This window comes from Rhinolophus ferrumequinum, chromosome 3 (assembly GCF_004115265.2).
Source record: "Rhinolophus ferrumequinum isolate MPI-CBG mRhiFer1 chromosome 3, mRhiFer1_v1.p, whole genome shotgun sequence".
In the NCBI taxonomy this organism is placed as follows: domain Eukaryota; kingdom Metazoa; phylum Chordata; class Mammalia; order Chiroptera; family Rhinolophidae; genus Rhinolophus; species Rhinolophus ferrumequinum.
The window spans coordinates 45,172,321-45,244,409 of NC_046286.1; the positions used below are offsets into that span (position 1 = coordinate 45,172,321).

At 38.3% G+C, this 72,089-nt stretch overlaps 1 protein-coding gene across 6 annotated transcripts; it reads right to left on the bottom strand.

The window, feature by feature from the left end:
- Window positions 1–27,258: 27,258 nt before the first annotated feature.
- On the bottom strand, window positions 27,259–47,460 carry CNR1 (cannabinoid receptor 1). 6 transcript variants are annotated; one of them, XM_033102136.1, is made up of 3 exons: window positions 46,046–46,603; window positions 44,539–44,620; window positions 27,259–29,364 (listed from the first exon to the last, which is right to left on the bottom strand). In XM_033102136.1, the coding sequence occupies exon 3, from the start codon at window positions 29,299–29,301 to the stop codon at window positions 27,883–27,885; it is 1,419 nt and encodes a 472-aa protein (XP_032958027.1). In that variant the 5' UTR covers window positions 29,302–29,364; window positions 44,539–44,620; window positions 46,046–46,603; the 3' UTR covers window positions 27,259–27,882. The 6 variants fall into 6 exon arrangements, with proteins under 6 accessions (XP_032958027.1, XP_032958045.1, XP_032958026.1 ...); XM_033102154.1 differs by lacking the exons at window positions 44,539–44,620; window positions 46,046–46,603 and adding an exon at window positions 47,440–47,460; XM_033102135.1 differs by lacking the exon at window positions 44,539–44,620 and having other exon boundaries at window positions 46,046–46,601.
- Window positions 47,461–72,089: the final 24,629 nt, after the last annotated feature.

The window sequence follows — 72,089 nt, forward strand, 5'->3', positions numbered from 1 at the left end:
CCTTTTCTGGCTCCTCATTGCCCACATAACAGGGACTACACCCCTTAGCTTTGCATCCAGAGTGTCCCTACCTATGTGACACTGCCTCCCCAACCTTTCCAGCCTTACCTTCTACTTCTTTCCCACATAAACCTGCACACCTAAAGTTTCTCTGGTCTTAACTTTCCAAAACTAACTTGTACCCTCCTGGCGGGTCTTCTTCATTTCTTGGAATGCACACCCTTTATCCTCATTCTTTTCTTGAGAAATACTACCTCCCCCATTTTATTCTACTTCCTCCAGGAAACATTCCATAATTCCTAACTGCAGTGGCCTCAGCCCCATGGATATCCTAGGGTACTTATCTCTTACGTGTGATTACACACGTGCCTGCATTCCTCCCTATGCAATTCCATAGTTCTGTACATTGGTTATTTCTAAAAGTGTTGTTTTCTTCCTAACTACACGGCAAGATCATTTGCATTCTCTGTGACACTTAAGATAGAATTGTTCACTTATTTATTGAACAAGACCAGACTCCTCTGTGTGTGTGTGTAAAGGTAGGGAGAGGAGTTACACAGAGATGTGGGAAGAAAATATTAGAACTCCAACTTGTATTTATTTTTTCCACATTTATTTATAATTTTTTATTTTGTGAATGTTTTAGAGTGAAATAATATTTGAATACAGTATTTATATATTCAACAATTATATGCAGTATTCATCTTAAAAATATACCTGAGAATTGCCTTAGTTTGGATTCACTAGAAACAACCTCCAAGATAAAGAGTTGCATTTAGAAGGTTAATTGGGAGAGCTCTTGGGAGAACCACCTGCCAAGAAGGGAGGAGGCAGGATTGGGCAAAGGGAAAAGGTGACCAGAGGTGTGTCTGCAGCTGAGGCCTCAGTAAATCCTACTGCCAGCTTTGGAGCAGGGAAGACACTTCAAAGTTTTCCTGAATTAGGTCAAGGAGCTGGGCCTTCCTACCTCCACACTGGCCATTCATTAGCCATGGGCCACCTCCTGGGAGGAACATACTTTGAGTGAGGCAGTTCCCTTGAGCTGAAAGCAATTACCAGTGAAGGCTGCAGCTGTGACAATCAGTAACCCATATATCCATTAGCAGGGGATTATGTGCATCAGCCCTGAGAAAGGGATCTAAGGGGAGCACCACGGAATCCGCTACAATGGCACCATCTTCAATTTTTCATTCTTTCCTTCTCTCTCTCTCTTTGTTATTTTAACTGATGGGAGTGCTATCGAGAAAAAATCGTTGGCAACTCCTGGATCAGAAGGATGAGGGAAAGCAGAGTAGGGAAACTAACACTGCTTAAGGCCTCTCTGCTTTAGGCACTTTGCCAAGTACTCAACTTACTCTTCTGCTCCATTTCCAAACATAAAGGGCAAAGAAAGAATAAAAAGTGATTAACATCCTTCATGTGTGTTTCATGCTGCCAAGAAAGTGGACAACACATTGAATTTCATTTTCTAAAGATGGAGCTATATGATTCACATGGGGATGACTCAAAAATGAATAGTATGTAAAGAAAGACCGTCCCCATTTCCTCCAATGGCCACCTCCCAAGTTGTGAGGAGACAGTTCTACCCAATTATATTCCCTTTAATGTTCAGTACAGGTGTCATTCAACAAAGCTGGGTATGTATTTCCACTATGGGGTGCGGGGCGCGAACAGGTATTGACCTGCGAAGGTTTTCCTTGAGAGTTTGCTTTGAACAGTTATGGGATCCTTTCTTACTGATGAATAACATCTTACTTTATCTCGTATCTGCGATCTCTTCTAAAACTCTCAGAGATTGAGAACACTCACCTCCTGATCCTTTTCTCTCTGGTCTTTTTAACTTAAGCAACTCTTCAATTGCTTTTCCAGTCTATATTTGGAAGAGACAGTGCATCAGGACGGTGGGAGTGGAGACTCCAGAGCAGGACAGATTCGAGTTTGTTTGTGGAGCTGTGCACCCCGGGGCAAGTGACTTACGTCTGTTTAGCACTAGTTTCCTAATCTGTAAAAAGGAGAGAAGATTAGTACCTACCTCACGGGTACTCTGTTACTGAAAATCCACTCTCATGGGGTTGTGGTAAGAATTCAAGAATAAAAATCATGTAAAGTTCTTAACCTCGTGCCTGGCTTATGGAACGTGCAAATTAAATATGAGCTATTTTTAAATTTCTGATATTTCTTTTTTTCCTTTGCTTTTCTTATACTCTTTTTATATTTTCCTTTCTATTCCCCAGGAGGTTGTAGCGTTATGAAGTCTCAGAGTAGAAGGGACCTAAAGGGTAACAAGTCATACTGCCATCTCCATCTTTAACTGTCTTTTCAGCACCCTGTATGCTTTGCTCTCTGGTTCCCCCTCCCAACTCCGTTTTTAATAGCCTCCTCCTTCACATTGTCAGTTTGAGCATCAGATTGCACCAGGAGTACATTTCTGTTTCTTGATGCCCAGAGGACACCCGAAGGCTGGCACCCTGTGTGGTGCCAGGCCCTGGGCATGGCCACCTGTGAGAGGCCAACCTGCTCGGTCAGCTGCCTGGTGCGGATTAAAGCCCATCAGTGTCTGACTGCCATGCTTGGAGCCATGACGGTGTTAATCCAAAAGGAAACAACTGGCGCTCACTGTGACCATGTTTCCTAATGCAGAAAGAGCACTGGCTCAGGACAGTCAAAGGAGAGCAGTTTTACCCAAATGCAAAGAGACAGGATTAAGGGGGAAATCACGTGAGCCAATAACTTTATGTTGCCTTGTGACCCTGAAGCTATCGGTATAAAATTATTCAGTCTTTTAAAAGTCCTGGTACGCAATTACGTGTCTTGGTTGCTGACATCAGCTGAACTCCTTGCTCTACAAATACCTGGATCGGTTCCCCCTCCACATTGAACTTTACACTTACATTTCTTGGTTTCCTTTTTGGTGTGAAATGAGCAGGCCAACTCCCCCTCATGTTGTCTTTAGGCCAAGTTTTCAAGGAAGGCACGTTCCTGTTCATATCCCACAGCTCACACCATATACACCACACACACACACACACACACAAAGCAATACTCAAATCATACATTTCTCCAAAGGCATAAATGTCTTTGTGTCTACTTGTTCCAGGGACTCCTTCCATTTGCCTGTCTGTATTCTTCACCCTACTCATCTTGCTTCTCTTGCTACTTTATTTTTGGAGAGCCGATCTTAGACCACATTCCAGGTGGACTCAGGGCCTTTCCAAGGCCAGATTCTTCCCAAGGTCTTTCCAAACCCAGGTTCTAGGAGTCTACGGGAGTTTCCCTTTTGAGCCTCCCCAAGTGACCAACAGCCCAGTGACATGACAGATTGCCTATTCTCCCCGTCAGTTCCATTCTGGTGCTGGGCGAGAGGGAGAAAAATTCCAGTGTGAAGAACAGCTGTTAGCCAGTTCTCTCTGACTTCTTCTGGCCCTAACTGACCCCAGAACACAGTCCATAGAGATGCATGGTGCAGAAATAGCATATGCATTTGTCATTCTCCCAGAGATTTTCAGACCCTTTGAACCAGGAAGCAATCATCTATATCCTTTTTCTTTTTTTTATGTGGTAGCTATCTCATACATTCATTTCCTGTGTAGCATGGATATCTTTTTCATTTGTGGTCATTTTAGCAGTAATCAGAACTATAATAATGTACAATTTTATAGCACTCTTCATCCAGGAATCTCATTGTACTTTATAAACAGTAACTAATTGGAGAGGGACTGCTGTGTATTTATTTAATAATACGGTTGTATCTTCTGTTTTAACAAAATGTTCGGTTCTCTAATGTTTATTGTCAATGTAATTTCCTTCACATAATACAAATTAATGAGTAGAGAAAAAAGCAAATTTGTTTTTCATTAGTTACTAATTTAGGTATTTCCAAGCTGATTAATCAGAGTTCTTTTAGCCTATCCCACCCTGGCTCTCATGCACTCAACTGATCAACCATTTTTCTTCCTAAGAATATCATTTGCAGTTAAATATTTGTATTGATTCCTTAACCTATACTAATTTTCCATTTGCTTATACATCTACATTTTTTACAATTCTGTTTTCTCTTCCTCCCTCTCCTTCAAAACCCATGTGGACATGATACAAACCCATACACACCCATTCCTTCTAATTTCTCCAGCAACTCCCTCTTCATTTACATCTAGTCTCTCAATATTATATCTTTTCCTTCCTTCTTTTCCTTCCTTCCTTCCTTCCTTCCTTCCTTCCTTCCTTCCTTCCTTCCTTCCTTTCTTGTTTCCTTCCTTCCTTCCTTCCTTCCTTCCTTCCTTCCTTCCTTTCTTCCTTCCTCTCTCTCTCCCTCTCTGTCTCTCTCTGTCTCTCTGTCTCTGTCTCTCTCTCTCTCTGTCTCTCTCTCTCTCTCTCTGTCTCTCTCTCTCCCTTTCTTTCTCTACCTTTGAATTTAACTCAGTGGCCTCAAGGGTGATATTTTTCAGTTGGAGTTATTTCCAAATACACACACAGACAAATGATAGCTTTCTGCTGCTGGGGAGATTATTAACTGCTCATATGACTTCATCACACAATGTTTTTTGTGTCTGACAATTGCTTTTAAAATTTGTATTTTTCCTCCAGTTCTCCAACAGTTTCTATCATCATCATATGTCTTCTCTTTTATTGGGCCCACAGGCAAAACCCAATTATTATTAATTGTAAAATACACAGCTCTCCAGTAGGAGTGTCCCTCTCTTCTTTCATAGGGACTGCCTAACAAGGCTGTCTTCATGGGTGTGTGAAGCTGTACAGGGTCCCGTGCTTAGAACGACCCCATGCTTGGTTTAATGCTTTGTTGTCACAGTCTTAAAGTTCTTAATAACTTTTGAACAAGGGGACTTGCATTTTCATTTTGTACCAGGCACCACAATTATGTAGTCAGTCCTACTTCCTCAGTAGTATTTGCTTCTTCCTTCTATTTAGAGGTCCTGGGACCACATGTAAAGTCAAAAGGTCAGACTGGCCCCTTGGTGTGTATTATTGTCATGGGAGAGGACAAAACAAGCCCCTCACCAGTAGGAAGTTTCCACCATCCCATTCACTCCCAGTGAGAGTATCTCCTGAGTCTCCTAGGTCATTTGGTGACTCTTACTATAACACAGTCTTTTCCCCAGTCTTAGACCTCAGTTATTTTTCCTCCTAGGACTCCTCATCTAAACTTTGTCTCATCCCCTTCCACGTTCAGGTCACTCATCTTGATCAGGTGATTGGGAATGACCCAACTCAGTGATTCAATGGCAGAGTGACTGATCCTGATATTGAAGCAACTCTAGATCTTAAGTCTGAGCTGAAAATATTCAGCGCAGCCTAAAAAAGACTTTCTGATAGTGACTAAAATGCAGTCTAGAAATAACAACCACCTAGGGGTGGGCTGAGGGGAAAAGAAGGAAACAAATACTTTGAAAGAAAGTGATTAAAGGATGATAAGAGAGTCCACAGGGATCAAAAAGTAACTAGGTCTAGGGAAGGCGAATATGCTCATCACTTATGAAGATAGATGCAAACAAGATCCAAAACTGAGTGAAAGGAGATGGAAGGTCTCCCTATGAGTACAAAACTGATTGAAATATCAGCTGTCATCTGTTACTTCAGGGTCCGTTGTGAAGGAAATCGTGAGACTCTACTGGAAAACAAATCTACAAGAACTGTACAATGTCTTTCTGTTTTAAACACACAGACATATATATTAATACATACAAAAATGACGACAACAACAATCACGACAATCTTATTCTACTCTACTCAACTTATTCTGTTTGCTGGTCTTAGAAATCAGGGTTTTTATATTGTTTTTCTTACGCACTGCCATTTATCACAGTCTCTAGTATTGGTGTGTGCTTTCAAAATACTAGTTCTTTCTGTTTAGTACCTATGTGTTCTACGTGAGCAATGGCATTCAATGCAGATTCAACAAGATTTGAAGAGTAAAGAGCATTGGGACATACTGCTTGGACTCATATTCCTGTTTTGCTATTGCCAGCTCTGTGGCTTTGGACACATGTCTATAAACTTGTCTATGCCTCAGTTGCTTCATCGATAGACAGGTTGTTGTGAGAATTAGATGGATTATACTTAAACCACTTAGAATGCCTGGTACGAAGTACTCAATAAATGTCAGCTGTTATTATTGTTGTTGACTTTCCTCTCTGCCTAGCGAGAAAACAGAGCTGGACTCTGCAAAGTATGTAGTAAGGCCCTGCTTTCTAGAGCTTCAGAGCCACATTTCCTGCTCCAGACATGGCCTGTAATTTTCCCAGAGTTCCAAATCATCCTCGCCTCTTACGGCAGGAGCAAGGCTTGATTTAAACGTACAGCTCAGTGCCTTCTTCCCTTTCTTTCATTTTCTGGGAAAGGTGATATATTTCATGCTTATTTCCTGAGGAGATTTGCCAGGAAGAATGTTTCTGACCATTCACATCAAGAGCAGACTACAGACTTATGACTGTGCTGCGTGGGTAATGTTATTTCCAGATATTGATAAAGCTGGTGCAGTGGTGAATGAGACAGCTAGATGAGGATGATATATCCAATGCATAAGTAAGACCAAAACATATTACACTGAGGGAAACCCTCTCTGGGAAATCAGTGGGACCAACATAACTGATAGAACTAGAGCACCTGAAAAAGGGTGGTTATCTTGCTCTCCACATTTCTGCAGCCCTTAAAAAGCAATAAAATCAAACCAATTGCCCAATAAATTATTTAGAGCATATTGTTTAGTTTAACTTGCTAACACAATGATAGACCTTGGCATTTTCCATTGCTTATAGTTTCTTTGTGGAAAGAATTCACCCCATTAGATGACAGCTGTCCTTGATACTAAAATAATATTCAATTCTCTCTTCTTTTCATCAGATGCAAACCAGGCACATTTGTGACTTGCTTTCATAGTATCTAAAGCATTTAGGTTTTTTAATTGATTATTTTTTTAGAACAGTGTAACTTGCCATTGGAGAATTCTTTGAATTTTTAGACAAAGCCCAAAGCCACAGAAACCCTGTAGAATCCCAGAATAGAGCAACATTATATCCCAGAGAAAGCATTTGATTTCAGGAGCAGCCATGATAACATTGATCAGCAGTATCCTTTACTGCTCCTAGTAGATGCACGTAAGTGGACTCCTGCTGGACGAGATTGTCATGTTCTACAACCTTCCAGTTCTCTCTCTGCTCAAGCATCAAGTTCTCAGACTACGTTTACTGACGAGTCAGAGAGCTCCCAGAGAAGTCAAATTATTAGAAGGCAAGGGCTTTGTATAGAAGCCAAAGGAGAAGAAAAACAATCTGTGTTCCTTAACACCTTCATGTGAAGGAGTTACGTGAGAGCGTGTGGGGAATTATGACAGCAGAATCATCTAAGTTACCTTTGCCCCCTGAACACTGTGCATTGTAAACTGTTAAATTGCCAGTTGCTTAATGTAAACATTTTGAATGCTTTTCACTGGTAATAATGATAATAATAATAATAATAATAATAACGAGAATTGGTCAAAAGAATAGCTTCCTATCCTAACATTTCTTCAGATCACAGCTGGGTGACTCTTCATTCTGTTCTTTTTGGTGCAGCAGCCCAGAGCAGGAAGGGACAACAGAGATATAACATACTAGAAGAATGTCTTTAACCCAAATGTACCGTGACCTTAATGGAATACATCTCAGACATGGTAATATTCAACTATTTGCATTAACTCTCCCTTGTTGCTAGCAATCATGCTGTGACAAGTGTCATCTTCAGCAAGAAGATAACTTTATATATTCAATTTTGGCACAAACATCTTTTACCAACAATGAGAAATCCCAGAAAAACAAGTGCTTCTACATAGATTCCCCTTGTATCCACCGACCTTAGGTAAGGAGACAACAAGTCTGACTAATTAACAAGATGTTTTGAAGCTAATACTCAGAAGTGCCTATCTTTCTGATTTCTGTTAGTAAATATTTTCTTTTTTCTCTGCTTGTAATGAAATTTGACTTTTGATTGTAGTAAGACTTTTGATTGGCTTTAGGAGTTATTTTGGGGGATGCGGGACAGGGGGACAGAATTTCCCTCAATGTAGTGTGAGGATATGACATTTATTCTTAGTTTATTCAGAATGTGTAGGGTTTCTGTCTACATTTGCAATATCTATTCTCTTAGTATTTCTTTTGGTTATTAGTATTAAAAAGGTTTGATCTCCTTTCCTGTATGGAAGATGGGAACGCGGCCCTTTGAGGTTCAGCTAACAGAGTGTTTCTTTTTCTCTCTTGAGGTTTTCAAGGTGAGAAAAAATTTCCAGAATGTGTTCCCAAAAGAATTGTAATCAAGACCAAGGAAAACAGTTGGAAGCAACTCACTAGATCCAAACAATTAAAAAAAAAGCCAAGATGCAAAGCCAAATGTTTCAGAAACCCAAAGGACTCAATGAAAGAAAAGATTTGCAGTGAGCTAGGTGAGACAAGGGAGCCAAGTGAATTCTCTGATGTAGGATTCTGAGCCTCACTCGGGCTTTTTCAGGGTACATGTGGCCCCTAAGTTGGGTGGGTTGAAAAGGGCCAATTCCAAGTGAACAGCATGACTGTCTTCCATATATGGGCTTTGTTATTTTTGTCAGGGGACCCAGACATCTCAGAGCACAATGCATTAGGATAGTTTTCACCCCATGGAGAGCCTGCATAATAATACAGGTCAACAAAGACAGAAAAGGTACACAGTTTCCATAATGAGCATATCATTCTTCAGTAGATGCACTGGTCTTTTAATCATTCTCTTACCGTTTAAATTGGACTTGTCTTCCTAATTTCCTCCATTCACTGGGTGGAGAAATCATGTGTGAGCATAAAAGATGAAGTGAAATCAGAAAGATGTAGGGTGGAAATGAATATCTTCACTGTAATTAGGCAAGGGGGGATGATTCTGATGGACAAAGAAGGCTTTGGGTAAATTCATGAAGTTTAAGAGACAGGTTAGAAGATAGCTGAGTGGACAAGATTGCTTAGTATATTTGAGAATGGTAGATATTCATTAAAAGGATGGAGATATAGGAGAGAGGAGGGGAGCAAGGTAAGATCCAAGGGAATAAACCCAGGTCTAGAGCCCACAAAAGAGCAAATTGGTGGTGTTTTTAGGACCACCTACCAAAAGGCCATCTTTGCCTTCCCTAGGTATTGATCGAATCCCTGGGCCTCAAACACAGCATGAAGCTAAAACTAGTTTGAAGTTTTCAAGCTGGTGAGGCAACTTATTATCCATGAGCACTTAGGTAAGACTCTTAAACTATTTCTAATCTACATAGTTACCTAATGTAAGAAGGCCTACTATCTGGCTAATCTTTCTTGAGAGTTATTAGGTGGATCAGTGGAAAAAGCATATGAGAGTATTCTAAAAATCAAAAGTGGAACTTTCAGCAACACGGAAGACTAAAAAGACAAGAGTGCAAGTTCAAGTGCTGGAAAAAATATTTCCCCACCAATTATTCAGTGCATAGCTCAAAAAATGAAAAGGAAATCCCAAGTGGCAGAAATCGAGAGGGGAAACCAAAACCTGAGCAATAAGTAGGAGTTGACATTACTTGTCCCTGTGGGTTTCAGATCAGATATGTACCTAGAGTCCAGAGGTTGGGACAAGAGATATGCCCTTGGATCTGTGTGAGGTTGCGGGCCTGATCAAGAACTCTGTGCATAAAGCTTGGAGTCTTAAAAAGCTTCCCTATTTGTCTAAAGAGATCTAGAAAAACTTTTCTTACCAACTCAGAAAAACAGAAAAAAAAACTTAACTATTTGTTCAAGGCTTTGAGGGGAAGGGGAAGAGTTGCTTATGAGAAATTTAAAGCCACAGCTGGTTTGTACCAAATGTAGGTAGAAAGTCTGAATTTATTCTACTAGAGTGGTACAGAAAACTTAAACCATGAAATTAGCATTAGAAGCTGATTTGGGGCTATTGAGTAACTTGAAATCCCTAGTGAAATCACATCTGAAAGGACTCAAAAGTGTTTTATTTTTTTTCCCCACATTTAGAGCAATCAGGATCTCCAGGGAAAAATAGGCTTTGCAGAAGATGAGTTCTCAAATTAAAAAATTACAAACCACATGAGGAAATGAATCACCATGAAGGAGAGTCAAGGCATAAAAACAAATGAAAACTAGCTACCCAAATCTTGAACATAATAAATTTGAGAGTACATGGATTTTGAAAGAAATAAATAGAACTTCTAGAAATGAAAACAATAAAAATTGAAATTTTTAAATGCCAAAAAATATGTATTTGTATGATGAGAGGTTGTATATCATTATTTTATAAAATAATGATAAGTATGAGAATAAGGGAATCTTATATAATATATCTTAATGCCTACTAGAAGATCTATATTAAGTTCTGAAGATACTAAAATAGGGTGAAATGCAGTCTCTGACTTTGTGGAACTCATTCTAGGGCAGACCACAATAGTGCCAAAAAAAAAGGAATAACAGTTATAGATGAGTAGCGTACAATGTGGGTATAAAGGGGGAGTGGTCAAGTCTATCTACTGGGTTTGGGTGGAGGGTAGTCAGAAAAGGCCTGGTAGCATTGGAGTTGCTGGAGTTGAGTCTTGAAATATGGGTGGCTTTTTTCCAGATCCATAAAGAGGGAGAGCCATTATAAATAGAAGGGGCATGGTAAAACCACACAGTGTATCTGTGCCACTGGATGTGCAGGTGAAGGAAAGGGCAGAGAAGCAGGCAGGGCAGAGAATGATTCCATTTTAAAAACAGGTAGTTTAAACCTACATTAGTCCTCTGAAAAACCCATGAAAAGTTGTAGGGAAAGTAAGAGTACCTGAAGCCAAGTAATTTTCAATGGCTCCATTCTACCTATGTAGCACACGGTGATTTTTAGAGAGGTATAAGGAAAGCACAGTAAATCGTAGTTAGAAACCCGGAGTCAGACTTCCTGGTTTAAACCTTGGATCTGTAACTTACTAGTAATGTAACCTGTCTCGAGTTACTTGATCTTTCTATATCTCAGTTTCTTCAAATTGTAAAATGAGGAAGAATAATACAAAATCTTCAGAAGAGTTCTGTGATAATTCAATAAGATTATGCATGTCAACCCTTGGCACAGTTTCTAGTACATTTTAAGCACTTAACGAACATTAGCCCTTGTTATTATAATTACTATTCTTTTTACGACAGAGAGGATTTTGAGAGAAATGAAAGCAGACAGCAAAGTAATAAATACTGCAATATTTATTCAGTGAACGAATACCTGAGACACTGTGTAAAGAACTAAGATTATTATAATGAACAAGATGGACTCAATTCATTCCCTCAAGAAACTTACATTCTAAAGGGGGAAAAATTAAAGGGAGGCAGAGAAAATGCATTGTCTTAATCAGCATCACCTAGGAACTTGTTACAAATGCCATTTCTCACATTCTATCCAGACTTACTGAACTGAAGACTCTGAAAGCCTACTGAATTTTAAATTCAGCAATCTGTTTTTTAACAAATATCCCAGCTGAATCTGACGCAAGCTGAAGGTTGAGAATCACTGCACTGGGCTTTTATTTCTTGTATGTGTGTGAACACATGTTTTTTCCTCTTACATGGAATTACTGGGACAAAGTAAATGGGTGCTAAATTTTATAAGAAACTGCTAAATGGTTTCCCAAAGTGGCTTTAATATCTTGAATTTCCACCAATCATATATGAGAATTTTAGTTTCTACAGATCCTCAGAAACGCTTAGTATTGTCAATCTTTTTAGCTTTGGCACTCCAATGTCTGTGAGGAATGCTGGTTTCTGTCATATTGTGGTTTAAATCTGTATATCCCTAATGGTTAAGCACTTCATGTGATTATTTACTTTTTTTAAGTTTAATGGAGAGAGTTCTTCATTGTAGTTGAAAATACCCTAATAGCACCTGGATGCTGTTGAATGTAGAATGGAGCCATTGAAAATTACTTGGCTTCAGGTACTCTTACTTTGCTTTCAATTTTTCTTGGGTTTTTCAGAGGACTAATTTAGGTTCTAAAAGACCTTGTTTTTAAAATTGAATCTTGGTAAAATCTTAAGAAAGAAGTCAATAGCTAATTATAGTCTGTATGATTTCTGCTTTCTGCTACCCTCAGGGAAATAGAATATGGGCCCATTGTTTCCAGTGGTGGGGGGGTCCATGACCATCCAAAGGGGCAAGTAGAGGGTCCCTACCCAAGACCAGGAGTGAGGGCCAACCGTACACACAGGTTGACTTTGCCAAGAATACATTCTGTGGATCGTGCCAACTGTCCAGCCACCTGCACGCTACTTAAAGCACATAAGTGGTCAATCATAAAGTACTTCTAAAGAAAGTAGATTCAGTTAACCACTGGGCTTTCAATTTTGTGATTGGGCATACAAATTGGGACAATACTACCTTTGGCCTTACTTTATGACCCTCATCCTGAGTACTACTCAACCTTAAATATATGTTGAAGAAATATTTAATGAACTCATTCCAAGGGATGCCAAATAATGAACCTGCCCAGGGCTACCACAGGTCCAGGTCAGGCCAAAAGAAATGGGCAGTTCTATGTCAGTTTGTTGAGAGACAGACAGGTAGTGTGCTCTTGGTACTTCTCTGGGACTGCTCACCTCAAAGGAAAGTCAAGCTGCTGATCTCACCAGAAGTTTCAGCAGTAGTTCCAGATGAACACAGCATCGTTGAGGTTGGGTTGAATCTAGGCTAGAGGTAATTTTCCTGACCTAAAGTTTGTTTGTAACGTGGTTGTTTAGCATATGGAGGAAGTTTCCCTACAGATACTTTGTTATCTATGGTTATTACATAACCAGGTCAACCCATACTGTAGAATAACATCAACAGTGCTGCTTTTAACTAGACTTTATAATCACTATTTATAAAGGAAAAGGAAGAATGCATTTGGATGCCAAGAATACATCCACCTTCCTTAATGGCAGGGTCACTAAAAGCCATGTTTGGTCACTCAGCATTGGGCTGGGGGAAGAGTAGGGGAGAAGAGAAGATGCATTCTTTCAAAAAGGGTGTAGTGTTTTTCTTAAACTTCTACATCTCTAGATGTGGGAGAAAAAATAGTTGATATCGAATATGAGAAGTCCTCTCGTGATGGTCTGCACTGGGCACTGCAGGTATTTTGATGCGTGGGGAACTGGAGGGGTGGACGGGGCTGTGCTTTACATCCCATGACTGTTCTTAGAACTGGCACTTTGTATATCTTAATCCTTCCCCTTTTGCATCTCTCCAACCTCCCTCCCATCTGGCAACCAAAAAATGTTCTCCGTGTCTATGAGTTTGTTTCTGTTTTGTTTGTTCATTTATTCTGTTCTTTAGATTCCACATGGAAATGAAATCACACGGTATCTGTCTTTCTCTGTCTGACTTATTTCACTTAGCATAATACCTCCTAGGTCCATCTGCATTGTTGTAAAAGGCAAGATTTCATTCTCTTTTACGGTAGAGTAATATTCCATTGTATGTTAGTACCACAAATTCTTTATGCATTAATCTAACGGTAAACACTTACAGAACCTCTACTCTTAATTAGCTAAACATCCATAAACTTAATTGCCTTTTAGTCTCTGGATGGATGGGGAAAAAAACCATGTGCCAGCCTTTAGCAGTCTAACCTAAGGTGAAGGAGCCTCTGCAATCTAAACTTTGCACTCCACCTCATTAATTCTGCAAGTTCAGATATGCATGCAGTGAGATTGAGGGGGTTTTCAATGCATTAGTTTAATTTGGAAGAATTCCATTGGACTATTTATCTTCCCACTAGTCTCCACTCACTTTCCCCACTATTTCTTTATCATTTAAGGAGGATATTACAGTGGCTAGAACACTTTAATTCCTAGATCTACTATGTATTTTTACATGACCTTAAAGTGGAGAAATTCTCAGGTGATTCTACTATCTACATCGGTAAATGGCAGTTAATGGCTATTGCCTGATGGTTTTTAAAAAGCAATTTGTTTGTAAATGACTTCTGGCTTCTTGGGTCAAAGAATTAAATCAATTAAAACGGAAATGAAATATTCTGACACAACCCCAGTTATTACTGGGAAATAGAAGAAGGTACCTACACTAAGGACCATGGAAATAAAAGGGCAAATGTATTCAATCACATGAAACTAAGAAATTATTGGAAAATGCTTTTCAAGTAGAAGAAAATGTCATATATATGGAAAATAGCATATTATTAACTATAGAAGAATATAAAACTTCTCACATTGCAGCCCATTAAAATCAACCTTTTTATTCAGGAACAATGATTTGCTACAATGTTTATAATTAGGAGCTAATTATGCAGTTAGATATTCTCATTATGAGATCAGCTAATACAAGGTACAAGGTACAAGGCAATTTATTTAGAAACTGAAAATCTCAGTGCAGAATAAGCACTTACTTCATTGCTGGAACTCTGGAAGTTTAAAAGGCTTTAGACTGAGGTGATGAAAGCAGCCTACTGGCCTTTTCACAAATGAGATCAACATGCCCAGGAGAATTACCAGGAGAACCGAGGGTTGATCTGATGGGGAAGCTGACAATGGATCAAAACTACATAGTAGACATGTTTTATTTAAAACATAGGCTTTATATCGTATCATAAAGTATAGGCTCTCCCCTCCCTAATTACGAGAACCACGTGGCTTTTAAATCTGACTAGTGATACCCTAATGATTGATGAAGAAAAATCCTCTCGTTTCATATTCAGCCAGAGGAAAAGAATCCAGGACCTCTTGCTACCCTCTGGTTGTTCAAAGCCTTCCAACTTCCTCCAAAAACTTCATACTCCCCAATTCCCTATCTTATATAACTGTCAAATTAAATTTTAGCTTCCTTAAGCCAGACATTCCCAGCCAGAAATAGGTTTTACAGGTGTTGAATGTCTTTCTGTTTTCAATCCGTAGGGTGGCTGGGTCAGGTCTGAGGGCAGCGGTTTGCAGCCAGGAGCAACTTCAGGAGTTTACTCTAGTAAAGTATTATTTTCTATGTGTGCTGTGGCATTTTTTAAAAGTTGGGGAAGAACCGTCCTGAGTATTGCAGTTAGATATTCTTATTATAAGATCAGCTAATACAGATTTAGGAAACATTTAGAATAGTGCCCAGAATCGTAAGTGAAATAAAAGTGTTTATTAGGAGAAATACATATAATTGAAGCTATTATTTTAAAACATTTACAGTAAGGTATAAATGACTGATAAATTCAGTATGTTGTTAACCTGAATTCATTTCTAATTGGAGAAATAACAGCTTCTCTTTCTCTGCCTTGCAAAACTAGTCCCATGTGGTATAAAATGTACAGAATTAATACTGTTTCTTAGCAGGAAGTCTTGTGCCACCTATACTTCTCTGTTTTAACAACTCTACAAGTGACTTCATATTTCATGGGATTTGATAAAAAATTGTCATTTTTGGAGGGAGAAGTAAACATTGGCAAGAACCTAATGGATATTTCAAATCAAGGAATGATAGACCCATGATTGCAGAGGATCACTTAGGTACTACGAATTATCACAGGACCATATAACCTCCAAGGGGCTTTGAGTTGTCTTCCCAGCATAGGCCATAGATTTGCATAAATGTTTGTTGAGTGCATAACATATTAATCAACAAGTAATCAGATTCTACTTGATTCACAGCAACTCTCATTAAGGAAAGTACGGAGTAAAATAATTTTGTCTTTGTGCTTTAGCCTGGCTAAAAAGTCAAGGATAATGTAGCAATAGGCAATTATACCAAAAAAGCATAATATGATATTTGAGAGGTGGGAATCAAGGTAAAATCCTGGTTTTGGAAGTCAAATGTACAAGTTAAGTTTTCAATCTACATTCCCAAAATTGATGCCCAAGATTAGATCTCAAATCGGTACAGTCACATGAGTGGTATCAGTCACATGGAAAAGTTTCAAGTATGCTTCTAAATTCTTTCGGAATCTTTTTTTTTTTTTTTTAATTCTTGGTGCCTTCAATTTTTTTGCATATCTATGATCTTTGGAAAAAAGTAATATCCATTGCAAAGATTTTGACTTTATGTATGAATTTTGTGCCCAGAGATTGACTGCTACTGAGTCTTCCAGGAGACTCTGGGAAGAGCTAGGTGGCACTGAATTTGATCATAGAAGACAGAATCATATTCTTAAAAGAATTCTCCCAGCAATTCAGCTATACAGCAGAGGTGTGCCACTTTTCTTTTCAGTGTTGGCTGCAAACACCACATTCCCCTTCAGGCCGTCAGCGCTCTTAGAGGAAGGTAGAGAAGCTGGAACAGAATAAAGGGATTCATCCTTACTGGAGGTCCATGGGAAGACAGTCCACCTGACATTACTTGCACTGCTATCTCATTTTCTAAACCCTCCTGAACAAAACCTTACACTAATACGGCAACTTGTAGACTTACGGTGTGGCCACAGAAGTGATCCCATTTAATCACAATTCTAGCCCTTTGGCTCATAAGCAGCCACGAGAAGGCTTGTTGGGGCCTCATCTATCGGGCAGGGAAAGAGAACAGCCAAGACGAAAGTAAGTCTGGCCTTGAAGCGGGTCTGGCATCCTTTCCACTGCAGCACGGTGGCATCATGGAGTCGCGGCAATTTTAGAGAGCCACTGTTGGAGGAGGCAGTCTGATACTGATGGCCATTCTGGGGAGTCTTGGGATACAATCCAGGGTACCAAGCAGGCTGAGGTGCTTAGTCTCCTCAGCACCCGGGGGGGCAGGGGTGGTGCTGTGGATGAAATCATTACGAAATTGAAGTAAAGTCCCCTCTGGCTTGCTTCTGCCTTGTTTGTGGTCTTCTCCCTCTTATTGAGGGAGAATTATGCAGTCCGCTGAGTGTCTCTACTCCCAAGCTTTGTGCTGCCTGCTCTCACCACTTGCCTGCCTATTGTCTCTGTCAGCAGACAGAGGTCAGCGAGAGGAGGTTTCAGGTTTTAATCAGCCTCCCCTCCCACTTGTTAGCACCAGTGGAAAAATCTTAACAGAATGTTTCATATTTGGCTATCAAGGATTTGGACATCTGAGGATAATTTATGGATTTCATTACTCACTTTGTTGCAATCACTGTTACTGTGAATAGCTGAGGTTTGCCTATATCCCTAACACGATTTCAAATTTATAAAGGTGTCCTGTAGCCCTGAAGAACTGAACATGTTAGTTCATCATGCCTATCCACGGTGAACAATTCTAGGTTACAGAATACAGAAGTGTGTAGGAAACTCTTGTGTAGGATGGGTAGAAAAGTTTTAAACTATAGGAACATCTTACTTTGAGCAATAGAGCTATTTCTGAAAATTTCTTATAAATTGGATTTATGAACATTTAGCTCCATTTGAAATCCCCCAGTGGAGCTGACAACTCAAGGCACACCCTGCTACAAGCATTTTTGCAGGTGCAAATTGTTTTTGTGAGGAAATAATTCCCTCCTCATTCGTCTTTTTTATGAATTCAAATTTGAATATATCAAGTTGTCTTAAAACACCTGTAGAGCTAAATCTGCCACGATGCTTTTCATTGACTACCTGGTGGATGAATTAACTGATTCTCTCTTGGGAACGTTACAAGCTATCTGGCTGATTGCACTTTCAAAGCTGAGAAGTACTTATCATAAATTGGACATAGGTTTTTAATGAGCCACACCTGATTAGATTTCTACACTTTTTAAACGCTCATTCTCTGTATATAGGAGAAAAGCAAATGAGACCAGTTCATATAGCCAGGTTTAGAAGTTTCTACTTTATGTCATGCTAAATCTCTTGGTTAATGTGTTTACGTATATTTGAGTAAGAAAGACCTATTCGTTTTTAAGTTTCTAAATCTAGTGTCTTTGCAAATACTTGAATCACTTGCCTACAGAATTTTCTTTTAGACCCCAAAAGTTGGAATAAACTCATTTTCATTTATAAATTTCATACTCTTTTCTGCTGTTTATACCTCATCTTTGCTCTTCTATTCCTAGACAAAAGCTAGTGTTTTCAGCTCCCATTTCCCAGGTGAGTGCTCTGTCTTTGCTGTCTTTTATACAGATGGCTTCAGAATTCCAGCACAAACATATAGTGCCATGAAAAAATAAGCCAAAAAAATCTGAAGTGTTTCAAGCATAGTAAAGCTGATTTTTGCCTACAGTTTTAGTTTCTCTTGGCCCACTGCCTGACATCCATTAGGTATACTCTGAATATTCTAGCCCTGGACACAAAGGAAAGAGCTTGCTTTTAGACTGGTTTGTACTATTTACTGTCAGCGATGATAGTAATGAGAATAATAGCAGTAAGCCTTGTTGCCAAGTCCCTTGGTTCATGACTGTTCCCTGGCTCTGGTTTTCCTTCTCATCTTTTGCATCAAACATGAGAAATCATATCTTGGTTACACGCATAATCATTTTTCGAAGCAGACTTGGAAGAGCTTTCGGTTGTCCTTCAACGTTAAGAAAGGCAGGTTTGTGCCTTTCAGGAAAGGAGAGTCATGGAAGCTGATTCCCCTGATGGGCACTGCGTTTTAACCATAGTATTGTTTGTTTGTAGCTTCAGACTACCAAGAGTGCTCTGGTTTGTATACAAGTCCTCAAGAAGCTGCCTGCTCTACTATAAGCATCTCCAGAGGTCACCTTGTTAAAGAATTTACTTTCATAATCAGGTTCTAAGAATCAATATTTCTTTTCCTATTTCCCTCTGCTTGGACGTAATGTGATTAGAACCAAGAGCTTTCATGCTTTGAGACTATCAGAATTGTTGCTAAAGAAAACACTGTCCAACAGTCCTCCCTCGCATATAACTCTACTTTTCTCCTTCCACTTGGATATCACAATGGCTGTGACAGCTGGGGAGCTCAACCAAGCGAGCCTGGAACCGGGACATGAGGGGAAACAAATGTGTCCCCATCTTCTTGGAAGGGTCTCTTGAAAGGGCAACTTGTGCCAAAATCTTTGTTGACCTATACTTGCTGTAACAGCTGCATGTACTCACACATCTCTCCCTGGAGGCTGTCCCCAGGAGACACTGGCATTTTGCAGTAAGTGTGACCTAGTCTGGGTCATTCAAAGGGATATTTGGATGTATTTATTTTGGTGAATATTGCTGAACTATGTAGGGGTTTCCCCTCTGTTAGGAAATGGAGGGCATTTTCTAAGGCTTTCTTTCTCTAATTCCTCAATCAGTGGGAAGGGATTCACACTTGAAAATATTTGCCCTGGGATGAGATGATCAAGTAAGATAAACTGCTCATAGGTTAGAAATATTTGGATTTAACAAGACAAGCAATCAGAACCTGAACTGAACAGCTAAAGGGTTTCTGTCCCTTTCTAGAATAATCAGAGATTTGAATGGGCTATTTAAATGAAGCAGAAAAATTGTTGTTAGGTTTATAAACGCAGGTAATAAAATGTATAAGAAAAACATATGGCAAATCTCCCCTTCCCTTAAAAGACACAAAATTTATTTGTATACATTTTGTGAATATACATATGATGAAATCTTTACAAAAACTGTGAAATGTGCAATTCATTTGGACAGGGATTAATGCCAGAATATTTTAAAGCTTAACTCCCCTACTCACAGCATAACTCCAAGGTGCTTTCAGTTCTTTCCTTCCCTTTAAAAACTCAAGCTCCTGATTGAAAAACAATCTGTGTTATTCAGTATGAATGCAGGAATTACGCGTGGGTCAGGTGTAGGGTTGGGTTGCTTTGGACAGTTTTTAAAGAATCTCTTCCTTAGTCCTTATCTCTCTGTTCCCTGAAGAATTTCTGTATCCATTCAGGCACACCAGGCAGTAGTAGCAGCAATCATCTTATTTACAAAAGGGGCAGGAGGCCAGAGGGTTGAAGCCCCAAGGGCTGGTTTCAATGCTGTCATGTCATCCTGAGATCAGAGGGTTTGCCCCAGCAAACCCAGGTGAATAATGACCAGGAGCACTTTGTAACTGATGACGGCTCCGTTTGGGGAGCTAATTGACGTCCCTCCATTCCTAGTGAATAATGCTCTTTCTAGCGGTGACAGCAATGTCATCAGGAGGGAAAATAAGTGGCCAGCTAATGACGAAACAGGACCTAGAGCCACCACCCCGACCCCTGGGTGCGCTACTGGGCCAAGCAGGAAGTGATCATTTTACAGATATATACAATGCTTTGTAAAAATCTCTTTGAGTTAGCAGAACTAGGGAAAAGGCTATCTCAACTTGGAACTTTTGGACTGGTATTATGAATCTGCTCAGGCCTGTGCAAATCACAGAGAAGTGTGCCAAGAGCAGGGAATCTCCTTAGCATCTATGGCCCTTGTTGATGTGGGTTCTGGCCCTCATCGTCATTCCTCTCCCCTGGGTACCAGGGCCCAGCCAAGTGAGACTTTGTGTAACTCTCCAGACGTATCACGCTTGCTTCAATCTCTCTCCTATCTTCCCTATCCCACCATTATTTCTCTCCCTATGATACCCTTTATCTCTATTTTTCCCCTTTCCTGTTTTCCTGGCTTGCTCCTAGTTGGTTTTTGATACTCAGCCTAGGTATCCCCTCTTCTTCCTAAGTCAGTTCCCTGTGCCCTTCCTGGTTTCCCAGAGCTCACTTTTAGCATTGAATGCACTGCATTGAGATCATCTGTATTAAGTATTCACCTTCTTTTATTAGATCTTAAGTGATTTGATGACTGATGGGTGGATACTCAATAATTGTTGCTTGAATTGAACAGAATAACGGCACAGTACAATTTGCTAAATGGAAATTGGCTTGTGGCTATCAAGTCAGTAACATAGTTAGTGGCTAAGAGCAAAGCCGAAATCTACCACACACTAGTCATGTTACTGTCTATCAAAAGGCAAAATAATATTTCACAGACTGGTTGAGAGGTTTAAATGAGATGATGCATCTCATAGTAAATGAGACAAATGTTAACCATTATTATCAGCACCAAGTACAAGGTAGTAAATGCTTGCTAAATTGTTATTATACAATTTTAACAAGTTACGTATCATTGACTAGATGATGTATCTAGTTACATACCATGTGTCCTAGATGCCTTGTTCTACATACAAGTTAAAAATGAAAAAACATTTTTTGTTTTTTAATTAAAAGAAACTGTGCTGTAAGAAGTGACAAAAGAGCTGGAAACACAGCTACTGTAGGTATTTTTGTAGCACCCAGCTCTGGGGATAAAATAAATCAAACTTCTCCTCAGACGGTTTCAGCTACCCAAAATGAGTGATGATTCATGCTAGACAAGTAATAAAGAACACAAATTTAATTTATTTTGACATCCAAAATGGATTTGATAAACTTTTTGAATTGCTGCCCTCTGGGGAATGAAGGAAGGAAACTGCACGTGTCTGGTTTGAGCCGCGCACCTCATCACACCCGTGTTCCCCTGCAATGGGGTGTGATGGAGAGATCCAGATTTTAGAGCCACAGGACCTGCATTTGAGCTCCAGAGAGTCAACTGACGATGGACTATCCATCTGAACTTGAGCAAGATACTTGACCACTTGGGCCTACCTATGTGAAAACGTACCGCAAAATACTGTAACTTTGGGCATTAACTTTACTAGGTGTTCTGTAAGCAACGTTCTTCATCTTTGCATTTCCTAGCACATGGGAAGTTTTCAGTAAATACTTGTGGAATATATGGCTTTAAATGAATAATGAATAAACGGCTGGAGGCACTGTGGTTTAGTAAAAATAATCTGGGCTTTGGAATCAAGAAGTCCTGAGTTCTAACCTTAGCTATGTGGTCTTTACCTCACTGAGCTTTTGTATCACCTATAATATGAAGTTAATAATATATACATCATAGAGATGCTCGAGGAGTAAATAATATACATAAAGTGCCAACGTAAAGTGCCAGTACAATGCCTGCCACTCAGTAAGCACAAAAAAGTATCTTCTTTGTTTCTGATTATTAGCTAAAAGGTTGGTGTAGACATTAACAGAATAACTAAGATAAAATGAATTATTTAATATGAATTAATTCTAATACTTTATATTGATATAGTCCTTCACAGTTTTCAAAGCTCTTCAAAACACTTTATATCATCTGATGCTACTGATATTTTCTGAACTGGCATTTTTACTGATGAGAAAACCAAATCAGAGGTTGTAGCTTGTCCAAGGCCAAACCGCTAGAAAGGGACTGATCCAGAACCATATTGTGGACCTAGTATTTTTTTCTCCAGTGTTCTTTCCAGCACAATAGCTGCCTCTGTCAGTCAATGCTGGGTATATGATGTTTGTCATGATTCTGATGTAAGCCAAAAGGATTGTGTACTGGATAAGGAATAGTGGAACATTTTCAAATGGATTACACTTACCCAAAGATGTTAGGAATTCTATTATTATTATTATAACTGAAGTGCTGCATTAATAATCTATTTCTTAGCATTAACAGAAAAATTATTAATTTGCTCTACAAATATTTGAGCATCCATGTTCAAAGCAATAAACAATGTGCTGTAATTAATAGTAGGGAGTCCCAGAATCTCATTTTTCTCTTAATCCAAGACAGAAACTATATATTTTTTAAAGTACTCATCCCACTTGTCATTCCTTCCTACCATTTTCTTTTCCTTTGGGTATGTCACGGAGAACTAAGTATCTGATAATCCTTTGTATTCATTACTTAACCTTCCCCCGAAACTTCTGAAGTGGTTAAGGCAATAGTAGCCTAGTGACCAGTACTTCTGAGATGTTCAAAGATATGCCCGTTCCACGTTTCATTACCCCCTAAGCTAATCAAATATGTACACTCCAAATTTCCCTTACCAGCATTCCAGAGACAGGAGTTTAGGAACAATGATGATGTGTATTATTCACTTTCTGTATTACAGGATGGAACCCGGAACTTTGCAGCTATCACCTCCAATCCAGGAGAAACTCTGTCTAGAGGTGGGTGTAGTTTTTCCAGTTTAAACCATCTATGGGGACACTGTGGAGATTCTTGCATACTTTAATTGGTTTTCTGGTTCGACATCATTTTAAATGTATGTTTTATTATAGATAGCAACACATATTATTAATCAGGGATCAGTTTTTGAGTTTCAAGATGCTGTATGAAGATCCTGAAATAAGTACCTTATCCCCATCTAGCCCAAGTATAAAACTTAAGAACATAGATCATTTGCTTTTTGTTAGACACATTCTATGCAGTTAACCACAGTGTTTACTAAAAAAGGCAGAATGATGATTTTTGCATTATAGTTATTAAAAAATAACTTAAAAAATTTAAACATTTAAATAATAATCTATTTTTAAATATTTGCCAGTTTTGAAAATTTAAAGCCTTCTTTCAAAATTGACTGCAAACATACTTTATTTCAGACAGTAATAATGTATAAAATTAATTGTAATGCTTTTTTTACTTCATTATAAAGTTTTAAAACTTTTTCTGTTATTGTTTGAATAAAAGTTGTGTGAGTTTTTATAAGCTATGTTGAAAAGTAATCTCTTTCACGGGTTCAGAATATATGTCTACAAATTCTTTAGACATAGTTTACTAAATCTGTTAAATTCCATTTAATTTATATGTTGTGAATAGTACATTTGTTTAATTTATTGAAAAATCATTAAACTCTTTAATGAAATAATGCTTTATTTAAAAAGGCATGGCAGGCTTTTTTCCTTTATTATGTAAATGATAGCTTTTGTATGATTTTCCCGATGTTAAAAATTAATATATTAATCCAGTCTGTCCCCATTTCTCAAATACAGTTGTAAGTGCTTTTTGGGAACTGATAATCAGTTGTTTAACCATTTTTTATAACTTAAATCCTGAATGTTCTAACATCAGAGTATGAAATAAGGCAGAATTCAAAGGTATTTTGTGTTCTTCATGATAATCTAGAATTTTTATTTGATTCCAGGTAACTTTGGACAATAAACATGATGGGATGTTTTTTCTTTTGTAATTAACAATTTATAACAATTAATTTTGTAAATAACAATTTAATTACATAATTGAAATAAAATATAGTGTGGGCTTACTACATTGTAAATATTACAGAAGTACTACTTTGCTATAGTAATTTAATGACTGAAGCTACATTGAATAACAATCTTACTAGTACTTGTGTACAAAGTATTATACAGATTACTAACGAACAAATTGCAGCGGTTGCAAGGATGTTACCAGCTCAACAAACATCTAACAATACAATATTCTTCTAAGAGGAAAAGTAATAATGTGGATTTACAGACAATAAAGAGTTGTGTTTTCCACTTGAAACATTGGAAGTAAGAATCCAGATAGTCTGGTACCTTGATTTATATTATTACAAGAAAAGTTTTCCTTTCTTGGGGACTCCAGTCCCCAGCAGGCCTAGAACACTAAGTTTACGTGAAGATAGCTTTCAGGATGCCACAGCAATATAAAGAAACTCTTCTGTCTGAAAATTACCGATTTGTAGGCCACTGCTTAAACATCTGACCTTTTTTTTAAACCTATTTACATACATTCAGCCCAAATCAGTAGATAAAATGTTTTGTATATATTACAATAGACATTTCATCAGAAGGCCAGTGCAAGACAATTGTTAATAGCCATTGCCCAGCATTTAGGAGATTTTAAAATATCATACAAATATACAGTTTGATTGTGAAAAATCTAATTTTGCGCATGATATCGGTGGTCTCTTTTACATGGAATGGCATGAACTAATCAACAGGACAGTAACTAGAATGTTACTCATCCAGGGCCTAATTCTCATCTGGTGGTTGGGCCTATTTCCTGCAGGGTGAGTTTAGGTGGACAAAATTCTTGGACACTTAATGCCAGATAGACTTGACTCAAAGTGATGGGGCGGCTTGGGAATCATCTCGAGGGTCGGCATATGTCTGCAGCTTCTCCCAGATCCAAGTGTCTTCTACATGTATTTCATATGTAATGGAAAATTAGAGGTTCTTGGAGACAGCCTTCCTTGTCTAAACAAAACTGTTAGTCTAGAACTGAAAGATTCATCATTACTCTGAAGAAATTGAGCAGGTTGGAAATTTGGCCCTTTCTGAAGACATATGTGATGGTGAAATGTAATCAGGACAAATATATTACCTTAGAGGAAAGGAGATAACTCTGAAGTGGAACCTTATAAAATTTATTAAAATCTAAAGTATATGTAAATTAATGGGTCTAATTGAGGGACTAATTAATGAATGACACTAATAAATGGTAACTCTAATGAGTATATTCATGGGGAAAATATACATCTGAGTAACTTGGGTTAGGAAATGATATTAAAAGTGTCAAAATAAATCAAACTAACTTAAACGTTTTCAAATGAAGGTAGTGTAACATACGTAATGATATTTCACAGATATTTCTTAGAATATCAATAAGCACCAAGTTTAGTGCTATCAGCCCCATGGTCCCTTAAATTTACTATATATGATTTAGATCTTGCAAGCACAACACACTGTAAAATCTACATTGCATACACACAAATACAGTTTCAAAAATGAATTGTGGAGTTTTTCTACCAATAACTAGAATTTTATCTTCACCAGGTCTTCATAGCTGTGAGAAGGAAGATGGTACTGCCTGGTGAGCTCTGCGCCATGTGGATTAATATTCAGGACAACGCACGACAAAAGCGGCATTTCTTAATGGAAACTAGACCCTGGTGAGTTTTTTTTAATGTATCTCTCTATAGAAATAATCCTTTCTCCTTCTTCTAAAGAGATCTTGTTAATCCTCTAGCACCCTGAGCCCTTATCTGCATATGACAGAGAGGTAAAGTAAGGGATCCAGTGGTGGATTCCAGCTGTAGACAGATGGTTAGAGGTATCCCTGCTTTGTGCACAAGCCACATGCAGCCTTAGACTATACACTGCAAGAAGACCCCATCACACTGCATGGGTGGCTGAACACCCAAAGATCACCAGGGAAATGCTAGCTCTCCACTTCACTTCATGCTATGCAGGCCTCTGGATGCTGCAGGAGCCATGCTCTATCTATATAAGGAGAAGATTGTAAGTAAAGTTTGTCAGAGTCAAGTGGTTTCTTAAGCAATATCAATGCCTACAGGGAAAGGACCTAATTCTGAGCACCTATGGCACCATTAAGGAGTAAGAGACTAGGGCATAAAAGGAAAGAAAGCTGTGTTCGTCTTTATGTTTCAGCACATCTTCGTATCTGGGAGCAGAGCAGAGGTTTGTCTGTTCCCCAGCCCGAACCTACCCAGACAAAGCTGGGTGCTGGGTTGTCCCCAAGGGCATCTGGGTGAAGCACAGACGCAGCCATATGTTATCCAGGCCTCTCAATCACGAGCGTGTCAGCTCCTCACTGCCCTCTTCTGTCTCACCCACTGTCCGATAGAAACTCCTTAGCCACAGGGCCTGACCTTGTCGTCTTACTTCAGCAAGTAGGGTATAGGGCTACTTAAATTGGGATCACACTGCCTACAACACAACTGAAAAGTGTTACTCCTGAAGGTGTTTTTAGAACCACTTCCCTTATAATGACTTACATGTCCATGGACTTGATTGATATGAGGTGCTCAGGAAACCAAGACACTCTCATTTCCTGACAGTAACACTAAATACAGACCTTCACTTAAATGGTCATCAGTGAGTATTGCTTGCTAAATACTGGTCTTATGGAATACCTAAAGGTCAAGTTAGTAATACGTGACCCAATCTCTGAAGGGCGGAAAGGGGGGACGGGGTTCTGAACGTTTATGGTCAGTATTTTTATCAACAAGATTTCTGGATGAGGTCAATTTTAGAAACTGAATTCATGTACAAGAGTGCAGCAAGTGGTACAGTTTACACTTGGTCACAGTTTTCTCATTTTATGACATTACTGTAACAGTTACAGGATAGAAATACACACACATACACATTTATATTCACACTCACACGTAGTATAATTTTACTGATCCAGACAACACTTCTTTTCAATTAAGAAAAATGAAGATTATTGTTTGGCGACCCAGGCATGAAATCTACTTAAACCTGGAATATAAGAACACAATACTCTTCAAGTAAACAGCAATTGCACAGTGATAACAATATACATTAAGATTGACACATGCTGTCTTAAGAGGTCCAGTAAGAGCTAAAGACTAAAGAAAGTCAGAGATGTCAGCCAAAAAAAGTCAATATGCCTTCTCTCTTCCATTCTAATTGTAATCCATCACACAAGAGAACAGCTATGGTCCAGAAGATGTGTGTCCTCATATGAAAATGTAGAGCTAATAAAATTTTGAGTGTCAATGAATTCTGCTCAATACTTTGGATAGTCTTCAACTTCTTCTTGTTGTATTAACAGAAAAATAAACCTTTATGGTTATTTCCAATGTCAAATTTAAATAAAGAGGTTTGAAAAAATATTAAGGTTTCTAAAGTTATATTGTGGGCAATATTTTTTAAAAAATTGGTCTCACTGTCACATATCCATTGCTTGTGTTCACTGTTTTCATAAAGTTCTATGTTTCAGTTTTGCTGAACTAGACAAATATAAACAACACATGGTAACACTGATACACATCTCATAGGACACAACACATTTTACAAAATAACTCTACTGTAGTACTATGACTGTTGTAAAATGGACATCTCTGATACTGATGGACAAATACGTTTCACATTTTAATGAAAGTTGTGGTTACAAAGGCATTACTCATTTGATGGCATTTTTTTATCGGTACTTAGACTTCAAATTGTGTAGCCAAAGGTTTCCGTCCTATTTCATTGAGACTTTGAAGGACCTTCCAGTCACTTAAGCAACAGGCTTTCTTCACTGTAAACCCCTGGACAATTCAGTTTGAGAACCTACACTATCGAAACATTAGAGAACAGATAACTGATCATGGTGACAATCACCTTTTCAGGGAACATGGTAAACTTAAAAAATATAACCGATGAGACAACAGACTCGCCTAGATTTTGAGCTTAAAAAAAAAAAAATGCCTTTCTTTTCCTGTGCTGCCAGGGCGGCGTCAGGCTCATACAGCCTCGGCAGACGTGTCTGTAGACACAGACATGGTCACCTTGGCAATCTTCACCGTGCTCTTGATGCAGCTCTCTGCGGCCCTGTGCACGCTGGCCGCGTTGTTTGCGTGTTTGTGCAGGCAGTCCGAGTCCCCCATGCTGTTATCGAGAGGCTGCGCGGTGCCTTCACACGAGGGGAACATGCTCCGGAAAGCATGTCTCAGGTCCTTGCTCCTCAGGGCGTAGATGATGGGGTTCACCGTGGAATTCAGCAGGCAGAGCATACTGCAGAACGCAAACACGGTCTTAATGAGCTTGTTCATCTTCCCAAAGACATCGTACACCATGATGGCGAGCAGAGGGCCCCAGCAGATGATTAAAACCACAAGGATGAGGACCAGGGTCTTGGCCAGCCGAATGTCCATGCGGGTTTGGTCCGGCCGCGTCACCTGTACCTTGCCGTCCTCTGACGTGTGGATGATGATGCTCTTCTGGGTGCCGCGCTGGATCATGCGGACCGCGTGGCTGTGCGCCTTCCAGAGAATGTACATGTACGCATAGACGATGAACAGCAGCAGCACACTGGTGACCCCGATCCAAAACATCAGGTAGGTTTCGTCAATGAGCGGGAAGATGTCCGAGCAAACGGACTGCAGTTTCTTGCAGTTCCAGCCCAGGAGAGGCAGCACGGCGATCACAATGGCGATGGTCCACATCAGGCAAAACGCCACCACGGCCTTGGGCCTGGTGACGATTCTCTTATAGGCCAGGGGCCTGTGAATGGATATGTATCTGTCGATGGCTGTGAGGAACAGGCTGCCCACTGAGGCGGTGAAGGAGGCTGTGACGCCGCCCAGTTTGAACAGAAAGACGTTGGGGCTATCTTTGCGGTGGAACACGTGGAAGTCGACGAAGCTGTAGACGAAGATGACACTCCCCAGGAGGTCTGCCACCGCCAGGCTGCCGATGAAGTGGTAGGACGGCCTGCAGCGGAGGCTGCGGGAGTGCAGGATGACGCACAGCACCAGCAGGTTCTCCAGAACCGTGAAGGTGCCCAGCGTGAGGGACAGCACGGCGATGGCCAGCTGCTGGCTGGGGTTCAGAATCATGAAGCATTCCATGTCCATGAAGTTCTCCCCACACTGAATGTTCTCCTCATTTTCCTTGTAGGATGAAAGAGACTTGTTGTAAAACTCGGTAATGTTCACCTGGTCTGCTGGGACTAACTGGGGGTTGTCTCCTGCAGTCATCTTTTCTTGGAAGGGACTTCCCCGAAAGGAAGTTAAAGGAAATTTCTGCGGGAAGTACCCTAATTTGGATGCCATGTCGCCTTTGATGTCTTCGTATTGAATGTCATTCGAGCCCACGTAGAGGAGGTCTGTGGTGATGGTGCGGAAGGTGGTGTCTGCAAGGCCATCTAGCATCGACTTCATAACCTCTGTCTTCGATTAGACCGAACTCAAGATGACTGAGAAAGAGACCCGCAGCAGGGAATCCTAACGGAGGGAAAACAAATAAGCTGAATGGTGAGACCACCAGGAGAATAAAACAAACAAAATAAAACATCCTAATGAGTGCCATCGTGTTACTTCATTCTTGTCTCTGAATACAGGTAAAATCCTTGTCGTATTCAGTCAACGAAATGAGTCAGTCACTTAAAGAAAAGTCACCCAGAAGTTGGTGAGTGGCACATACCGGCAACAGGTGTTTCTTTCCTTACGTAAGCTCTCTGGGAGTAAGTCACTGTGTGAATCCCGTGTGGACCTCCAGGCTCTGATAGTCAAGTGAAGAGAATGGATCTTGGGTGTAGCGGGCAATTCACAGTCGCGTTAGGAAGTGTTTACCACCTGGTTTTTACTGTCACATACACCATCTCCTAATGCTGGTGCGGGACAGGGGGAAGCAACAATGTGTCACACAACCGCTGCTCTTGAAGAGCTGACACCCTATCACGCAGGTAAGACTGAATGTGCAAGACAACCAAAGAAGATGACAGTGTGAAAATTGGGAGTGAGTTGTGTGGCCTATGTGTTGACTACAAAAGGAGAGGAAGGGACTGCGAACGCCTACAGGAAGCATGTGGCCCTGGGAGGAAAATCCAGGCTGTCGTCCCGGCTCCATCAGACAAGTTTCCTCACCCAGAGGAGATGCTTGGACTAAGCCATGGCTTAGACATTTGAGATAAACTTCTCAAATGTCTACATCAACCAAGAAAATGTCACAAAGGGCAAGCTTGCACTGCGGCTCCTGGGAAGACCACGAGCTTTATCACTGGAAAGTGGGACTTGGTGGTCTACCTAATTATAGAGGCTAAGAAAGAGAAGTCCAGGGTAAGTGGACCATGAGCTTTACCACTGGAAAGGAGGGGTGAAGTCCTGTGCTTCCTGGCAGTGTTCCCTGTGAGTGGCGTGGTGACACAAACATACTGGAAGACAGGAGACAAGCCTCCTCACCCAAGGCTTTCCATGTGGATAGCACTGGAAATAAGGACAACTGAGAAGAGAGACCAAATTGTAAGAGCTCTTCAATTCTAAGCTAAGCAATTTGGTTTTGTTTCAAAATAAACAGCCAGGAAATTGATTTTACTATTTATAAATGTTTAACATGGGGGGGGGGCTATTATGCTTTTTAGCTTATCTGAGTGATACCTATAATAATTAAAATAATTATTAAGCCAGTACTTTATTTACTGTTTCTGTTATTCCTAAAAATAGTACACTGTCCTGGAGGGGGGAAAAAAAGGTAATTATTATCTTGGAAAAAATTTTAAAGTTCTGAATCCTTCTGCTAAAATACAGAGTTCCTACCCATCTGAAGTAATAATTCATTTATTCATGCATTCAACAAAGTATGGAGCATGCACTATGTGCCGGGCAGTGTACTAGGCACTAGGGACATGACTGTATCAAGAAAGAGTCCCTGACCACATGAAGTCCAGTGTAGCAGAGGAGACAGGCAGCTGACCCCATCATTACAAGAAAGCTACAATTCAGGACTTACAGGAAGGATGCTGTGGGAGCAGCCAGTCGATGGGGTTAAAGGAGGCTTCCCCAAGGAAGGAATGTTTATGCCAAGAGTACATAGTAATAGAATTAGTGTGGATGGAGAAAGAACATGCTATCATTTAATCCTGAGTTAACGGATTTATTTCCACAACTAGAATGTGGTTGCCAAACACAGGAACGGTATCTATTTTTCTTATGCGATTCGCCAGCCTGGTAATAATGCTAGCAGATGAGAGAGGGCTGGACTCCCTTAGAAATGTCCACATGAACCTAACAGGCGACAGTGAATTGTATTGACTGGTGCATTCCAGCAGTAATTTGATAATATTTATATGCCTTTTCTTAAAATTAAAGGAGAGAAAGGTAATTAATTCGATGGATACTTGACCCCAAAACCAAATCCTGAGCCCAGCGGTTCCAAGCAGCTACCTGGAGCCAGTCCATCCCATAGGTCATCTTCTCTCAAGTAACTAACTCTCCCTTCACACTTCTCAATTACAAACTAATTTATTTGAAACTTCGGTTGTATTATTACATTCCAACGATTCCCAAGGTACAAAAGGTACAGCAGTCAATCGCTCTCGTCCCGATGTCCCAGCCAACTAGCTTTCCTCCTCAGAGGCAGGATGTTTCTTGTTACTCCGTCCAGAGATGTTCCACGCATATTCAAGCAAATACACGTATCCATTCCCCCCTTCCTTGCCTTTGCACGAACTCCAACATACTACACACAGAATTCTGCACCTTGTTTTTCCACTTCAAAGAAGACAATTCCACATCAGTCCACAAACCCTCTCTCCCTGTAGCAGCTAAGTCCCCAGAGATGAATGTGATTAGTCTGCTAGGGATGGAGGTTTAGGCTGTTTATCACCTCTTGCTATTACAAATGTTGCTGCAGTAAATCACCTTCGGTCACAGCACTTTCCACATTGCTTATGGTATTGTGAATCATCTTTTTAGTCGTCCAACCTAGCTCAGACCTTACACTTACCCTGGACTTCTCCTTCTTGGCCTCTATAATCAGGTAGACCACCAAGTCTCACTGATCTTCCCGTGATGAGCACTGATGGAGAGTGTATGATGTGCAGGTGAGATTCTGAGACTCTACCCAGATTGTTTGCTTTCACAATGGCCCTGGGAACTGAGTGCTGCTATTAGCCCCATTTTACAGACAAAAGGCACAGAGAGGGGAAGTAATTTGCCATGTGCACAGCCAGTAGGTAGCAGAGCCAGAATGAACCCAGATGTTCTAGTTCTAGGGCAGTGCTGTCCAAAAACAATGTAATATGGGCCACATGTGCAAGTTTAGTTTCCAGTATCTAGGTAAAAAGAAAAATGTAAAAGAAGAAATTAATTTTAATATTTTATTTAACCCAATATATCCAAAATATTATTTCAAAATGTGGAACTCACCACATTTCAAGTGCTTAATAGCCACATGTGGCTAGTAGCTGTCATATTGGACAATAGAGGTCTGGCACTGCTTTTAACCTTCTGATACACCATCCCTCTAACCTAAGACAGGGATGTGCTCCCATCTCCCTTCACTTCCCCCCCGATTTCTACCAATCCAAGCACTAGTAATGGAGGGAAAAAGCATTGAGTTAGGAGCTAGCAGACCAAGATCAGTGTCAGACCTGTGTTAACTAGTCTTTCAAAAACCTCAGTATTTCATTTGTAAAATGGGAAGAAAGAGGAAGAAGAGGCAGGTGAAGGAGGAGGATGCCTAAATTACAGAATTGTTCTGAAAATTAAATATTAAAAAAGCACTTAACATAATGCCTGGCACAAAATTTAACTCCTCAATAAATATTATTATCATTACTTAGTGCTATGGCTGTTTGCCATATATTGTTAATTATATTTCAAGATAATTCATTGTCTTAATTAGATCATAGGCTGTTTATTCAATTTTTATTTATGTCTCAGCACTTAGCACGAAGCAAATAGAAGATACACATGGGTGAGGGAAGAGGAATGTCTATTAGTATATTCCAGGTATTGAGAGACTCTACATATATTCTATCATTAAATTGTCATGATGGCTCTACCAGGTGCTTATTTATAATTCCTATTTCACAGACAAGGATAGGGAGGCCATTAGATATTAAGTAAATCGTCCAGAATATGAGAAGTGTGTAGCTGAACCCACGTCTCTCAGATTCCAGAGTTTCTGCCTTTGAACTTTATGCACTGTTTTAAGGATTAACAGTAACTAGGATAAAGCCATTTTGCATCTTACATTCAAGTCTTCTAGTTTCTTACAAACACAAATTGAGGCATTTTGTCAATATGTAGTAATTAAGACGACGTCTTATTAAATCACTATTTCCTATTCCAGCCCATGTAGTGGGTCTGCCTAATGGCATGGCCTCAAGGACTAAAATTTTAGTATTTAGAAGAGCTAAGAAGTGAAGAAAAAGGATCACAGACCTTATTTCCACAATGCAAAACACGTATGCCTGTGATTTACTCTACGATGATCACAATTCCCCATTTTCATGTAACCAAGCACTTTCATTAAAACAAACTAGCTTGTTAAAATCTGAGCATGGGGTGGTTATGAGGTATAATTTCTGTCCAATATAAGACAACTTTAATTAAAGAATACAGTTAAAAATATACATGAATTTTGTGCTGTTCAAGGGTCTCGGTAATGTCCAAATACCACTGTGCACAGGCTATTTTAGGTTAATGGGATTATGGCAAGAAAACCGTCCTTTGCATTTCAGTAATTCTTGCCTTATTTCTACATTTGGATTATTACGGTAATTTCCACCTGCTTATTTTTTGCATTGAGAGTTTTCTTTGAGAGTTCATTAGTAATCTAGTTTAGGCTTTGGGAGATGCAGTTGCCATTAATTTTTTGTTTGCTACTGGGAAGATCATAATTAGAAATTTCTAGCAAGATGCGTAGATGCTCCTATTAAAGAAGCAGTTTTTATTATAGTAAAAGAATAATTCAATAACATTTAAGGGGATTTTGCTAGAATTCTGCTTGTATATAACCAACATATTCTAATGATTTAAACTATACATCATGCCTTTATAATAACAGTATTAAAAACATTTTGATGTGTTCCATCCATTTTTTTAAAAACTTCAATTGTTTTAAACTACCACCACCTGTTCTTTTTGTCCATCTCTCTATGCACATCTGCATCTCCATCCATTACCCCCAAACTTATACCAACCAGGAAGCTACGGTATCACCAAAGAAATTTTATGGGCATGGCATTAGCATGGAGTATTTTAAAAAGTCTACCCAGACTCTAGCTTTGTTTCTATAACTATCAATGACATGAAACATCCATGTACTGATTAGGGTAAGCATCGAGAAAGTCCTCAAAACAAGACTTCAAATAGCATCTTTTTTATATCAGTAAATTTGATAATAGGTTATTTTAGTCTTCATTGCCCAGCTGGAGACCTTTGTTTTAGAGAGACATTCCAATAATTCAGATATTGTTGTATCTGGAATCAAAATCCTTGCACTTCTGGCCTGTATACCATCTCTGGGGGAACAGACGGTAGGCAGTATTTGCTTCCTGCAGTTTTTCCTGTCCAACAAGGCAGACAACCCACTGGAAGCATCAAAAGGACCGATGCTTCCGACATAATTACAGACCATATCAGCCCACCAGGATCCTTCTCTAATAGTCTAAGTTTATAAATTCTTTAAGGAGACAATGCAAACTCATAGTTTCTAATTAATAGGAGTGTAGGATATCGCATGCAGGAGTCCCAGGCGCTGGCTTACCTCTGTTTCTTTCCCTACTTTCTTTGTTCGTTTTGTGTTGTTCTGCTTGGCTAACCTCGTAGAAGAGCCTTGTGAGGGGTTCAACAGAATGACAGTGCCAGTGTATATATGTTTGTTATTTTCCATTCATTTCTGGGAACAAGTCTGGTTTCTACTAATTTGATCAAGAAAAATAACTTGCTAATTTATTTCTCTAAAGTTAGTAGGGGAAATTTTAGTTGATGCTTATAATTGCATTACATCTAAGCCATGTCCTCAATATACATGGCAGATCTCACGGGCTAAATCTTAAGTTGATGAATAATATTTCTGCTATAGTTGAGTGGGCAACTGAGTCTTTTCTAACTCTTACCTAACCATTAGAGTTTTGGGATTATTAAAATAGTTTGGTGACTCTTTGCATTATCTTCTATAGCAAAGAGAAATAAAGGATTGACGTTATTATCCTGATAATTCAGGCAAAAATACATAATCCTTCTTCCTTGCATTAATGTCAGCTCCTTTTCCCATATATAAAAGAAAATTCCATTATGCTGGTAATGCTTGGTTGGTTCTCAAAGCTTTAGCTTTTCATTTATTTTGTAATGTAGAAGTTATTAAATGCACTATTGTCTCTGGTCTAGTCTTACTAACAAAATAAATGTTAGATTTTTCATAAAAATTTATCAATTAATATGAACTAAACAGACATTATGACACCTATGAAGCTACACTTCTTTTCAAATTTAACCTGAAGTATGCTTAATTATTTAACATTTAAAGGCTTATTAAAACTTAAAGAACTTCAGAGCTCAAGAAATCATGCCTTTAAGCTACATCAGATTAAACATTCACTAGTAGGTGATGATGCTGGAGTTGAGCCTATCACAAAGGCAAACTAATTATACAAATGAAATGATTTGCTGACTTCTATAACCAATTTATCATTTAATTTTGCTCTGCTGTTTTGATGTTTCCTACTAATAAGTAATTTTGATTTTTTTTTTGAGAATCTTTTCTACATAATCTGTAAAGAAAGTAATTAAGTATAATTGAAGCAGCCTTCCCTTGAAACAGATCGTGCAAAGTTTTCAATTCAGAGAAGCCCAGTCCATATATAAAACACTCCATGAGATGTCTCTATAGTGCATGTGAGGTTTGGTCAGTAAAGGTTAAAAGCAATATATTATTCTGATCCATAATATATGTAGAACCCATTAGATAGGTTACCTTTACAGGTCATTACAAGGACAGCAATAGTTTCAAGTGTGCTACATGTTGTCCAATGGTGAAGAAGAATACTTTTCGGTTTCCTCGTTCATTCTTCAATGAGGGGTACTTTCTCTTTGAATTCATGAGCATACAAATTAAGTCCAACCAAAAACAAAGTCTTAATTCTCCAGGTTCAAATCTCAAAGAATCTGGGTGCTTTAAACGAACAATAGAGAAAATTCCAATTCCCAAATATTTCAATAAGAAATATTTGAATGTTTACGTGCCAGGTATCATGCTAAGCATATATATTATTTTTGTTTAATATTTACATGGAATAGATGCTATTACAATTCCCATTCTACATATGAGAAAACTAAAAGGTAAATGCTCTGTCCAAGATCTCCAACTAGAGAGGCAGAACTGAAACTTCTACCAGGTCTGCATAACTCAAAGTCTCTGCTCTTAACTTTGAGGTCCAGGAACCATTTAACAAGACAGTCTTTCTCCATTTCTAAGGAAGGGGGAGGAGTTGATTTTGGAAAAAAATAATAGAGAGCATGATAATTTTACACAGTGTACAAGTAAAATGTGGAGGAATGATCTGTTGACAGCAAAAAAACAATGCCAATGGCACTTGCAAATCATCCTTGCTCCATGACCTTCAGGGACAAAATATGACAATTAGCTGTAAGCTGTAAATCCTAACCCTGAATTAGCACCTTATTTGCAGTGACTGTTGGCAAATAATAAATAAAATCAAGCTTGTCATTTCCACTATTTATTTTTTAACTAAGTAGTTTTTGTTTTCCTTCATTGGTCAATTGTAAGGATCACGGATGGTAATGAGTTTCCACACCACCAGCGAGGGATGGAGAGGGCACCTTCTTTAGGTCTGTATGAGACGTGACTGTTGTTAGTAAACAGAAGCTGTAAACATTCATTCTCTGTATGGAGAAATTTACTCACTTGAAATTGTTCAACTTCCCACCCTGAGCAGTGTGATTTTCTTAGACCCAGAGAGGGAAGAAGACTCTCCATGACTAGTTCCTAAGATCTTGGCTGGAATCAAGGCAAAAGAAATTATGTAAACCATAGTAGGACTCCAAGAAGACAGTGCTTATGACAACTCTTGGTGCCCAAAGGGCACAGAGCTGGGTTACCACAGCAATGTGCTTGATAGATGTAAAGTTACAGGCCCTCCGAGGCTTCACTTAACACATTTTTATTGTGTGTGTACGCTGTGCCCAGCACTGTAGACATTACATAGCCATGCATCACACTTGTGTCATAGCTATGGGTCAAGGAAGCAATGGGAATGATTCTCTATTCTACCTCACCCCATCAAATAAAGCTCACCCATCTGCCCTTCCTGTCCCACAGATGACAGAATTGGATATGAATACATGTAACAGACACATGATTATTTCATCATCACATAGTATTGGGTTGTATAAGTTCCCTTCCTATAGATGCTTTGAGGTTTTTCTCCCCGGAGATATGATAGGCACTGGGGAGCCATTGTTCTTGTTTCTAAACCCTTCAAATCAGGAACACCTTGATGGTAGGGACCTGTCTTACATGGCCTTGCATGTCTTCTGCCTGGCACAGGTAGGTACTCAATGATACTAAATGAAGGTTGGTGTGCATGGGAAACATGGCAGGTCTATCTTAGCAGAATGGCTTCTAACTGTGGACCGTTTTGCTTGACATAAAGTCAGTTGATTGTTAGAAACCTGAGTCTTGATCTCATATAAACTTCCATGTGGGGGGGAAATAATTGCCCAAATGTAAAAGTTACATAAAAAGCATCAATAATTGTTTATCCCTGGATCTTTTAGCTCAATATCAAATAGTAGTCATACTGACAGCAAGTAAAGGTTATGGACAAAGATCTGATATTTTTTATTCTCATCTTTGTTTAGCCCAGGTACATATTATCAGCTGCAATATTTAGCCACATAACGATAATATATAAAGAGATCTTTGTGACATGCACAATCTTGAACAAATCCTAGTTATACACTGTTGATAGATCCTTAAAAACAATATATGAAATTGTAATTATAATGGAATTTTTCCTTCCCTCAAATGCATGCTATTATACATTGATCTTTCTCAAATGGGTTTCTCCATGTGCAAGTGTCTTCAAAACCTGTCAAGAGAAGTCATGTGAAAATTCAACCACTAGATGGAGTGGCTTTTAGAAGCCCTCAGGAATCAATTTGTTATTCTATTGAGGACATACTTCTTGCTTTGGTTGAGCAACTTCTCCTGCTACATTTTATGCATTTTACAACTGAATTAATTAAAACATAAATAAGAAAATATATTATGGAGGGTTAAAATGGGTTATTACTACTGACTACAAAAACCAAATTTCAAATTGCTTTTCTGGGGCAAAAGGATGTTGAGAAAATTTAATACATTAATAAAAATTAATTGTGACTATTTGGAATTCTGCCTCAAGAAAGTAATTAAGAATGAGTAAAGGAAAGGAGTTCTACTGAAAACAAATGATATGTTTATGCCAAGAAATGCTAAAAGTAAGAAGACAATGTCTCAGGAGCCCCAAATCAATTCTAATAACAAACTCAACTGATTTCTATTTTATGAAACATTTGGCTTCCCAATTTTCAAATATGAAATCACCAATACAGGTCATAACTCTGTGGTGAAAAAGAATGGAATATTATTTTTTATTATTATAGGGGCTAAATTGGAATATTTCACAAAAGAAGTGACTATTTGTTTAAATATTCATACAAATTGAGAAGGATACAGCTTTCTAAACAATTCAATTTCTTTCCCATCATTTTCTTGCTGGAATAATTTTAAATGAGTTTTGATTATTGTGTAAATCCAGGGTTCTGTTCAGATATGATTTTAAAAACCTAGGTACTTGTGTATCACCTACTTTAGTCGAAATATTAAATAAAAAGTTTTCAGTGTGTATTAACAATGCAAGATATAAACAGAGAAATATGCTTGCAAGACAAGTAATTATGTACAAACAGAACTCTGAAGAACTAGGTTTCAGTAAAGATACAAAATAGGCTTTGGCAATGTAGTTATGATTAAGAAGGAAGTATACAAATTAGATACAAGTACAGAATTTTTATGCCACTGAAACCACGGGGTAGTTCTACTATACTCTTTCAAGGTCAAATCCTTCCTAATATTTGTGTGATGCAATCATGCAATTTTGAACAGAGCTGAGTAACAAAGTATTCAGAAAAAAATGACATGAAGGTAAAGAGTTAGGCAATAACACTGGTGAGAACAGGCTGGGAAAGTCCAATATACATCCTAAAGAACATTCTGAGAAGTCTCCCAGCTGTTTGTAAGTACATACAGAGTTATTTTAGAGTCAGTGGCTCTCAAAGGCTGGTCTCCAGCAGCTTCAGCATCACCTGGAAAGTTAAGAGAAATGCAAATTCTCAGGTTCTACATCAGAGCTACAGAAACAGAAACGCTAGGGTTGGGGTCCAGCTGTGTTTTCCCAAGGCCTCCAGGAGATTCAAACACACTCTAAAATTTAAGAACCATTGCTAAAGATTCTGGAGACCTATGAAAAAGACTAACTGAGGGGGCGGGGAGAAGAATTAATCTCTATGAAGAACGGAAGTTAGACCGCAAGAAAGACTATTCTGTGAGTATAGATTTTTAGATCATTGAAACAGATTGCTAAGTGAGCCTGCTCATGATAAAGGAGTCTCTCACGGAAGATCTTTAAAACCAAGGCATTTCTATTTGACCGGAATAAAATAATGTAGTCTAGCCTGAAAATAAGCATAAGAAGTTGGGAAACTCTCAAGGTGTTTCAGCCTACAATTCAGGGCTTCTCCGCACTTTTACAGGAAACTCGCTGTTACATATTTTGTCCAATAAACAAAAGTAACTTCAAGATATAATATATAAGTACCCAGTATGCAGGCATAAATTAAGAACTCCACACCATTTTCTCTTAATTCTGTTTGACAAAGTCTACGTCAAGTTTCATAGGACTGCTAGCCATTTCTTTCAACACCATTGTGAGGGAACCCATGGTTACCAAGCATAAATGAACGGGAAAAAGGTAAAAGTAGTTAACATTCCAGCTGTTTTTTTAATGATGGAAATGTTGGTTTCTGTCCTTCTTTTCCCAAAACCATAAAATAATGCATCACAGGAGATGAACCTCCTCCTCCCCCCAAAAAAACAACAAACTAAAACGGAAATTTTGCAGTAGACCCAAGTAATGCAGATCCACTGCAAATTATCTTACAGAATTACCCTGGTAATTATGCAATTTATAATGCTCAGAGATAGCAAGTATCTTTCAAAAATGCCTAAAAGTTATAAATATATGGAAATGTATCCCAAAGCTCTAAAGTATATGACTGAGCAGACTGTTCCCTCTTTTAAATATTTCATCAATAAAATGGATCATAGATTACTCATAATTCGTTTCCTCAGCTGAGAACTAAAATCATTCAAAGATTTCCCTTTTCATAATTTTGTAAGAACTTAGGTGTAATTTCCAAAAAGTAGCCATATATTTTCCAACGTTATATACCCATATATGCAAAGATACAGAATTCTCTGGACAATCTTTTGCTTACTTGGGTTATGTGTTAAGATGCTTAGTTTTCCTTTTTCTCCACATGCATATTACTTGCTCACCACAACTTATATAAAAGCTGGAGAAAACATTTACAAATTCTGGTAGCAGTGCATTACAATGAGTTGAAAATCTGGTCCATTTAACAACCCACACCGGAATAAACCAAAATACACAGATCATAGTGGCATTAAATTAAGTCTCGCTTGTAAGGAATAAATCAAGTTGATTTATTTTTAAATATATCAGAGTTAAAAGCAAGCAAGAGTGACAAAGGCACACTATTGATGATGTTGTTTCAATTGCTGTATTAAAAACATCGTTTTTAGCCTCTTGACCAACAGAAATCAATGTTACAAAATTTCCTAGTACAAATGTCCATATGTGAAAGTAGAAATTTGTTTTTTAAAGAGCATAATGGAATTTGTCACCAATTTAAATGTGAAACTCCTTATAACAATTTATAGAACTCATATTGATTCAAATTTTCTTCTCTAAATATATAGTCTAAAAGAACGAATGAAGAAATGATGAAGGAAAGAGGGGAACCGTCCCATTTAAACATAAACTTTGACAAACATTATTTCCTAATTGTATTTTATTTTAATTATCTTTAAATATACTACTGACATATACAGTTTGTGAAAGCATTTGCCAGTACACTCAACTACCACAACAGATTGCCTGGCACATCTTTGAAAAATGCCTCTGCTTTTCTTTAAAAAGCAATAGCATGGAATTTGCTAGTAGGAATAAAAAAACAGATATTACACTGTCAAATTTAGGAAACTATACTGCAGTTTATCTCCTGAAGTTATAAAACAATTTAAAATGCTCTTCAGAGTTGATAATGGTGGCAAGGAATCAAGCCAAAGATATCAAATTCCTGTCCAATGAATCCAAACTCTAAACAATTACGAATGTAAATTAGAGTGGAAAAATAAGACATTAGATAATAAAATTCTGGACTCTTAGGGGGAAATGATTTGCCATCTGTGTTAGGAAAAAAGGAAACTTATGTCCCTTGTTGCATTAAAAAAAAATGCAAAATCAACTTTAGGAATCTTAATTAAAAATACAGAATATAATGCTGTAGCACAATAGGTTAAAAAAGAGTTAGCTAAAAAATATTGATTCCCACCTAACCAGTCTCAACTCAAATATTCAAAAACAAAAGCAAACAAACAAAGCAAAACTTTGAAAGCTTTTCTAAAGTGCAGGTGTGAAAATTACACCAGCTGGAGCTAAAATAGAATTCATAGCATTCTGGAATAACTACTATTACTCTGCAGGCCCATTTACTCAGTTTGGTGAGTAAACAATTCTTCCCTCAAAAATCTATACAAGCCCAACTATGAATCTGAAGAATTCCATGGTCACTAAATTATGTAATAATTAACCTGTCTAAATGAAACTTTTAAATTAGAGGGTATCTCAAATTTACACTATAATCTATATGAAAAATATATGGAACATATCAATGAAAACTAGATGAAGAACATATTTATAATTGCAACTGTCCTAGAAAAACTATTATAATGAAATGTAGTACTTTATTTTCTATGAGGTAACCTGTTCAGTGAAGAAATATGACCTAGCAAAACTTTGGTAAGTATTTTGTTATGAACTAGAGGTAATCACACTGATTACTTAATGTAATAGTTTTGACCTATTATTAGCGATAGGTCCTAAACATACCTATTATTCATGCAGGCCTGTTTGAGATACAAGTTCATCTAACATCAAACCATTTGAGTAGTACCAAGAGAGGCACTGGAAAACCAGTCAACACAAACCTCCCTTCCCCCCCCACCTCACAAATTGCCTATAGCTGTTACTTACTTATGATAGCAGTATAATGTGTTATATGTAACAAATATTACTATGTTATATGCATTTTGTGATGTAGTAATAACTTTGTATATTTCCTTCCAACTTTCCTTCAACTTTCTTCCCCAAAATAATAAACAGTTAGCCAGATTGGTGAAAACTGTGTTAAACCCATCAATTAGTGTTTATGATAAAACTACAGTCAAATGTGGTTATGCTCATCCTGGCATCTTTACAAGATTCTTAGAACACATTGGACTGGAACAGAGTTTCACTATCTTGGAAAATAAGAACAGCCTTGTTTTGATTCAAGATAGATACTTTCTTTTGCCTTGAGTCTTCAGTGTCCATCTGCACAGCTACCCTAAATTTGGACATTTTCCAAAATCTATAGTATTTATTTAAAACTGAATTATATGTTTAAATATATAAACGTAACACGTCCGATTTTTTTGGTCATGATATACATCTATGAAAAAGTTTGTTCATACCTATGTATAAAAGTGTGTTTGTATATCCAGTCATCTAAAATTATGCTGTATATAGTTTGATATACATATTCTGAATGACATCTCTTGTTTCTCGTAGTCCAGAAAATATCTGAGAGACATAAGAGTTGATCTATAATATGTTATAAAGTTAATCTGATCTAATTAAATGGTTATCAAAACATTTAATAGCAATTCAGTGGCAAAGTGTTGAATTCCCCTACCCCTCAAAAACAGCATTCATGAAGTTATAAAGTTAACATTATTTCAGAACAGGATTAGGAAACAGCTGAAGATTCAGAGAGAGAAATATGTAGTTAAAATTTTGCCAACATAAAGTACATCAATTTGTTTTGATTTCCTCTTATTCTTTAACTTCTCTACCAATCTTCAGTCAAGAAAAGAAAAATCAACAGAGCTTGTGGTCCCTCAAAATATAGATGCAATCTATAAACCTGGCCCCAACACAGTTTTTGAAACAATATTGGGTCCAGGTAGTTTCAGAGTCAAAAGCAGAATTATAAATAATTTAAACCCAAAGGCTGGATTCATTCTAATTTGATGGTTCAATTAGAAAATGATGAATACAAAAATAGAAGAGACAGACTTACACTGGTGGAGACACGGCATCCTTTTTTTTGTAGGAACGAAAGCTCTCATCTGTGTTCTTCATGCAACTGAGCTAACATAATTACCCACTAGAAGAGGCAGCAACCTAAAGGACCGTCTCCATCTTACTGGCCAAATTCAAGGCGCTATAACCAAATCAAATCTTGTTCTACTCATCATGTATTGTTAGGGATTTCCAAATCAATTTATCACTCTTTTTTTCTTGCAGCATTCCTGGAGAGCAAATTATGGGAAATAATCCCCTTCCTTATTAGGCCAACTGTTTTCTGGGAAGAAACATTTGGTGAGTGTGGTGAACTATAAACTGCTATTATATGTTCCATTTTAAAATAGTTTATTCATATGCAGCACAGTTTTCCAATTCTAATTCCAATCACTAATATGCAAGACAACTAGAGAGCCTGTCTAAATTTCCTGGTGGTTAATGTTAATTCTGAGTCAAAGTAAAGGCGAATATCTCACAACTGTTTTGAAAGAGTTTTTCAGGCTTTGCCTTAGTAATTAATAAGCTGACACTGCATACTAAACACTTATCAACACTAATCAATGGGGCTGCTTTTTTCTGGAGAAAATAGGTAAACCGATTCAAGGCGTTTTCTTTTGGAATAGACTGCTTTATGCCACAAATATAGTGGTTCTTTTGGAGAATTTCATTCCCAGCAGTTTCATCTTGGTAACATTTAACAATTTCACTATTTTAACATTTTGAAATGGCAAAAAGAACACACTGATCCTGCAGCTAGGCTTATTAGAGAAGAACAATCTCACACGCGAGACAGGGAGGCACACAGTCCACTGGGAAAAGGGTAACAGAAAAAGACAGAAAACAGGGGATAACAAACAAAGCCCAGCACTACTCCAATATGAGATCGAATTTTCGCCAGAATGGAAAACTTCACACACCAAATTAAATACTATCACCTATGGTTTATTGAAGGGACTAGGCATAACATTCTTTTTATATGCACAAATACTGATGCTATCTTTTAAAACTGGGGGGGATTATGATTATCTAATTTGCCTTCATAACAACCAGTATGCAAGCACAGGCATTTTATTTTTGAAAGGTCAGAATAGAGCATTTCCCCCTGTGGCATCATTTTACTCCCATGGAGACCTAAGAACACAATGAGCCATCTCCCCATCGGACACTCGATACATACCTCAGTCAAGACTGTTCCTCGTCTGGAGTGGAGACCTCTTTGGAACAAAAAGAGTCCTTTTACAGTAAGTTCTTTTGATAACCTAAAATGGATTAGTTTTTAAAAAGCGCGTCCATCCTCCAGCCTCTTGCCCACCTATGGTAACTGCTGTTGTACCTACAAATAACCACCTGCAGTACACAACATTTAAAATTCTGGAGGTGTGTGGATACTGTTCCCATACGTATGTCTGTAATCACAAAATACTTTGTTTCACTTAAGAAACTATACGTGACCTTTTATTTTGATAAAATTGCTCTAACCTGAGTTAGAGAGCGGGGGAGGGGGAAGAAGTACCAGGGAAAAAAGGGACAGAGAAAAAAATCAGTGTATCTTCCCTTGCAAACCCTCAGTAGGGTGGGATTAGAAAAACAAACCTTAAATCAGATCAAGTCCTGTGGGAGCCTTAAAGGTTGGTTGCTCTGAGATTCTCAGTATTCTGCAAAATAGATTGATGGCAGTGGTCACCCTATGGATACTCAATGTCCACTCAGTTTCCACTAAGAAATTGCATTTCTCACATTGTTCAAAAGATCTTAACTGGGTAATAAAAATGAGGAGAAGTTATGGGACCCATAGAGATATCTTTCACCACCTTTAAAAACAGTAAATCTGTTCTAATCTCTTATTAGATTACATGCCTGAGGATGCCTAATCTATCAAGAAAGCAACAAAGGCAAGAATAACACTTATTTGAAGAAGAAAAAAAGGTAAGATACAAAATGATTAATAGGTGACTACATTTTTTCCTCATCTGTTCAATTTAAAATTAAAATTAGAAAAATGCATGTTGCCTTTAAACTTTCAAATGACCAAATGACAGTTTCTCACGTCTATCCCAGCAAACATTTGAATTCAGGACGTGATCCATTTATGAGTGTGAGCCTAAGCAAGAAATAGCTTTTAAAAACACATCAACTTTTTTCAGCTAATAGCTAGTCCTGAGTTACATGGTTCCAACAACATTCAAATTTAGGTATTAGTTGCGTGCCCAATTATTTTTCCTCGAAGAGTGTTCCTGTAGCTTTACTTTTCTATATCAAAAGTTTAGTTTTTGACATACTTCTTTATATGATATTTTAACATTTTACGTTAGACAGTTTCTAGGCTTGGTGCAGAGATCGATGTATATCTCTGGGAAGACTTAGTTGCTGACATCGTTTATAGACACTAAGCACCAACTCAAGCGCCTATTTTTCAAACATGCACAATTACACATTTCCCACAGACATCAGTGCATACAGACAGCCAGCTGCACACAAATTCAGTGTACTAGTAAATGGTAGAAACCTCCAGAAGTAGCACAGACCACAGTTAACAGGTTCGGGCTACACAGCTAAGTAAACACTGAGGCATGATTCACACGGAGTAAGAACTCCACGATGGACACCTGGGGACCACACTGGTCAGTACCCTAGGGGACAGGAGGCGGAAGAAGTATTTCCAAACGCAAGTCTCCAGGTCTTACCCTTTGCATCCCCTGGTCCTTGAGGGAGATGCTCCCTCGGCACCTCTTGCCCGGCGCAGGAGCTGCTTCTCTGCTAGAATGAAACGTCCCCTTTGACTCCACGGAAAGCTCTTCAGGGAGAGGAGGCGCCCCACCCGGGCCGGGAGAAAGCACTGGCGCCGCGGGAGCCTAGAAGAGGCGGAGGCGGAAAAGAAGTGGAGAAGGAAGGGGTGGCCGCAGGAGTAGCGGGAGGGAGGAGGCGCCGGCGCTGGGATCCGGGCGAGGTCGAGTGGGGTGGAGCGGGGTGTGCCTCCGTCCGTCGGTCAGTAAGTCTGTCGGTCCGCGCTACCCGCGAGCCGGCGTCCCCTGCCTGCAGCGCCCTTCTGCGACCAGGACCGGGACTGGCGCCCCCTCCGCTCCCGCCGCCCGCGAGCCTCGCCCCTTCGCAGGCTCTTCACTGGGTCCTCCCGCTCGCCCCGCCTGGCCCGGCGTGGGGCCGCCCGTCACCGCCAGCCGCGGCGCCCGTCGCCTCTCCCAGCTCTCGCGCTCCCTGCCTCTCCCTCCGCTCGCGCTCTGTCTCTGGCTCCCTCTCGCTCCAGTCACATTTATGAAGCGCGGTCCCATCACGTGTTAATGAGCCTTTGTCCTGCCCTGGCAGCGGCGGCGGCACAGACCCCGCCGAGGGAACTGCGCGGGGAGGGACCCGCGCACCGCGCGGCGTGGCGCCTGAGGCTTCAAACTTTGCTGGCGCCGGGGACCCGCCGCGGCGCGGGACCCAGGGCCAGAGGGGAAGAGCCACTCCGGTCCACGTCACCTACTTCTCTTCCTCCGCCGCCGCCGCGGTCCCGGGGGCTCCCACTACCGTGACCTGGCTCTCCCCCCGGATACCCTCACACCCTGGCCGCGCTGAGCAGAGGCTTATGCCTACGCCGCCCCCAACCTCGGGGCCATTAATCACGCGCGCCCAGACTGCGCGCAACGCCGACACCTTGCGCGGGGGTCACGTCTGGGGCAGCGGGCTGAGCCGGAAGGGAAAGGGTAGTGCGAAGGGGGAGGCCGAGGCGCCCTGGGCGCGGGGGTGCAGCCTCGAGCCCCATCCCCCCATCCTAGGCCGCCCCTGAGGCGGGCAGCGACGAGCCGGGCCCCGGCGAAACCGTGGGAGCGCGCAGCGCAGCCCTCGAGCCGTTTGCTACCTGGCGGCGGCCGCGCAGCTACCTGTCCTCCGCCCTCGGGGCACCGCCTGCCTTCGCGCTGGGCGCCGTCTCCAGCCGCCGTCCCCGCCCGCCACGGACCACTTGGGCTCGCCCCACTCGCCCGGCCCCGGCTGCAAACAGTTGGGCACGTAGGCGGCTAGCTCTGCGCCTCCGTGCCCGGCGTGCCCCCTCCCCAGCCGCCCTGAAGCCCTCTCCTCACACCTTCTCGCTGGAGGAGGACGCCCCACTCCAGGGCCGGGCGGGGGGCACGCGGGGCTCCCGGGCAGCCGCCGTAGGCGCCTGGGGATTCGTGGTGCGCCCGGCAGCCGTGGCAGGAATTAGGGGACATGCTTGTTAATTGGTTCCGCTATCAGCCGCCGTCTGCCTCCCGTGTGCACGGATCAAACCTTAATTGGTCTTTACATTTATCATGGTGAATTGCGAACCTACAAACAAGCCCCCGCCAATGCTTCAGCAGAAAAATCCTCCCCCCTCCCCCCGGGCCCAGGCAGGATTGTGGCAGCGGCAATCGTGGTTATTTAGACATCTTTATCTCTCCTGAGTTGGGTTGAGGGAGGACGGCATGGTTTCCACCTGATGGAGCCACGCCGCTCTGGCCCCAAAAGCCCCGAGGAAGGTACTTGGTTCGGGTCCCTGCTCTTCTCTCCGTGGCCACCTCAGCGTTCATTTTATGACACCTCGTCACGGGTCCGGCAAATTCTGCCCCAGTCCTCATCCCGCACCCCCACTAGTACCGACCTCCACTCTCCTCTCGCCCCAGCCCAGTATCCAACAGCAATCGTAGCAGATCTGTTCCCCGTATTTGAATTACGTGCTGAGAATCCGGAAAAGCGAGCCTTTGAAAGAAGGGAGGAAAATTGGTGGGGAGGAAGCCCAAGTGGTGGGTACAGAGCTCTGGAGCAGGGAAGGCTGTAAATGCCTTTGGGAAACATCAGGCCAAATCCTGGAACGGTGTCCTGTGGAACGCTGCTTATCTTTGAAAATCCCCCTAGACTGCTTTAGGTTAGAAAAAGTATTTCCCGTTTCTTCACCAGGAGAATGGCCATTTGAGATAGAGTCCACGGCTGAAATGATCATTTATACCAGGTAGGCAGATGAAATCTGTTATAAAGATCTGAGGAACCCATCAATAGATGGAAGAATGACTGATAGGTGGATATATGTGGAATGAGTCCTGAGCATAAAACCTGAAGCCTCTGCAGGCTCGACTCACCTCAGAAGAAGCCATTGTCAGCCGACCTCCACTGCGGAGACAGCTGCATCTAGAGATTCGTGAGAGGGGTATTAGAGGCTTCAGCATCTGTTGCCTTTTATTTTCTTTTAGGGGTCATGGTTGTTAGATTTTTACCTTTACCTCACAGGCAGGAGGAAATATTCACAAAGTTTTGCCCTCATTTTGCCTTCCAGACTCTAATTTCCCAAGTTGGTAACTTGACAAGAAATAACTTCCAAGTCTCACCACTTCCTGGTATCCCCAGTTCAAATGATTGCTAGTCATTGAAAGAAAGGACCTAGGCAGCTCTTCTGGCTGTGATAAGGACATCTTTCAGTCAACAGGAAAATATGGGAAGCTGGGATCCTGAGGGTTTTCAGGCAACAGGCTTTCACATGGGTGCTGCCACCCTCTCCTGTAGCCAGTGATCTGTGCTCTTGGGGTGGCTGTTGTGTTTAGCATCCCTCAGATACACAACACTGGGACATTCTGGGGGTGCCCCTTATAGGGCATTCTCCCACTCTTCAACCTACCGCATGGGGTTCAACATCAAAACTAAAGATAGGAACCATTTACAACCTTGGAAGGAACTCCGTGGAAATCTTCTATCTCAACTCAGCCACACCAACTTTTGCTTTTTCATAAAGAGCAATCCAATTATCTTAAGTGTCTCTAAGTCACCCCAAATCTCTTGATGGATGGTGGATTTCTTCACTGAATTCTATGAAATCCCAAGCAGAATTCCAAGAGGGTATCCAGGAAAGCACACATACATACAGGAAGGCACACATACTTTGTTGAGTGACTGGCCAAAATGATCTGTGGACAGAGCCAGTCATTAAAAATCTATTCAAGTAATGACTAGAGCAGCTATCTGTAACTGTTTAGCCTGTTATTCTGCTGTTCATGTTGAGGTAAGGCTGGAGCTTGACGGCTGGTGAATTGTACTGCCTTTCCATTTAGAACTCAAGGATAATGCTCAGTAATGGAGTCAAAATTTGACTTGTGACCTGGCATTTTATCACCATAAGTGACTGTTTTGTTGAAACTGAGAGAGTTATTATGTTGTTTGGAAAATGACATGCTCATGGACATGCTTGTAGGTCTTCAACATTTAAAGTGTGTCCTGAGCTCCTCAGGGTGTTAGACTGCCCATCAAAGAGCTGCTATACTTTTCCCTCAGAACTGGAAGAGACACAGACAGTGTGAAAGCATGATGCTCTTTAGTGCCTCAGAGTTTACATTGTGCAAGGATCACCTTTACATGGGAGCAAACGATTTACTTTCCACATGTGTATCTCTCACTGTACGCCTAAGAGAGGCAGCAAGAATGACAAATGCAGGCTGTCATCATCCCTATTAGGGACATTATGTTGAAGGCACACATACATTTAACACAAGACATTGAATGGTCCTTGGTCATCACAAACCTAGGTTGAATTTGAACCCATGACCTTCTGGGGAAAGACTGTGGCAGCCCCTTAATGGGCTTCACTAGTCCCTGAACTGCTATATGTGAGGCCATCTGGTTTTTCAGTTCTTTATCCTTTTAAAATTAGAACAGGGCTATGATGAGCCAATTTACTGCTGTTCCATGTAATTTAGGTTATTCACTCAGCGATATGTAGAGGATGAGAGCACAGCTAAGGCTGCATATTTCACCTTCAAAGAAAGATCTTTGAAGCACGTCCTGCCTCCCTGAGATGGCCGTTGATCCTAAAGGAGCTGTGTTTTAAGATTTCTTTTTTCATTCGTTATGGTTGGCCATGCCTCTCTCCCATTCTCCAAAAACGTGGTCTGTTGGGAATGATGAGTAATGATTTCCTGGTTTGGAAACTGGTAAAGCAAAAACATCATTCTCTCGTAGAGTTCTGGGAGTTCTATCTGACTCTGGCTCTCATGTTTTATGTGGTATTTTAGGTGTGATACTCACACCACAGGGCTGGAGTGCTCACTGATTAAAGACATTTTTGGAATGATATTATGACTACATGATTTCATTCTAATTCAGAGCATTGCTGTAGAGTTTTGACAGCTGTTATCGACTCTCCTTTGAAGCATTAAAGCATTTTGTTTTTCAGGGGCTCTGCACTGCTAGATGGGAATTGGATTCTTCATTCCCAGTCTAAAGGGCAAGTGTCAGCAAGCCTGTGGTCCAGGCTGGGGTTCTGTCATCCTGAGCTTGAGATCTGAAATGCTTGCTCATGAGATGCTCTATCAGTGATACAAGCAACCTAAAGAGCCTCCCGCACCACTTCTGCATGTTTCTCAAGAGCACAAGCTAGTGATTAGAAATGACATTCTTTTTTCACTCCATCATCAGAAATTAAACTTCATAAAATCTATGTGGAGAAGCTGGTTGCCAGGGTAGAGAAAGAATGGATGAGGAAGGAAGGTGATGGGCTTCTTTGACCTTGGAGGACACTGCGTTACATTAGGCACAAAGAAAATCACTGCCATTTCTCAGTGATCTTTCCTTATAACTAAACACATGCTCATTAGGGCTTTTTCTTCACCTTCTCACCTTCTTTCATTAAACCCCACTCTTTAACGTCCCAGCTGAGCAGCAGCAAGGAAGGCTGAGAAATGACAGGAAGGCATTTTTCCTTTGTTCATATGTTTTGTTTTGTTTCTCATCACCAAGCAGAAGATTGGTAATGAGGAGATGGATCATCCTTTCATTTCAAACCATATGAGGAGTATGTTCTAGCAGATAATAAACAAGCACATAGTGCAAATAAGGAGAGTGAGAAAACAGGTTAATAAAGCTTTTGTTCCCTCCTGATTAAACCCTTGCAAAATAGTCATCAAAACTCTATAATAAAAAAGGCTATAAAATTATATGTCTAAATATTTTGTTTAAAAAATAGGACAAGCAGCAGCAACATTATGTCAAAATGTGGCAAACAATAGAAAAATAGCACTAGAAGATGTGTACTTCTTAAATAGTCACTTGGCCGGCCATCTGAGTAACTCTCTTCCTAGTATTCTTCATGGTTTTTTCAACTTCAGGGAGGAACTTAAAAAGAAAAAGAAGTGACCATCTATCTTGAGTTATGAGAATGAAATCAAATAATAAACAGAAAACTCCCAGCCTGGTGCCTGGAACTTAAGTTCTCAATAAATGATAGTTGTTTTTATTTCTCCCACCACGACTGCTACACTGTAGCTGCATGTCTAATAAATGTCTGGAGAGGACCACAGTATGGCTGGATGCTCTTTAGTTCTCAAATCACGGGGTGGGCAGCTGATTTATAAATAAAGTGCTCACATTTTGAGGGTTTCTTGGGGCTCAGCTGTGACTTCTTTTCTGTCGTTCCCATTCTAAACAGATGCCATGGATTATCTGCTTTACATAGTGGTCTGGATGTACTGATGCCTTGAGAAGTCCCCATTATCTACTCCCTGCAGTTCACTCTCTTGTTCTTGAAATGCAGCTGCCAGTAAAAATGAGAATTGGCAGAAGCCAATGGGGTGATTCGTCTGTGGGTTCATTGTCTTGTCTGTTGTATTCAAAACATGTTAAAGAAACAGGTACAGCTCAGATTTTATTGTTTCAACAGCAATTGAAGAATTGAAAGTATCATATTGTTTTCTAATTTTTGTCTAAGGAACTACTGATTTAGACAGGCTGTAGATGAGATTTGGGAACAGAAAATCTGTGGATATATACAGATTTAACCCCTAGTATGGCAATGATGACCCAGGCGAACACTTAGCATTTCTATACCTCACTTTTCTATTCTGTGAAATGGGAATAACACTCATTTGTCTAACACAGTCTCTGAGAATGTCTGATAAGATAATAAAAGTAGAAACACATTGAAAAAAGCTTCAAAAAAATTCAGTGAAATATTTTATTACTCTTAATAATTTATCTGATGAATGGTCCACTTATTTCTTAGTTGTATCAAGTTACATAGAATATTTTAATTATTATGCTTATTTCAAGAGAAAGCAATAATAAACAAATTGTGAATATGAGAGCTTTGAAGGCATTGATTTTGTATCTAAGGCCCAGAGAAGAGAATGCAGAGTGCTAATAACTTAGTTGAAGACTTATAAGCAAGAATACAGGACATATGTCCAGGATGATCTTGTATATTGAAAAGAATTTCAGTTCATGGCATGAAGATACGTATCTTGAAGCTGGTAAATTGTTTGATCCATCAGTGGTGATTTCTACTGCGTGTTACAAATCGTTGCTCACTGGGGGTTACTTTTTCAACTCAAGGGGACACAGTTTCTTTACACATAAAAATCAGGAAAAGGTGTGATTTATTATTCCTTTAAAAGCATCATTTTCCTCAAAACTGATTGCTGAGTGTTAAGGCTGCATAACTCATGTTCTCCTTATAGTAGATACTGAGTAAAATGAGGGTAACTTCATCTCTATGTAGCGTGTGATTCTTAGGCATCAGTACTAGGCACCAGAAGAACAACTGTATGGAGAGAAATCCCATGAAAGAAGTTAATTTAGAAGATGTTAATAATTTGTCAGATATGATCTCAAGCATGAACTCAGCACAAGAGTCTAGAAAAAGAAATCATGTGACACTTTTGTACTGTCAATGTTATTAAAGAATACGGGGAGGGGGGAATGAACCGTCAGTAAATGTCATTTAGAAAAAAAAAAGAGAAAAAACTTCAGTTCTGCAGTTTTCTATCATGGTCTGTTATGAGGAGAATTCTAATGTCAAGGCCACACCTCCAGCACTCTGAAATATTCTCTCCTTTGTCATCTTCTAGAGGACGGCTTTCTTTTCCCTTCTCTAGTTCTTTCTCCATTTAATGAATGTTTTGTTAGTAAGGAGCTCATTGAGTGGGTAGGTGGGAGATAGAGGAAAGAAACAGGAGGAAAGTAGAAAATAAGAAAGATTTCTCAAGAAATTTCTCAAGAAATTTATGTCTCTGGGGGTCTCTTAAATACTAAAAACGAGAAACTTGAGATGGTATGTGAAATTTGTGGTTTGACACTTTGCCTAATATGAAAAAATAATCGTGCTCAACTTTCACTGGCAGCCCCAAGGGTCCAGCTTTGGAGAATACCTGGTGTCTTCTGCTAGGCAGCCCTTGACATGCATTTTTGCTTTAAAAGACCTCAGAGAAACAAACAACCTTGAAAGAGCACATTGAGGTAAAGTATGGATATTTAATTTTATTTGATTAGGAAATGAGTCAAAGATAATACAATGTCAAGACAGCGTCTTTTACTGACATCACAATAATATGTTGGGGCTAATGTGCTCAATTTGATTAGGTCAGATAAGCAAACCATGCACTCATTACTCCAGGCAATCATTTCGTTCTCAGCTTTTATTATTAAGCAAAAATAGCATTTAAGAACTACTGTTTTAATAAAAGTGAAATATGCTCATTACAATGAAAAACGAAGTGGTAGAAAGTAAAAAGTCAAAGACCCCAAGTCATACGTCTATCTTCCAACTCTTTACCCAGAAGTATTTGCAGTTAAGTGTGTTGTAATTCTTTTACACATTGTTTGTGTATATAATTGGTTGAGTGAATTAAAGGACAAATTTCCAGATATGGAATTTTGGAGTGTGAGTTTTATGTCTTTCAACTGTTGAAAGAAAACACCAATTGTATACTGAGCCGTTTAAATTGACGTGATCTCCTATATAAACACATTGCTAGAGTGACGTGAAAACCCCATCACGGCTCCATTTCTAAGATAGCAATTGGTTGGCTCAAAGATGGTAGACCCGTACTGCCCCTGCGGAGTTTGGAAATTTTTAGGAGAAGGGGTAGTCTGTTGTCACTATGATTGAAGGGTGGAATAAGGGGCTGGGACATTAGACAAGCTGCAATGCATAGGGCAGTCCCACACGATTAAAAATGGTCCCGTGCGCCACACAATTTACAAATGTTTCGGTGGACATTCATGTTGGTGAAGAATCTTTATTTTTCTGGGCCAACAGCCTAACATTTTACATATAAGTCCATCCAAAGTTTTTGTGTGTTTGTTTTTCTTTGTCATGCTTTTTAATATATATTGGATTTGCCAGGAATACAACCACCATGTAAATTGAGAGTTAAATACTTTGGAAAATTGTATCATTGTAGCATTTAAGTCCTAAATCAACATGTCTTTATTGGTCTCTATTTATAACGAGTGCATTCATAGTGATTCTATGTGTAAATTGACACTACCACCACTATGCCCAAGCTTGTACATAATAATATATAGAAAGAGATTTTATATAAATTACTTTCCTTTGGTTCTTTTTTATATTTTATTTAAGGTGTAATGTTAACTTTTTTTAAATCATGTGTGTAGTAAATTATAATACGTATGAATTTAATATCACTTTAAAGTTATGCTATAGTCTCCCCTTATCCATGGTTTCACTTTCTACAGTTTCAGTTACCTGCAGTCAACTGCGATCTGAAAATATTAAATGAAAATTTTCAGAAATAAACAATTCATTAGTTTAAATAGCAGGCTATTCTGAGTAGCATGATGAAATCTCGTGAGGCCTGCTCTGCCCCTCCCAGGACGTCAATCACCCGGCTATCCACGCTATAAAAACTCCCAGCCCGGTCAATTAGTCACTTAGTAGTAGCCATCTTAGTTCCGCACCAGACCATTGTTGCAGTCTCCCAGCGCTTGTGTTTAAGAAACCATTGTAGTAGACTAACTCTAGGTCATAATGCCTACGTCATCCACCTCACTTCATCTCATCACATTGGCATTATCTCACATCGTCATGAGAAGGGTGAGTAAAGTACAAAAAGATATTTTGAGAGGGCCAGGGAGAGACTACATTCACATAACTTTTACTACAGCACAAGCATACCTTATTTTATTGTGATTTGCTTTATTGTGCTTCACAGGTGTTGCGTTTTTTCACAGATTTGAAGGTAAGACCCTCCAACAGCAAAACGATTACGACTCACTTCATTGTGATACTCTATTACAGTGGTCTGGAATGGAACCCACAATATCTCCCAGGTATGCCTCTCTATTGTAATAATTGTTCTATTTTATAAATTGAACTTTATCATAGATGTGTATGTATAGGAAAAAACATAGTCTATATAGGGTTTGGTACTATCCATGATTTTCTGGCATCCAACTGTGGGTCTTGGACTGTATCCCCCACAGATAATCCACCATTTTGTCATTGGGTTCTTAATTGACCTAGATCCCCTAAGAGATGCTGTCTTATGGTAACCAAACTCACAAGAGACTGATGTATATAAACTGAAATGACAGTGAATGGTGAGAACTGTACACTTGTGATTCTTCTGACCAGCACAGTTTTTCTCAGTGCATAGGAAGTTAAATTACTATTGGAAGGTAGTTTGCAGGCATGAGAACAGAGGATGGAAGGCTTGTGACCTTACCAGCAGCAGTCATGAGGCCAAGGAAGCCTGATATACCCACCTTCATTATAGGAACCTACTGAAGGAGTGCAGTAGCCCTGTCAGCTGCTCAGGGCACCTCTCAGGGAATCAGTTCTTGTTTCGACCTCATGCAGCTTCCCCATGCCTTAGTAACAGCAACAGAAAAGAATGTATGTGATATAAGTAAATTATGAAACATTAATAAAATAAATACTCATGAACATAACTACCTACTTTAAGAGTCAGTAAATTTCTAATACTTTTAAAAATGTGTATTTGTACTCCTTTTCCATCACATATGCTGTGTCCCCATCAGAGTAACTGATCTGAGATTTGTATTATCGTGCCTTGCTTGTTTTTTCTTTTTAGATGAATTTTATCACATATTTATCACCAAAAATACTGTTTTCAATGTTTATAAAAATGATATTGTAGTGTAGATTGCTTACTTTACTCAGTATTATGTAGACAAGATCTATTCAGATTGTTTTTTTAATAGCTATATTTATTTTCACTTTTGAATAGTATATCTTTGTGTGACTATATGACAGTTAATTTGTTTTCTTTTGAAGGATGCTTGTTGCTATAAACATTCTTGTGCACGTCTCCAGATAAGAGACAAGAGTTTCTAATGGAAAAATATACACAAGAATGGAAATGCTGGGTTATAGTGTATGAACATATTTGACTAATGTTTGTAATGCCAAATTATTTTCCAAAAAATGCCTGTACACTCCAGTGTAGAATACTTCTGCTTGGTTCACATCACGTCAAAATTTGGTCTTGTCAGACTTTATTTTTTCTAAGTTAGTTGTATCTCATTTTGTTGTTAATGTGTAAAGTGGTATCTCATTTTGTTGTTAATGTGACTTTTCTTGATTACCATTGAAATTGAACATATTTCATGTTTATTCACATTTTTATTCCCACTTCTGTGAAATTCCTGTCCATGTTTTTTGCTCATTTTTATTGTTTATATATAATATAGTTTGTTTTTTTCTCATTGATTTGTAGAAGAGAGATAGTGAGAGAGAGAGAGAGAAAGAGCGAGAGAGAGAGAGAGAGAGAGAGAGAGAGAGAGAGAGAGAGAGAGAGAATGATTCTGGATAACAATGTGTCATTGGTTACACATGTTGCAAGTATCTTCTTCCATTCTGTGACTTGGCTTTTTCCTTTCTTTACAGTCTTTCAATAAACAGAAATTCTAATTTTATTCTTCTTCTATAACAATTTATTGGCTATCTTTCATTCTTTGATTTTCAACATAATTTTAGAATTGGCTAGTCAATTTCCGCTATTACTTTGTTGAGATCTTGAAAGAACTATATAAAATCCTATTCAGATAATAGATTAGGGAGAATTAACATCTTTAGTACATTGAATCTTTCTATCAACATGTGTATAGTTCTAGTCAAATCTTCTTTAATATATTTCAGTATTTCATAAAAGTCACCATAAAGGCCTTGTACATTTTTTGGTAGATTTATTCCTGGGTGTTTTATATATTTTATTGCCACCATAAATGTCTCTTGTTTCAAAAAGTTACTTTTTCTGTGCATTTATAGAAATGCAATTAATTTTATATATTGATTGCATATCCAGTCACTTTGCTAAATCTTATTTTGTCTAGTAATTTGTCTGTAGCTTCCTTTAGATTTTCTATGTAGACAGTCATATCATCGGCAAGTAAGGGTTGATTTGTTTTCATTTCCAGTCATTTTGCTTTCTTTTTCCTGTTACCATACTAGCTAGGATTTCCAATTCAGTGTTGAATAGAAATGTTGAAAATGGGCATGCTTGCTTGTTTCTGATTTTACAAGGAATGTTTCTAACTTTTCACCATTGATAATAATGTTTACTATATTTTTTGGTAGATACCCTTTATTGTGTTAAATTTTATCAAATGCCTTTTCTCTATTAATTGAGAGTATTATGTGGGTTTTCTCTTTAATCCCATAATGTGATGAATTCCATTAAAATGTTTTCTGGTATTAAACTACCCTTGCATTCTTGACTCAACTTGGTCATCATATATATTTTTATACACTGCTAAGTTCATTTTCTAATATTTTCTTGAATTTTTGCAGCCTTATGTTTATAAGTAAGATTGTCCTATAATTTTCCTTCCTTACACTGTCTTTGTTTTGCTCTAGTAATCAAGATTTACTACCTTTATAGAAGGATAGAGACGACCTTCCTCTTTTTCTATTCTCTGAAAGGCTTTATGTAAGATTGAAATAGACTTGTTTTTTGAAAGTTCCTTACATTGCCTGCAAAACCATCTGGGCATGGTGTTTTTTGTGTAGGAAGATTTTAAACTACTGATTCAATTTATTTGATGATTACAGACATTTCTGGCTATTTTTTTCTTGATTTGGGTTGATTAATTTATATTCTTATAAGAATTTGTTAATATACAAATTTCTAAATGTATTGGTATAAAGGTTCCATATGTTCTTTGTCTTTTTAATCTGTAGTATATTTGTACTAAGTCTGCTCATTATTTCCTAGTGTTGTTTATTTATGCCCTATTTCTTTTTTTCCTGATCATTCCTGTAAGAGGTTTGAATTGAGAGATATTCAGAAGCCAGGAATTTTTAGAAATTCCACAAAGAGCATCAATGACTTCACTGACATTTGCTTTGGTGCAGTTACTTTTATTCACAAATTTTTAACTGGTCAACCAAATTATTATTATAAAACAAGCTTATGCCATGAAGACAACAATCTGTTATATTTTTGTTTATTCTTTTTATCTTCATTTCCTTTCTTTTTCCTCCTACTCCCCTTCATTTTTTTTTAATGTAAAGGTAATCCTTATTAATGGATAAAATCATTTTTGGATTTTTTTGATTATGAAAGAAATACTGGACGTAGAAAAAGTTCTGGGGTATAAAATGAAAAATCAAAGTCTTCCTCCTTTTGTTGTATTGATATGCTTTGATTCCTCTCTTGTTTATTTCTTGTGTAACTTCTTTTGGTATTTTCTTTGTGGTTACCATGGGGTTTACATAAAATATCTTATATAATAGTCTATTTTAAGACTATTTTGTATTACATACAAAAACTCTACACTTTTACTTCCCCCCCCATACTTTGTTATTGATGTCACAATTTACATATATTTATATTGTGTAGTTATTGACATATTTATTAGTTATAATAATTTTTAATACTTTTATCTTTAATATAAGATATATAAAAGTATCTATATAAATTTATATATAAAAGTACATGCTTTTATAAAAAGTATCTTTAATATTTTTATGGTAGAATTAAAATGATGTACTATATTAATACAGTAATAATTACAGTAATGCAATATTCTATATTTGTCTATATATTTACCTTAGTTATGAGTTTTATACTTTCTTACATTATTAATTGCTGTTTAGCATCCTTTCATTTCAACTTAAAGAAATCCCATTAGCATTTCTTATAAGACAGTTCTAGTGATGAACTCCCTCAGCTTTTGTTTGTCTGGGCAAGTCTTTATCACTTCATTTTTGAAGGACAATTTTCCCAACTATAGTATTATTGTTTGTTAGTTTTTTCTTTCAGCACTTTGACTATCACAATCTCCTGACCTTCAAGATTTCTACTAAAAAATCTGCTGACACTCTTATGGGAGTTCCTTTGTATGTGGCAAATTTCTTTTTCCTTGCTGCCTTCAAAATTCTCTCTTTATCTTTGATTTTTGACAGTTTGATTATAAGGTATCTTGGTGTGGGTTTCTTTGAATCCACTTTATTTGGTTTTCTGTAGATTTCTTGGATCTGGATGTCCAATTCTTTCCCCAGCTTTAGAAAGTTTTAAGCCATTACTATTTTTGAATAAGCTTTCTGCCTGTTTCTCTCTCAGTTTTCCTTTTGAGACTCCAATAATGCATCTATCAGTTTGTTTGATATTTTCCATCATGCCTTAAGCTTTCTTCTTGCTTTATCTTTTCATTTCTTTCTTATTCTTTGATCCTCTGACTGTATAATTTCAAAAAACCTGCCTTCAAATTCACTGGTTCTTTCTTCTACTTGTTTCAATTTGATATTGAACCCCTTTATTGAATTTTTTAATTCAATTATCTTCAGGTTCAGCATTTCTGTTTGGTTCTTTAAAAATTTGTTTTCTTTTTGTTGAAATTCTTACTTTGTTTATACATTGTATTCCTGAACTTGTTGAGCATTTTTATGATGGTTATTTTGAATTCCATGTCAGGTAATTCCTATATCTCCATTTCATTATGGTCAGTTAGTGGAGTTTAATCTTGTTCCTTTGTTTGGATCACATTTCATTGTTTCTTCATTTTTCTTAAATTTTTGTGCTGGTATCTGTCTACACATAAGAAAAAACTGCCACCTTTCCCTGCCTTATGGATTGGCCTTTTATAGGAGAAGACCTTAACCAATCAATCCAGCCAGACCTTCTGTGGACTTCTTAAACCTTTATGCTAGACCAAACCATCATCTTTGTTATTAGTGGCCCCCAGGTATCTAGAGTATGCCAGGTTTTGTCAGCACTCTGAGACAGGCAATAGAGAAGCCAGTCCTTCAGGCAGCACCTAGGAAAATTGGAATATGGATGTTTGGTCCAACTCTTTTCCTCCTCTGGGAGAAGCTGGGAGCTGTAGTTTTCCTTTTGATCCCATGGTACCATGCTAGGGTAGGGATTAGTGGTGAGAGGGTGTCTCCGATTTTCCTACCTGTTTCAGTGTGGCTGATTACTGTCACGTGGGCTTCTCAATTAGTTTCTGGATTTCTCATAAAGGAAGTTAATCCATATATTATTATTGAGTTTGTATATTCATGGAAGAGTACAGGGCTTCTCAGGCTGCCATTTTGCTGATGTCACTTCCTGCTTACTCTCAATTTTTGATATATAAATTCACAGCTTTTTATTAAGTACATTTATGTTTCAAATTGCTATATTTTTTAGTAAATTAAACTGATTCTATTAGCATTATGTAGTGACGTTATCTTTACTAATGCTTATTGTCTAATACTTTTCTTCCCCCCAATATGGTATAACTACCTCAGTTTTCTTTTCTTATATAGCATTTTTCTGGAATATCTTTTTCTATCCTTATATGACCTTGTGTTTCTTATAAGTAGCATGTAACATTTTTTTTAAAAAAACCTGGTCTTAATATTTGTGTTTTAACTGGTGTTGTCCATTTACAATAATTGCAATAATTGGTATGTGTAGACCTTTATCTAACATCTTACTTTGTTTTATCTGTTTGTCTTGTCTCATGATCCCACTCCTTTTATTTTTATTGTTTTGTTTTATTTTATTTTCCCTACTTCTATTCCAAAAGGTATTTATTCTGTATCTCTTCTTTTAGTGGAAGAGCTGCCTACAAAATGCTTTGTGGCATTTGATATAATGTACTTCCTATGAACAGATTAGAAAAAGGAGCTTTTATTGTATGTTTTGCTTCATCGACTGGTAAATAAGGAGACCTTTGTGAATAAAAAGGCTCACCTTTCTCCTGATTGACACAGCCCTGAACCAAGGCACACACATAGTATCAAATATCAGCCCTCAGTTGCCACCTGGATGTCACTTGTGTGCAGGAGACGAATTTCACAGTCATAAGCAGTAGCTTTTTTCAGAAATTATGCATACCACTTTAACATCTATTGTTAAATCAACAAAGTCTAAATTTAATGTCTTACTATCATGTTGACAAATGCATAGACCTTAGAACACTTAAATTGTGAACCCTCAGAATTTACATGCAATGTTAAGTCATTTTATATGATTGTAACCCCATAGATTAGAAAGCATCATTATTGGTATTATCATTTTATACAGACAAATATTAATTTATATTTACCAATATGTTTCCTGATTTCTTTGTCTATTATTTATTCTTCCATCTCAGACCTTTATGGAAATAATTTCTTTTGCCCTGTATTGCACCTTCATTTAGATTTGTACTTAGCCTGAGTTCAAACTCAGGAGCTGTTATTTACTAGCTTTGTGAACTTGGCCCTTAACCTCTCTATAAAATGTGCATAGTGATAGTGCCTACCACATAGGATTATTTTGATGATCAATAAGTTAGTAAATATAAGAAACCTGGCATATAGTGAATGCTATAATAAGTGTTAGGTATAATTTAGAAGTTTAAAAGTTCCTTTATTGAAAGTCTACTAGTGATAACTTTCTCAGTTTTTGTTTACCTGGAAATATATTTAGTTTACTTTCATTTTTGAAAGACAGCTTTCTTGAAAAATAATTTAGTTTATTACACAATTCACTTTATAGATAAATTACACTGTCACTGGCTTCCATTATTGCTGTCGGGATATGTGTTTTGTCATTCTCTTTTAAATGATTTGTCTGATTTATCTTTTCTCTCAAGTTACTTTTAAAACTTTCTATTTTTCTTTGATAATTCTATTAGGGTTCTCCAGAGAAACAGAACCAACAGGAGATTATATACATATATAATTTATATATATATATATACACATATATATATGCATACATATATATATATACATATACATATGTATATATACCCCGTTTCCCTGAAAATAAGACCTAGCCAGACCATCAGCTCTAAAGCATCTTTTGGAGCAAAAATTAATATAAGACCTGGTATTATACTATATTATATTATATTATAATATAGTCTTATAGTCTTATAGTAAATAAGACCGGGTCTTATATTAATTTTTGCTCCAAAAGATGCATTAGAGCTGATGGCTGGCTAGGTCTTATTTTCAGGGAAATACGATATATATATATATATATATATATATATACACACACACATATATATATACACACACACACATACATACACACACACACACACCTATATATATACACACATACATACATACACACACATATATATATTTCATTCATATATATATTCATATGTGTGTGTATTTATATATATGTATGTATATATGTATGAATATATATATATATATGTGTGTGTGTGTGTGTGTGTGTGTGTGTGTGTGTGTATGAATGAAATGGCTCAGGTAATTATGGAGGCCCAAAAGTCCCATGATCAGCTGTCTGCAAGCTGGAGAACCAGGAAAGCTAGTGGTGTGATTCAGTGTGAGTCCAAAGGCCTGAGAACCAGAGAGTATGGAAGATGGTGATGGTGTAAATCCTGATCCAAATCTGAAGGCCCAAGATCCAAGAGCACTGATGTCTGAGGGCAGAAGAAGATAGATGTTCCAGCTCAGAGAGAGTGATTTGCCTTCCTCCATCTTTTTGATCTATTTATGGTCTCAACAGATTAGATAATGCCCAATCACATTGGGGAGGGCCACAGATTTACTCATTCACTGAATTCATATGATAATCTCTTTAGGAAATATCTTCACAAACACATTCACAAATAATGTTTTACTGGTTATCTGGGCATTCCTTTGCACAGTCAAGTTGACACAAGTTGATGGTCAAAATTAACCATCACAGTATTCTACACTTTCATTACAATGCTTCTAGGTATGAATTTATTTATTTATTTATTCTTAAATCATGCCTTCTATTTTTGTGGGTTCATGTCTTTCATCAAATCTGGAAGTTTCTCCATTGTCACTTCAACTATTGCTCGTCTGCTATTACCTCTGTTCTCTCTCTTTCTGGGATTCTAATTAGATACAAGTTAGACCTCATTCTATCTGCCAGATCTCTTAATTTCCCTTTTGTATTTTCCAGCTCTTTGTTTCTCTATGCTGTATTCTGGGTAATCTCCACAGATCTATATTTACATTAACTCATTTTCTCTTTGGCTGTGTCTAACTGAATGTTTGCCCCATTCACAATTGTGTTTTAAATTATAATTTTCATTTATTTACATTGTATTTAATTCTTCAAGTGTAACTGGTTTTTAGGACAGTCTCTTGTTCTTTTCTCATTTTTTATTCCACTTCTGTTACATGTTAATCATAATTATTTTATATCTATTATCTAAGTCTTGAGTCTTAGATAATTGATCATCTTTTAGGTGTTGGTTTTGCTCACTTTCATTTATTGTACTTTGTTTCTCATGGTTTGGTGATTTTTAAATGAAAGCTTATATTCTGTACAACTTAATCTAAGGAAATTTTGAGGCTCTAAATTGAAGGTGCTTTCCTTCAGAAAGAATTTGTTTTTGCCTTTGCCTTTAGTGGAAGCCAGAGGCTGCTAATGATTTAGATCTACTTTAATCTTCACCTAAGGTTCTGGCTTCAGATAAATATATTGGGAGCTGCCTTCTCACCTATCAGGATGTCTAAGGGTCAGTCTTCAGATTTTAAGATTAATGTCTTCATATATGTGTATGTACATATATACATATACCATGAGTGCTAAAAAATGTACACAAGTGGACACTTTGGTCAACGTTGCTCAAGCAATAGTTCGCCATAATCAGAAGTGTCTGGATGCTGATGGTAACCACTTTGAACACCTCTTGTAATTGCAGAAGTCAAACTTGACTTGTATTCATCTTTTTTTATTGGTATATATTTAATGTTACAATTTTAATAGGTTTTTCCTTTCTTAAAATGTGTATACATTTTTTTGGCACCCTCTGTATACGTCATATGTGTGTGTGTATTTTCATTCAACCTATGCTATGCAACTGGTGTTTTTTGTAATTTCAGGTATGGAAGGAGATTGCAAGGGCAAGAGATATATAGTTCAACATACAATATGCTAACTGTAGCCCAGACTGCCATATTTTCAAAATGAACTTAACTATTGTGTTAAATTGCATAATTACAATATTATGCAGTTGCACTTTAAATATTTTTCAGTCACTCTCTTATTCTCCTAATATGATTTATTACTGTTTACTTTCATTTTGCATAATGTGAAAATCCTTTCTCAAAAATGTTGACTGTCTGTGATATTTCCACAAGATCCTGAAATGTAAAAAAAATAAATAAATAATTAAGAAATCTGCAATCATCATTGAAATGTCAGCTCCATCCACCAAAATTCAAGTTCCATGAGTTCAGGCTTCTGTATGTTTTGTTCATAATCTTCATGCCAGTATCTAGAACAGTGTCTAACAGGTTCTCAATAACATTTATTGAATTAATGAATTAATACAGTCTATACAGAATGACTTCCTTCTTTGAGAATATAGAGAAGTGTGACAGATGTTACTCTTATTTCACCATACAACTATGCTTATAATTCAAAGGTCTTTTTGTACCATCTTATTTAACCCTAATCTACTTTAATTGTTATGAAGAACCAGTACTGTGCTGGATCACTGTTACACAGGAATATTTTACAGAGGTATACATGTTTTTTTCTAAATGAGGATAATCTAGAAATCATGAAATCCCTCTTATGGTATTTCATTCTTGATACTGGTTTTATTTTATATTTTTCAGTCAGTATTTCTACTGCAGATCAAAACTGTTACCTTTGTTTCTCTGCCAAAACAATGTGGAAACATGGGTGTCGCTTCTGCTTGTTGCCATTGATAAGATGGATTTGGTCCATCAGCTTTGTCACCTGAGTTTAAGATTGGTGTGCTCTAGAGTGTGTCAGGCAATTTTCCTTCAATCTGTGCTATAGCTAGTACTTTTTGCAGTTTTATGTATGGAAGGAGAGTGCAAGTACCAGTAGACTGATGACTTAACAATGTTACCAGGCTGCTATGCTTTCTCAAAGGTACGTTTTTGAAAGGATGGTTCTCTATCCCTATGGTAGGTAACATATTCCACAGAATATCACTTATCAATCAAAAAGGTCCATATAAGAGTATTGATTGATCCTAAAAGAAATAGAAAATATCTATTATTGAATGTCTTCATTTATTTATCTACTCTTTGGGGGATGTCCACTGAAAATTGTGTATTCTCTAAATCTTTTACTCAGTTACAATTTTGAAATAACCATCATTTTAGGAACTGAGGTAGATGCAACAATAAGTAAGAGGGAGTCTCTGGCCTGGAAGATTTTACAGTGTGAAAGGGGAGATAGACATGGATGTGGAAACTTACATGCAATAGAAGTCCTTGGATTGGGTATGGAGTGCTATGGAAACACAGAAGGAAAGGTAACTGATTGTTCCTGGACTGAGAGTTGGAACAACGGGAGATGACTAGGGAAGGCCTCACACGAATGAGATTTGGCCTTGGCCTTGAAGAATAAAAGGCAGCTCAACAGACATTCTTATCGTAAAAAATTCCACGTATCTTCTCTTTTTGATGCCCTTTTGAAAGGGAGAGCCTCTGATCTTAGCAGGTAGGCTGTACTGGTGTTCAATCACTCTGAAAGTCAAGGACTTTGATACTTTCTCAATTTCTGCTTCTTATTTAAACTTACTTCCTTTTGTTTACCCTCAGTGCAGGCAGAGATCATTTGGTGGTGATGGTTGTTTTTCCCATTCTTAAGTCTTGTATTCTTTACCATCTGAAAAATCTGCCTTATTTATTTCAAAAGAAGGAACAAAAGTGCTTTTTAACCATGAAGTGCTATACAAATCTTAGTTGTGCTTATTATTATAATTTCATGTACTGTATTGATTTTTCAGATAAGAAACTGAGACTTTACTTAAATGACATACCTAAGTCATATGGCTAGAGTAGTGGAAATGGGACTTGGTATATTCTCACAAATCAGTTTGCTCTTTTCTTGACACCATGTGCCTCCCAAGGCCTATTTGCAAGTCGGATGACTCATCTATATATTTGTTTTCTCCAAGCACAGAGAGAAATAATATTGATTCAAGACCTACAAAATTGTTTTAATAAAAATGACACTTTGGGACTTAAAAATATTAAATTAATCTTTTCTTTAAACCTACAATTTTATTGGGTTGACAGTGTGTTAAAATAATTATTTAAAAGTTTAATTTTTTAAATATGGAAATTTCTTTTAGTAATGACTAAAAACTCTTGAACTTTGAACTCATTCATTCATTTATCCATCCATCAAAACTTTTTTTAAAAAAAAACAGATATTGAGTAGAAATACAAAAAGGAATAAAACATTTTTTCCAACAGCAACTCAGGCTCAGGTCATTTCTGACTTTCTCCCAACTAGATTTTGCTGATATCATTTAAAGCCCTTTTCTCTCTCTTTTTTTTTTTTTTTTAAATTCAGACCCTGATGTTCCTTCAAAAGAAGGATTTGGACAGGAACTCATGCCAATCTCTGATAGAACCTAACTCGTTTTACTTAATTATAAGCAAAAACTGGGAAGCATATAGTACCCTCTGAATGATGAGTAAACAAAGGAATATCATATTGGCTACAAACATATTTTTAAACAGAAGAAAAGTAGGGGGGTAATCCAATTTTTAAAAACTGCCATTTCCAGTAAACTGGTTTGAAAAATATCTGGTTTGTCTTCTCATTAAGATTCAAGAGAGAATTGAATTTATATAATTGTAATAAATTATGAAAATCTCAAGCAATGAAGGATGGCTTAAATTTGAAGAACATGACTGCCAAATTTAAAAGAAGTGGAAGCAGCCAATAGAAGGGGAATATTGAAGAAAATCAATTAGTGAAGTAAGGAAGAATTTGCAAAAGTCTGCTGGAACACAGAATAAATGGATAAAAGATTGAAGTGATGAAGGAGATAATAAAAAACATGGAAAAAGATATGGAGATCCAACCAAGGAATATAGAGTTCCCAATGGAGAGAACTTATAATAATATGTGGACCAGAAACAAAGATCAAAGAGTTAATGGAAGAAAATTGGCTGATCCGAAGAGACTCAGTCTAAACATCTAAACATCAAAAGTATGACTAGTACCTGCAGGCAAATTCTATAACAAAACAATACTCAACAATGCTTAACCATTTTCAGTTATTAAGAGAACATAATAAGAATACATATAAAGAGTACATAAAGAGTACATTTCAGAATGCCCCCACCCCAGGACACACACAAAATAAAACCAACAACCATCCCTCCCTCAACTGTGTCACTTATGATCCCAGCAGCAAACAGGAACCATTTCTGATGGTTAGTTGAAGAAACTTTGATAAAGGCACTGTGTATACAGGGTTAGAGGTGCAAACCAGGAAGGTGGGGCATACAGAGATTAGCCACAATAGGAAGCTGTTCATACATTTTGGACTGAGGTAGTGAGGGGAGAAAGTGAAGTTAGCAGAGTTTTATGAGCTTCAGTCCTGGAGGAGGGGCCTTGTGTATATTCTAAACTTGCAAAGGGACACGGCTACTATGCCTGCGCTGATGCCACACTGAGCAGGAGGGAAAGGGAGAAAGGGAATTTTGACACTTCTCTGCCCTCCTGCCCTCTGATCTCCTGCTGGTTCCTCTCATTGGCTGAACTCAACTAGGACCCAGCCAGCAGGAGTGCCAACAGAGGCAAAAAAACATCTGTCAGTCTTCTAGTGGTCAGAGAAGGATAGAGAAACATGGAATGAACCTGGATGGTGAGATGGAGATGTGGATAAGGAAAACAATTGTTATATCTAGCAAGGATCAAACAACTAGTTTAATCGAGAAATATCCAGTTAGCTTTGGGGACAAAAAAAGACAGTAGTACATGGCTTCTGTATCCAATTACTTTGTCGTTCATGTGTGAATGAAGTGAAAAGATAGCCAAGCATGAGCATGGGCTTGGGGAACCTTCTGGGGGATTCAGTGAGTAGGAGAGAGACTCAATCTCTGCTTTTAGTAAGCTTGTAGTCATGTTAAAACCAATTTAAAATAAATAGTGCCATGTGTTGGGAGAGAAAAACTTCACTACCAACTTGGGTCAGACTGGTCAGGGGCCTACAAATGAACAGACAATAGGAAGATTAACAGGAGAAGATGTTACTATGCATGCAGGAGTACCCTGTATAGATAGTATCTTCTAGAACAGCTAGGGGTAAAAGTTTATATACCAGCTTAATAAGGCTGGGGGTGGGGTGGGGAGGAATTTAAAGGCTTCAAAGAATGAAAGATTTCTGCTGAGGTTGTTTGCACAATTTATTTTTTTATTTTTTTATTTTTTATTTTTTTGAGTGTCTTGGTGCCCAAGATCACTGCCTCTTTGCCTGGAGACCTCCCTGGAGGGGGTGATTGTGGCAGCTGACTCTCATTAAGATCTGTTCTAGTCAGATAAGGGAAGTTCAGATTAAGAATTCTTTCTGTATCTTCTGTAGCTCAGATGTTTTCACGTTGAAATAATCTCCGTACCTGTTTGGTGGGTTGTTGGTCTCTTCGCTTGGCTATGGAAGTGGAAGCACAGGGAACTATAGGAACACCTTAGAGGAGAACCTAGTCCAGGATGAACAGGGAGACTCCTGATCTTAGTTGATTCTCCAGGTCTTAGTCAAGACTGAAGGATGAGTAGGTGATAATAGGCAAAGCAGCTCAGAAGAAATCTAAGCAAAGAGATCAGCTGTGTATAAGACCAGGTTGACACTCAGTGCGGATTGAGCAACCACAATACGTTACTTAATAGAGTTAATTAATAGAGTTAATTAACGTAGCCTAATTAAAAATCTTCACAAAATTTTCATAGAGAACTTTCTTAGTCCATATGGGCTGCTATAACAAAATGCCAGAGATTGAGTGGTTTATAAACAACAAACATTTATTTCTCCTAGTTCTGGAGGCTGGGAAGTCCAAGATCAAGGGATCAGCAGACTCAGTGTCAGGTGAGAACCCACTTCCTAGATAGCCATCTTTTTGCTGTAACCTCACATGGCAGAAGGGGTAGGCTAGCTTTCCGGGGTCTCTTTTTATAAAAACCCTAATCCCAATCATGAGAGCTCTGCCCTCGTGACTTAATTACCTCCCAAAGGTCCCACAGGCCCCACCACCTAATACCATCACTTTGGGCATTAACTTTTTTTTGTTTTGTTTTTTAAGATTTTTTAGTAGGGTAAGGGGAACAGGACTTTATTGGGGAACAGTGTGTACTTCCAGGACTTTTATTGGGGGACAGTTTTTCCCAGGACCCATCAGCTCCAAGTCAAGTTGTCCTTTCAATCTTAGTTGTGGAGGGTGCAGCTCAGCTCCAAATGCAGTCTCCATGTTCAATCTTAGTTGCAGGAGGCACAGCCCACCATCCCTTGTGGGAGTCGAAATGGCAACCTTGTGGTTGAGAGCACGTGCTCCAACCAACTGAGCCATCCAGCCACCCCTCGGCAGCTCAGCTGCAGCTAGTTGTCTTCATTCTAGTTGTGGAGGGTGCAGCTCGCTGGCCCATGTGGGAATTGAACCAGCAGCCCTGTTGCCCAGAACTTGCGCTCTAACCAACTGAGCCACCCGTCTGCCCCTGGGCATTAAGTTTTAACATATGAATTTTGAGGGGATACAAACGTTCAGACCATAGCAAGAACTGATGTCATATCTATATTTAAGAAGTATTTATTGATCACGCATTAAGGAGTTGACAAAAAACATGTAAAATGCATTCAATTCCATGTTTTTGACTGAGCAGTTGCAGAGGGAAGCAGGTAAACAGAGAATTAGGGCAGCTTTTTTCCCCCAATTATATTGAGAAATAATTGACGTACATCACTGTATAAGTTTAAGGTGTGTAGCATGATGGTTTGATTTACGTGTATTGTAAAATGACTACCACAATAGATTTAGTTAACATCCATATCATCTCATGTAGATACAATAAAAAGAAAAGAAAAAAAGTAATTTCTCTTTGTGATGAGAACTCTTAGGATCTACTCTCTTAACAACTTTCCAATATATTATACAGCAATATTAACTATAGTCATGTTGTGCATTGCATCTCTAGCACTTATTTGTCTGATAACTGGTTTGTACGTTTTTGATCACCTTTCTCCAATTCCTCTTCCCTTGACCCCCACCCCCACCCTTCCTCTAGGAAACTCAAATGTGATTTCTTTTTCTAGGAGTTTCTTTTTAACTTGGATTCAACATATAAATGAGATCATACAGTATTTTCCTTTGTCTGACTTATTTCACTTAGCATAATGCCTTCAAGTTCCATCCATGTTGTTGCAAATGGCATGATTTTCTCATTTTTTAAGGCTGAATAATAGTTCATTATGTGTGTGTGTGTGTGTGTGTGTGTGTGTGTGTGTACCACATCTTTATCCATTCATCCATCTGTGGACCCTTAGGTTGTTTTTACGTTTTGGCGGTTGTAAATAACGTAGGGCAGCTTTTGATGAGAGCTGTGTATTCGAAGCAGCACGGGGGAGTGTGGATGCTGGGAGGCAGGCCCCCAGTCTTCTCACGTGCGAGCGAGAGGTTTGATGTGGTGTGCTATATTTGGCCCCCAGATCATCTTGTGCTCAGAACGTCGGTGTCATGTTTAGAGAGACTCTAAATAAAGTGTCCCTAGTAAATTTTATGTTAATATCATCCTTGTCAATGAGAATCATATACTGAAAGATGTGTCAGTAAGTTGGCAATACTAAGTCTATTGTCTCCATTTTTTCCATCTCTTCTCACTGCTAAGATTCATCACAGTAAGAGAAGTAGTGCAGCTAACATTGTTAAGTTTCCCAGAAATTTTAATAAGGAGGGTTACTCAGAGGATGTTTTATGAAAAATCTTTTTTTCTTACTGTTTATTCAAATGAAGAAGACATTGGGAGTTCTTCAAATAATCCTAAATAAAAAGAGTATCTTGTACTGGTGTGCTTTTTAGTAGACATTATTCCTAACAATTCATTAAGAGACATACAAAGAAAAAAAGCACAAAGCAAATAATCACAAAAATATACTTGGTGGTAAATACATATGACCTGAAATTCACATCAGTAATTAGAATTGTTCAAAATTACTTCACCTCTGGAAAAACAAAACTTCTATTTATAATTAAATTTATAATTAAGTACTCTATGCATGTCATGCATAAAGGCATGTTTATACAATGTAATTTTATATTATTTCTCAATAAGAATAAGAAAAATGCAAGAAGTTGTTGGTGTTTAATATAAGGAATTGTAACTCTCCGACACTGTCTTTTTGTGGGAAAACATAAACTTGCCGGATAAGAAATATGCTGATTTAGCTTATTTTTAAGTTATAAAATTAGTGTGATTATTTGGTAGCTCTGAAAATATAGTAATCTCTAATGAAATATATGCATGAGGAGAGCCATTAAGACATACTTTATCTTCTTTATCTAGGCTTGTGATAAAATGTTCCCTTCTGGTGAAAAAAAAAAAAGCTATGAATTAAAGAGCTGAGCTCTCTGTCAAGGGACTAATGATTATTGTATTAAAATGTAAATGGAGTGGTCTTGAGTGCTTTAAAATTTGTGAGAAAAGACTGTGGAATTGTCCTTATTGTGTCATTACTGTGGCTCCCCACAGGAGCAACTGTGAAGGTGGGGGT

Excerpts from the sequence above, each read along its gene's own strand:
- CNR1 (XM_033102154.1), bottom strand. The coding sequence starts at position 29,301 with ATGAAGTCGATGCTAGATGGCCTTGCAGACACCACCTTCCGCACCATC.